Source organism: Corapipo altera, unplaced genomic scaffold, assembly GCF_003945725.1.
Source record: "Corapipo altera isolate COAL_440 unplaced genomic scaffold, ASM394572v1 47, whole genome shotgun sequence".
Classification (NCBI taxonomy): domain Eukaryota; kingdom Metazoa; phylum Chordata; class Aves; order Passeriformes; family Pipridae; genus Corapipo; species Corapipo altera.
In genome coordinates this window covers 107750-179838 of record NW_020884897.1, presented here as the reverse complement: position 1 = coordinate 179838, position 72089 = coordinate 107750, and the positions used below count along the sequence as shown (strand labels likewise).

Genomic DNA, 72089 nt, shown 5'->3' with positions numbered 1-72089 from the left:
ACAGAAAGAAGCAGTGCTGCACCTTGGCCGCTCCTCAACTCAGACAGCCTAATCACAGGCTGTTCAGTGACCTGACACAGGCCAGGAAAAGTGTATTTGCAGTCACAGCCATTGCAGCAGCAAGTTACATTACACCACTTCTGAAGGAATTAATTTTACCAATTGCTGCTCCCTCTCCTGCTTAAACAGCGTTGTTCCTCAGTGTTTAATATCTTGCTGCTTTGGCTATTGAAGCCAGCCATTTTCATGAACCTTTTCCTTGGATGCAATTTTCATTGTAACATGTGCTTTGCCTAGTTATCAGTTCAGTAGTACAACTTGCTGGGAAGTATTTCCATGGACAATATCACCATGGCTTGTGTTTATCCTCTCAACTTGTTTCTATGTTATCTGCCAGACACCTTTCAGTTGGCAAGTTCCTTTTTCTTTTCCATTTGTTGTCATTGGCAAGTTGTGTGTTTTTATCCTGGTCTGCATGGAGCACAGTACCCTTCAGTTGCTTGATCTTTTACAACTGCAATCAATTCTACTTTGAACACAAATGTTTTCTTTCTGAAAGGCTCGTGAACTCATGCAAGGAAGCATTGATTTTGGCTACCATATAATGCGATGTGGCCTAATCCTGCTACTTCTGTAGTTCTGGAGTGACACAAAGCCATCTTAACTAATTTTACATGTTTTCTTCCATCATTTGGGATACATCATTTGGTGACAAGATAGCAGTTGGCCAGTCAAAACCTTTGCTTTTTGTTGCTTTTGAGTGTGTGTTGGAGAAGGACCAGAGGAATGGCATTACACTAATGGTGAACCAGGAAACAAGGTCCTAACCAGCAGTTTTCAGTCAACTCCCCTTTGCATTAGGATCCTGGATGCTTTTAACGCTGTTTGTTCTTTGAAATTGTTAATGGTGGTAAGTTTTTGTCCAGCCATGCTGTGTCATACCCCAATTCTACAAGGGGCTTGGTGAATGAAGGAAAGCAGTACCGAGCACCTGTGGTCCAGTGGGTGCATCTGGCAGCAGAATTATACTTTCAATGGCTGTGCTTTGAACTGCACCTTCTAATACCCAGATTAAATAGCTAGGGATTTGTGTCCTGCTTCTGATAAAAAAAAATAAAAAAAAGCTTTAATAAAAATGGTAATTAAAAAAATACAGATGCTGATAAAATTAAAAACATATGATATGAAGTCAAAATGATTTAGTGTTGAAAAACGTTGCTTGATTCAGTAGTAGTTAAACTTCCAAATAACTTGTCTTGAACAAGCAAATGGTTATAAGTATTTGGCTACGTGTCTTTTTTTATAAAAAAAGCGAACACAGATCATGTTGCTGGTTCCCTCTACCACTAACTGGTAAAGGCTGTGCTATAAAATTAGTGCAATAAACCACTCATCTTTCCAGTTGCCGCATTCTCTTCCCCAGTTGACAACCTTTTGGGGCCTCCTTGGCTCCTCAGCAGAAAGCACCAAGTGCAGTTCTGTTGCTCTAATGAAAACATAACAACAACGTCTGGGAAGCCATAGAATGATGCAATAACCGTACTGCTCTGCTTCCTTTAATGTGATGAAGCTTGCATATTTGCCTGGCTCCAGTGTTTTACTCCTGCCAGTATTGTACTGTAAAGAGACTTGGCAGAACACGTTCAAAGGCTGTTCGTGGTTTTTCACTCAGCATTAAACCTTCCAATGACGGAAGGGTGGGGGAACACATATTGGGACAAACAGACACTCAGAGAGTCAAAAAGAAAGAGGAGAAGGAGGCTGGTGGTGGATGGTCAGCAGTTATGTAAACCTCGGTTATGGGACTGGGGTTGATCAGGGCCAAGCTGAGACCCACTGGAGTACAACACCATGTATTAAACCATGGGTCTTCTCTGCCCACTTTCCAGGGGGCAATCAGCCCGAAAGAAAAGCAGCTCCTAATGTTCTGAGAGAAGAGATCAGTGTTGCTTCACGCTAATAACCAAAGTCACACTGTCCTTGATAACTGCACTCAGTCCCAATGGGTGCAATAGTCAGAGACTCTAAGATTGCCATTTCTTGTGTTGTGTTTGCCCAGTATAGGGAAAATCTCTGTCCCCATGGCTGCCAGTCTTGCTCTGTAGACCTTCATTGAACTCACTTATGGTTGACTTTTTTTTAATTGCACCATTTGGAAAGCAGACTACCTAGTCTTTACCCCTGTGTGAGGTCAGGCAGGAAAATATTCAAAGTAGAGCTGGAGCAACTCTTAGAGAGAAATATTCCATATGCACTTGAGGATGAGGGGTAAAATATGTTCAGAAACAGAAGTTATGGTCAGATTGATGCCTCCTTCCAACCCGTTCCACAACTGTCTGTGGTGGGGTGTCATGTAAAAGGAAAAATATTTGGAAAAGCGGACAGCTTTGGTATGCTTCCCAGAATGTAATGACTAGGTGAATGTTTTTCAGCACAGCAACTAAGGAATATAGGTGACTGCCAAGCACTGGATCTGATGTGGCGTGAAGAGGTACAAAACAAAGAGGAGTGATTTGTCCGACGAAACTGAGGCCTAATTATTTCCAAACTCAATATTAAAAAAAAGTGACAAACCAAAACAGAACTCTTTTCAGTCCACTCACATTGCTATTCAGATTTTTGCATATCTTTAAGACACCTCCATTGTGTGGGCATGCTCTTTCCACCAGTCTTGGGGTTTTACAAGTATGGGTGTAGACTCATTATTGTGGACATTTCTAAATCAACAGTTACTGAGATCTATGTCATGATTTTAGTTCCACTGGCAATTACTGATATCTAATTACCACTAAATCTGTTCTGAGCTTTGTAGGAATGTGTAATAGAAACCACTATAACTTTTGCTAGAACTGAATTTGAATCGTGTGTCTCCTCTCCTACAAGACTGCCACATCTACACCCACCATCCCAAAGAGCTGAAATACATTTCAGCTTTAAGAGGAAAATATCCTGTACTCTACCATGTATGTTCTTGCTATGGGAGATGGGAAATGCAAGCTCAAGTGCTCCACAGCACCCTCAGAAACCCTGCAAGTCTCAAAGAGTCTCCATCAGAGAAAGCAAACATGAGAAAGGACCCTCGTGGCATTGGAACAGCTATTCCATGTCATGGGCAACCATTACAACTAGGACAAAACACAACTGTGCTGCTGGGGCCTCAGAAAGTGCTGGCTTTTTAGCAGCTTTAGGGATGTGAAGCATCTTTTTGCAGCCTCAATTAAGTGTGTAAGTCCCGAGACGGCTGAGATCAAGCACAGAGCCTCTCTGCCCAGTACCACCAGCCCCAGTGGAGATGTTAGCACCCTGCAGCATTGGGCAGGGGGCTGATAAGGAGCCTGGGCTCAGGGCTTCCACTGTGCATCTGACAGGGTGTGCGCTGGATGCAGAGGCATATATTTTCATAGCAAATCTAAGTGGCAATTTAGAAAAGCTGACCCAGCCAAAGAAAACCTTGGAAAACCCCACAGAATGAATCAATAAAACTGTCTAAGAATTTAATCCAATGAGAAAGTTAGCAATTGTCAGAAGTTCATGAGATTTACATTTCTAAATTAAACAGGCCAACGAAGTAATGAGACTGTGCTTCTGTAATCAACTAGTAGCAGTTTTACAAAGTAGTAAGAATGCAGAGGGAATTTGGTTACAAAATGTGGCTGCCACCTGCAGATACCCCTTTAAGGTTTCAGTCAGTAAAATATGTGGAAAAATAAGTGAAATCTCACTTTGCTGAGAGAGGTAACATTTTGCCTTGGCCAGTCGCAAGTGTGATTTGGGCAAATATGTCTCGAGTAACTGCAAACAAAATGATGGCAAAACAGCTGAGTGAGAGCTGAAGGGGGCTGCAGGCTACCCCTGGAGAGCTCCCAACAGCTGAGGATGTGCTGTAAACCCAGCCTGCTGTGATGAGGAACACTGTGCTTGGGCAGCTCTGGGCGATTAGTAACAGCACAAAAATTTCAAATGTGGATTGTGTAGGATATCACTCCTGCCCAAGGAAAATTTAAGGAGAAGGATGGAGAAGTCACTTTCAGTGATTCCCACTGATGTGCAGGTACCCAACATGCTCCAGCCCTGGGAGCACCAGGGTAGCACAGTTGCACTCACTCTCTACTTCTCACCTTGCTCTTTGCTGGAGGGCCCAGGTGAGTGGAGCTGCATCCTCAGCTGCAGGGGAGGTGCTGGTCAGTCACATCACTGTGTGGAAGGAAGTGAGGTGGAAAGAAAGGTTTTATTAAGGAAGGACTTTAGTAAGAAGCAAAGAAAGATGATTTAGTGTGTTAGCTTATAAACACAGATTTTGGGATCCTGCACAGTGGAGTGGCAACCCAGGCTGCCAGGATACAAAGCCAGCCTCTCTTTTGGGAAATCATTCTGGCCAACAAGGGGCATGAAACAATGCTACAAATACTTGGAAAAGGGACATGTGCCCTATACACCCTATCCTACCCTCATACTGCTTCCCTTTCCATAAATACAAGTACACAGCACTCTGCTATGAGAAGAAAGCTTCAAAAAGCCTTAAAGACATTTTTCTTACAGTGGGATCCCATCATGATCTGTGAGCCAAATGCCCTCCATGTGTTACGGCATTAACTGAATTTTATGGGGATGCATCTCAAGAGGACATTCCTCCAGCCTGTCCAGACCCTGCTGCAGTGAGACCTTGAGTTTAACTGCCCTGACAAGCAGCTAAGCCACGGGGAAAGCAAGAGGACTTAAAGAATGAATATGTGTACAGGCTGTCCTGCCTCCAGCTCAGACTATTTCCTTCTGTCTCAGTCTGATAACTGTACAGTCTCCCAAAACCTTCTCAGATGGCTGTTGTCCGGCAGATCCCAACAGAAGCAGGGTGAAAGAAAGCTCACAAAAGGTTTGGTATCTCTTTGAGCAGTCTCAGTCTCTGGTAGATTAGCAATGCAAACAAACGAAAGCGTCTTGGAACCAGCCAGGGACTCCTGGCAAACCCATGTGTTTGTGACTGCTACCTTCATTGGAGACGATTGACATGACTGTGTCCTTTCCAGGCATTTCAAGCATTTCTGTATTATCAGCTGCCTGGTCCAGGGCTGCAGAGTCCATCCAAGGGAGGACTGAGGTATGAGGACTGCTTGAAGTAGCTCCCATGGGTAAAAGCCTTAAAAAGCTGGATCTTTTGTGTAAGAAATCATATTCTTGGATGGTTTGTAAATGCTCATTGCAAACTATCTAGTGCTGCTGCCAGACAGAATTACCTTAACTGGGACTTTATGGCTCAGTCCATGGAGAGTCTCCCACATAAACACAGGCACAAATCAAAGTGCCTTTTTTTTGGAGAGAGCACTCCAAGTGGGCCCAGGCATCTCAGGCACAGCCTTTTACAGGACAGTGGCTGTGACAACACTGAAAAAGGTCTCAGTCTCTGAACTTCAGAGGCCCAGTGGGTGTCCTCCTGAAAGGCTTCTTCAATAAAACCAGCAGTGTGTCACTTGTGCACTGCAAAAGGTCATCTGTTCCTCCCCAGATATCTGCATCCCAACCAACAGGGACAGATATTATATCAGGCTACTGAAGGAGAATCAGCAAATGTGGAGAAGGAAATCAATTTCCAATTCAAATACTAGGTAGCCGGCTGGTTTTAGTCCTGATATTGTCTGTAGAAAGGTGAACAGCAAAAGCCTCTAGTAGGATTTGACTGCTCCTGAAGTGCCCTCTTGATTTGAGATCCTGGGATTCATAACTGCAGGGCTGGATCTGCAAACCCTGAACTATATCCTGTAAATGGCCTGACAGTTCTTGGTTTGCCAGGCAGGTATTTTCATGCTCTGATTCACCTGTCTGGAGTAAAACACTACATCTCAGCTGTCCTTGGAGAGAGTGTCAGCAAAAAAGTAGAGATCTCCTCTCTATATGTAACCGTGACTTGACCCTCTCCATCCAGGACCAGATAGGGTGACAGCTTTCCTGAGGAGACCAAGTGTTTAAGCCAACCACCTGGTGTTATGCGGTAATCTGAAGTTCGCAGCTAGTGAACAGATCAGTTGAGGAGATCTGGGCCTTCACTGATGCCCTGGGCAGTCCAGAACTCTGTTCATTTCCCTCCAATTGGAGACTAGTTCATGGTCAAGGTGCCTGACTCCTCATCAGGACAAGCCTGCCAGTGACAGCAGGGTGTCCCTGCAGGTGCTGCGTGGACAAGCTGCTCACCACATCCCTGTGCTTCTTTCCTTACTGAACTGGTGAAGAGAAAACATAGGCAAGTAAGGGACGCCCTGGTCTATTAAAACAGGCTGGAATATGCCTCATGGAGAAGGTGAAGTCCAAAAGGTTTAGCTGACCTCCTCTGCGCCCCTGGTTTAGACATCTGGAAAGCCCTACTTTGCGGAGAGGTCTGTAACCCCACCTGATGCCACCATGACTCCAGTGTGGGTGGAGAGCCTCACTCCAGGAGAGGTCAAACTGCTGTCTGGGCCGAGCACATGTTTAGCCTATCACTCTGAAAAGGAGCGGGAGCAAGTACTGTACAGGCACTGCCAGGAACAGGGGCAGGCACAGCACCAAGATGTGCCCTGTCCCTGCCAGGGCTGTCAGCCCAGTGCACATCCCACACTGGAGGAGCCCACGGGAGCAGGCTATGACCCTGCTTTGTGCTTGCACTTATTCCCAGTGTTTACCCTGGCAGCTGAAGCAGGTAACTTTATACCATTTCATCATTTTGTGGAAAGACTGTGAGGTGACCGGCACCTGATTTTGTTGACAGCTTTGAAGGAAACAATTTAATTATGCAAACCTGAAACTATTCTGTCCTTATTGCTGGGGCACATCCCCACTGATGGCAGTTGGAGTCTTCCCTCAGGCATCTGAGGGCACCTTCTGTCCCAGTCCAGCAAACACTGGAGGCTTAATATTACACCAATGAGGAATGGAGTAGCCAGCGGGATAGCCAACATTTATATGTACAATCAAATGTGCAATTTGGGTCTGAGCACTTTGTCATATTCTTGGCCTGTGTTTAAAAAGAAAAAGAAAAAAAGATGAAAACCCACAAATCATATTTAAGCTAGCAGAATGATTTATTAAGAAAAAACACTGACGGATTTTTGAAGTACTGAAAGGGTTGAAATAGTCTGACTAGAATGAAAATTGACACAAATTTTTACCACAATGCAAAAGGAACTTGAACTATTCTAATAAGAGTTTGCTTTAATGTTCGTGCATGTCTTCACATCCTGCTTTTGGCAGTGGCCAGAAAAGAACTACTGAAATACTGTGAGAAAAGCTGTTCTCATGTTATTTCTGGCCCTGCTGTAATGCATGAAATCAGGACATCTCATGAGAGAGACTGATATTCAAGATTTTCAGTCTATTTTTCAGATAAAAAAGTCTGAATATATATCTAAATTTCTGGGTTTAGTCATGGCTAGATCTCAAAGCAACAAGTAAAGTATTCCTGAGGTCACAAGTCAAATAGTCACAATCCAGAAGAAAATATAATAGTTATATTCAAGTAACTTGGAGGAAAAACCTGTGAAGCCAATATTCACTTGCCAAGCTAAGGTGGATGGCTACTCATTCTCAAAATAACCCTTAATGACATCGGGGAATTTCTGAAGTTTGTTCATAGGGTATGATTAAACCTAAAGTGCTTGAAGACACCAGCAACTGTCATAGGACTGATTCTGTGCATGTGTGTGGCCCTAATCTGTCTAAAAATCATTTTTGATAAATACCTTCAGGATCCAAAGAAACAAGGGCTCTATGAACTATATGTTTTCTGGTGCCCCTGCCAACTCCGAATAAATATGCTGTGTGTGCAGCCAAGGTCTTGGAGAATTATTTCCTGAAAACTACTTACTTTAGAACCAGAAGGAATTAATGAAGATGTGCCAGCTATTTCCTTCACTGGCTTGCATGCCTCAGCCTCACCAATAATAAATAGTAGCAGTGTTTACATGAATTATGCTGCTACACCTCATGTTTTGCACCCTGCAGAACCCATCTATTCTGTACATAAGCAGGAAAGCACAGACAGAGTATGAGTTTGTTGCCTTTCCTTGGGTATCCACATCCAAGGCTGGCAATAGCTATCAAAGCCAAACTGCATTTTGAGCCTCTGGCTTTAGCCTCTGCTAAAATAGAATTTGTGTGTTTTAAAGCTATTTACAGAGGTTTAACCTCAGTTCTACTAAAAAGGAGATAATACAGCTATCAGAACTGGTTAAACAGATTAATAGGATTGGCTTGACCTTTTGATCTGCTTGAATAAACGTATTTATTATTATTGGACAACTTTCTGAAAACTTTTAAATCATCAGAGATTTATAAATTATCAATTATGTAAGAGCTAGAGCATCTAGGGACACATTTTTATATGACTGCAAGCAGTAAGGAAGGACATTTTCAAACTCAGGCCAAAAACATTAATTACAAGTCATCTTTAGAAGAATCTTCCCGCAAACCTATTTTATCCTCAGATTTTCTCAGGCTTCCTTTGCGGAAAACCAACCCACCACTGTGTAACTCCCAAGCAGAGTTGGAGAGAGCAGGATCCTGTGTCCCGGAGGGAACTCTCCCCAGGTAGCTTCTGATGCCTGACCCCACACAGTCTTTAGAAAAACCGGCATAAACTTTAGGGTTTTCCTTCAAGATCCAAAATCTCCTCAATCACATCCATGTTGCCATGGTAACACGTTCTGACTCTGCCTGTCCTCTCCAGGACTTGATATCTACCAGAGGAGCTTCTAGACAGAAAATCATAGAAACCCTGACTCAACCGCACGAGGTTTAACGCTGTGTAAGCAGCCAAGAGGCTGAGGATAATTCGGAGGTTTTTTATGCAATAACTGGAGGGCCATCAAACTGAAGCATGTTATGACTACTTCTCCCTGTTTAAAATCCTAAAAGTCAGCCTGCATCTTGCATATTCTCTGTCTTGTCTCCGGAAAACGCCTTAGATTTGGGGTTGAAAGTGAATATGCTCTGGGCTGACGTGTTGGGAGCTGCTACCCAGTGCAGAGCTCTGTCAGTACAAAGGAAAGAGGAAACGTTTCTTCTGGTATTATTAACATGTCAGTAGCAGTGATAGATTCCAACTGAGATCAAGCTCTCTTGTATTAGCCGTGTGCCAAAAGCAGAGTAGGAAGCAGAGAAAGGGGAGGAAGCGTTATTATTCCTATGTTACAGCTGCAGGAGAGAGGCATGGGGATTGTGAAATCCTAGAGGTCACACAAAGCCACATGCGGCTCAAGCAGGGAATGGAGTCAGCCCCTCACAGCTGCCCCTTCCGTCTCCTCAGCCCATGCACGTCTCCCTGTCTTGTTGGATTTGTTCACATTTTCGAATATTTGGGGACGCTTGAGAGTTGGGGCTGGTAGAGAGGACAGGTCCCAGGCAGATGCCACAGGAGTACTTGTGCATTACTGCACCACCTTTGCTCTCACCCACATGCACACCCTCTTCTCTTCCTGCCCAAAAACGACAGACTTGAGCAAAAATTCCTCATTGTTTGAACCATTCTGCAGATAATAATTTCAAAATTACTTAGCTTTATGCTTTCCAGTGGAACTAGAACAGGAATAAATAGTAGGGAATTCAATAACACAGTGTGATGTGTTTATTTTTGCACAGGTGACCTAAGAAAAATTAGATTTATAATTATAAGTGTTATCAACCGTTCAACCTTTATGCTTAGCTTTTCAAAACAGTGATTCCTGCAATGTGACCTGCAATGTTAATGGTAAATCCAAACAAATCCACAAATGCAGTTTCCAAATGTAGAGCAGACATCACCATCTGAGATACTACATTAAATGAAACTGAGTCACTCCCTGGCCAGTAAAGACACCAAGGATGTGATTTTCCTCTGGGAATATTAAATACAGAATTTAAAACTCTTTTAAAAGAAACAGGATTATTACATGAATAAAATGTATAAAAGCATAGCAAAAGAACTAATTTTGATTATGTTGATACATTACACATAATTAAGAAAAGCATCTTCTTTTGGGATATTTCACCTGCTATTGGTACAGAAAAAAGGGCTCCTGTACATATTTAAGACTTGAGTCTCTGGCTTTGTATTCCTTGGGGTTAAGCAAAAAAGAGCAGCCGAGGAGGAATGGCACAGATTGGAGCAACCCACACATCTTGACTCCATAAAGGGCAGAGAACTGAAGAAAACAGGTAGGCCATAAGTGCCATGAGTGGAGTCTCCTATGGGGCACACGCAGATCCCACCTGGGTCCTAAGAGCATGAAATGGAGACCAGTTCACACACATAAATGAAGCTTAATAACCAAGAGGCCTGATCTTGAGACACCGACTCTATCCCAGGACAAACTGCAGAGTTTCTCCTGCTGACCACGTTTCCTCCTAATTAACACTGCATTACACATAATTTTCATTCCTAGGGAAACAATCTGGCCCCTCTCTGGAGCCCTTTTGTCCTTTTGGCTTGTCACAGAGTTCCAACAGAACCTGAGCTGAGTGACACTGGGAAAACACGTCTCCTGCAAACACCATGGCCCTCCTCCTCCTACTTGTGCCCACTGCACACAGCACCAGATGGACAACAGAGGCCCTATGGAAGGAATTTTGTTTTACATGGCCCAAGGGGATGGAAACCTAAAAAATGCAATAGAAAATGGAGGTGGAACAGAGCAGTGAGTAAAAAAAAGATCCTGAGCACCAGTCAGGAGATTGTTTTTCTGACTCTTTGGGGGTAGGTTCACATGGAAGTAGAAATAACTGAGATCATTGGTTGGAGACCTTGTTTTGTTTTTTAATTTTTCGTTTATTAATTCTTAAGACAAATCATATAATGAAGATGCAGAATGGAACTGGGTCTTCCACTCTCCTAGATGAAGCAACTGCTAAATGTTGGGGGTTTCTAGGTCTGCAGTTTGTCTGGGGCTTTTGCCGCCACTAACCCCAGTTTGAAGGTGCCACCATGGAGGCCACCCACAGGACCCTGTCCTTCTTAAAAGAAACAGGGGCCAGCAACTGCCTGCTGCAGCTCACAAAGAGACACCTGCCCCTTCCTCAGGTTTGCAAGCCCAGCTCCCTGCCTTCAAAGTGGTCTTGGTCCCCCCACTCCTGACAGCCATGACTAAGGCCAAGTCCAGGGCACAGCCACTTCCCCTTGCCATGCCACCACCCTGGCTCTAGGTTTCATCGCTGAACTGAGCTAGAAGCCAGATCACAAAATATTGTGTTGTAGCACGAGTCCACTCTACAACCTGAACCATGCCCTCAGCCTACTCCTCTAAACACAAACAGCACGCCACTCTTCCTGATTTGTGGAAGGCAAGAACTGGACCTTTACATAAGGTCATCCCCTACATTTGTGCAGAGCATGGTGCAATTCTTGTTTTCAGCTTTCTCGGCACATGATGTCTGGTCCACTGTTCTGCAGCATTCAGCAGCCTGCAGACAGCAGAGCAGGTCCCTTAATGATCACCCTTCCTGAGTTTACACGGTAAGGAAATATCTGAGTTGAGCTGAAGCCTACAGTGGAGCTACAGTCTAGCATTTTGTCTCAGTCCGGTCTTGCTGTATCTGGAATTGAAACCAGGGTTTGGTTAATGGTCACATCTTCCAGGTTTCAGAACATCTTCTTGACAACCTCCTCATTTCACCTTTGTGCTGTTGTTGCACTCCCTGCTCACAGAACTCCCTTTGGCTCAGCAGTTTAACAATATTACCTGCTGCAGCAGCACCACCAAAGTTGCTTTAAGAATAGTCACAGAAAATGTTGGTGTATTTGCTTCCTGTATACATGGTTCCACTTCACAATATCTTCTTACCAGTTCCATCAAACCAAACACCCATCAAGAAAAGACCTAAGCACACATTTTGCCTTTCAGGTGGTCCTTCACTGCCGTTGAGAAACCTTCCAACACTCATTCCTCCACAGGTCTTTGCATGCAAAAAGGCCTGTAATCAACTGGCAACTTCAGAGCTTGTCTTTGCTTTCTAGTAGCCCAATATAATTATGTCCCCCCCTCAGATTTTGTATGCCCAGTATGATGACCTCACTGTTCCTAAGGATGGAGCACAGAGCCCCCCTTACTCTAAGCCAGTGGCTATTCTAGGCATTGATCCAACAAAATCTCCAGCTTGGTTAAGCAGGTTCATCCTTCTCTACATGTGCCTCGGGACTTTGCTCAGCACTGATCCAGCTGCTGACAGGGATGGCAACAGGTCTCTGCAGCTGCTCTCCCTGTGAGTGTGACTATGTAGATAACACCCCATTCTGCATAATCCAAATTCTCACCTATTTGACTTCTCGGGCCCTTCAACGTACATGGCTGTAGTTATTTAGCCACTCAGCCTGCCACAGCGCAGAGTGTACCAGGGCCATGAGGAAATTCTTTGAATTTCGAACATATATGTTTACTGTGAAGGAATCTGCAGCTGGAGGGAGGAGCTGTGAGAATGCAATGCTAAGGAAATGTTTGCTGAAAGCATTTAAAAAATAACCAGAGCATGAAGCAAGGGACAAAAAGCAACATTATACTGGAAGTGCAGACCAGAAATGAGAACTGTATTTAGAAGCATAGATGGGACTTTAGTGAACTGAAGCTGAGTTGGGGGAGGTTTAGGTTAGATATCAGGAAAAAGTTCTTCACCCAAAGGGTGTCTGAACACTGGAACAGGATCCCCAGGAAAGTGATCACACAGCACCAAGTCTGACAGAGTTCAAGAAGCATTCAGACAATGCTCTCAGGCCCATGGCGTGATTATTGGGGTGTCCTGCACAGGGCAAATAGTCGGACTCAGTGATCTGATGAGTCACTTCCAACTTGCATGTTCTATGATTCTGTGAACTGGTTTTGGATTGTCCTCTGCTCATGGCCAGAGAAGGAAGAGCAGGCAGCCCCAGTGGGGCTCTGCAGGGTATCTGTTCACTGCAGGAGGTGGGGCTGGGGCTGCAGCTTCTCTGCTGTCTGGAGCAGGGCTGGCACTGAGAAGCTCCATCAGTTGCAGCCTCAGGAGCAATTTCTCCTCTCAGCTTGACAGCACAGTTGATTTTTTCCTGGCTCTTCCAGTGAGACACATTAGGCCCCAAAGCACCTCTTTTAGGCTCTCTCTGCACGATATCCCTTGGAAATGTGCCTTGCTGCCACTTTCTGGCGTGCTAACCTGGCCTACCAGCTGTCTGAAGCTGGGCACGCAAGCCTGGGCTGGGAGAGGGCTGTTGCAAAGAATGGCAATGAGCTTCTTGCAGCTCCAGCCTGGCAGGTGCCTGAACTCCTGCTGCGCCCCGGGGCCCCCACCCCTCTGTGGGATGCATGGGAGCCACAGTGGTTCTGTCAGTCAGCACTGCACCATCCTCAGGGGAGCCGGCTGCAGGCCGCGGTATGCGGCTAGCAACTATTGACTTATTTTTCCGTGCATGGCCGGGTAAGTAACCTTAATTAAAAACATGAAGCCCACAGTTTGTATCACATTCACGATGTTAAACAAGCTCTGGAAATAGAAACACTGTTTTCATTTAAGCTTTTCAACTGTGATCTAAGTAATAAAATATGGAGGGGGCGGGCGTGTGTGAGATTTACATGTGATGATTTGGGAGATCTCACTGCTTCAGAGACTTGTAAGGCGCCGCAGTGCCAACTGCTCCTGCCACTGCCTCACCGCGTTTGGCAACGCCTGCCCCACACAGACTTTTGGTTTTTTCCAGAGCCGCTTTCCAAATGCTGATTTCTGCCATCGGCTCTTGTTGCTGTGATTTATTCTGGGTGTGGGTGTGGGATCTGCCAGGACCTCAGCAACCTGCTGCCCTGGTTGCCCGTGCCCTGCTCAGCTCCAGATGGGCAGGCAGGTGAGTAACACACAGTACCATGCTTCTGGGGACCACGGATGTCCTTGAGGACAGCCAGATACCCTGCCAGCACAGATAACGATTCCCCCAGCCCATGCCAAGCAGCACCATCATCAGTATACACAGGGAAGGAATACCTTTGCCTTCCCAAATCCTCCTGAGCATCCTGAATGAGCATCCATTCCACCATGGTGTACAGGCAGGAGGGAAGGGGCTTCCAAGGGCACTTGCTTAGCACCCTGCAGTGCATGGCCTGCCACTGCTCCAGAGGCTGCCTCAGTCTGTAGGGCCCACAGAACCCTGCTGTGCCCCATCTGAGCCTCCTCTCAGGAGCTGGGGACCAGAGCCTGCGCCTGCCTTGCCAGAGAAGATCACCCCTGCTGTGCCAGAGAGCCTGGAAGAGGGGAGTGGGAAGACAACAGGGTGAACACTTTTCTGAGGCTGCAAACGATTGAGATCACCTTCCTGTTTCACAAGAGTGAGCAGGAGCCCTCAGGATCTTGTTTTTGATCAAACCTGTCACTTTCTCAGACTTCTTTAGCTGTGATATAATTATAACAATACTTCCCAGCTCTTAAACAGTTCAGCTGGGCATGATTGGAGCAGTGTGTTTTGCAGGAAGCCCCTAAACAGCATATTAGCACAGACTAACAGGAGACATTCAACCCAGAGTGCTTCCCTATGCTCCCTTCTCCCCGGGCTGGTTCTGAGTTCTCTGGCCAGGGCACTGTGGGGCAGCCTTACCAGGCCCTTGCCCAAAGGTCAGTGGAAGTGTGGGATGCATGGCCTACAGAGAAGCACTCCTGTGGTCATTTACACCTCTTTCTACCCTTTGTTTTCTCATCAGGGCACTGGCAGCAAGTTTTTCATGGTTTTTTTCTCCCACCCTGGGGACAGCAATTTTTCTCCCTGAATGATGAGGTCTCTTTAGTGCATTGTCCTTCTCCACCCTCCCTCCTGCTTCCCTTCAGCAAATGGAGAAATTACAGTCGGGTCGGTGATCCCCGACGCCAAGGTGCCTCTCTCTTCCAGTGACCCTTTCCCCAGTGCGTGTGGCTGTGTGACGTCGCAGAGAGGGTCCGTGACGTCACGCCCCTATGAGAAGGAGTGCGGGGATGGGAGTGAGTCCCAGAAAACACCCCAGGGTGGGGGAGAAACGGTGCAGCTGAGCCCGGTGCGGGGGTTCTCGAACTAGAGCTGCCGCGCCCGCAGCAGGTACCTGCCCCCTCCGTTCCCACCGCTCCGGCGCCGCGCCCATGGAGAACCGCGCACCCCTCCGCAGTGGCCTTTGCAGCCCGGGAAGACGGGCGGGGACAAGGCCAGGGTGATGGGAGGGGGCGAGGGAATACAAGAGGTAGCAGCTATGCCGATTCAGGTCCTTTGGTGTCACACTTGCGGGGACAAGGACAGGGACAGCGATGTGCCACGGAGACCGCGGGGTCGCGCGTGGTGCGCACACGGGGGTTCCGCGCCGCGCACATCCTGCCGGGCCCGCGGGCACGGACGGCTGCTCCCTGTTCACCCGCGGCGGTCAAGTAACGTCTGAATTACATCCTTGTAAATATTGACTGTGGCCGTCTTCTTCGTTTCTGCGCACAGAAAACCGAAATGTTAAGCCCGCCGGGGCCGGGCTGCTGCGCCGGAGGGAGGCGCGGGGTGCGGGGTGTGGAGCAGCAGGGCCGGGGGAGCCGGGGCACATCCGTGGGAGCGGGACGGGGCCCCCGCAGACATCTCCGGCTACCGAGCATCGCATCTGTGCGAGAGCGCGCTGGCCGCGCCGAGGATGCTAAAGGCAGCGGGCTGTCTCCCCGCTTGGGCTGTGGGCTAATTTATAATCCTTGGGCGGGGAGAAGGGGGGAAAGACGACACACAAGAGAAGACGGAGAAGCGTGGGGGGAGATGTTTCCTGGTATGGCTTCATTAAACGCCGGCGTTAATGAGTGGCACAGGACTGCGGCTGCTCTCCGCGTCCCCAACGAGACTCTCTCCCGCGACCAGCGTGACACTAACGGGTGTCCTCAGCCGCCTTCCCCGGGAGACGCCCCCGTACAGACGGTGGACTGCCCAGCCGTGCACTGCCGTCCCCTCGGATGCCCCTGGCCGGACTCCTACCGCCCCTCGACGCACCGCCCCTCGACGCCGCGCTGCCCGGGCGGGCCCCGTGCCCTTGCTGGGGCTGCTGGGGTCCCTTCGCCGGCCGTGACTCCCCCCGGGGATGGGGAGCGGCGGTCCCGACAGTGTGAGTGGCTGCGCGGCGGCTGTGCCTCCGGGCGCCGGCTCTGCGCATTTAGTGGTCGTTAAAAACAATTTGTTTCCCTTCCCGCTTGGGGAGGGGGAAGGGGAAAATCATTCCGGGGGAGGGGAGGGGAAGGGGGGAAAAAAAGGAGTGAGAGAGAGAGCAAGCGAGAGAGAAACACCAAACCCACAGAAAACCCGCGCTCCGAACTATTGCGACACGGAGCGAGGAGCGCGACGGTGGCCGGCGGCGAGGTGCGAGTGGGAGCGGGCCGGCTCGAGGGAGCGGGTTGGGGTTGGGTGGGGGGCCGTGGGAGCGGGCCGGGCCTTGGGAGGGGCGGGCCGCCTCCCCCCCGTGGGTGGACAGGCGGCGCCCGGTGCCTCCGCGCTGCCCCCCCGCCGGCCGCGCCGGGCGGGTCTCGGCGGTTCGGCGCGGCTGCCCGGTCACCGCTGCCGCCTCCCCGCAGCGCACAGCGAGTCCCCGCACCTCGGAGACGGCGGCCAGCACGACGGCGGCCCCCAGCCCCCCACCATGAACACCATCGTCTTCAGCAAGCTCAGCGGCCAGGTGCTTTTCGAGGAGGACGCCAAGGAGCGGGAGCGGAGCGGCCGGCCCTACGTGGGGGTGGTGGAGGGCCCACACCACGCCGAGGTGCTGCTTCCCGACAGCCCGTCCATCAAGGAGAGCCTCAGCCTGCGCAACCGGCGGACAGGGTATGCCGACCGCTCGTCTCCGCGCCGCGCACCGGCTTCGGGGGTGGCCCTGCCTGCCGGCGCTCCCGGCCGCCGCGCCGCCGATGTGGGGTTGCGAGATGGGTTTCTGGCTGGGTCCTCCCCCGCGTCCCCCGGTCCGTACTCTCTGGGACTCTCATTCCGCAGCTATAGTGGGAAATTCCGGCAATAGGTGATGCAGGGGCGTCCGATCGGGCTGGAATGTGCCAGACAGAGCTCTCCTGTCCTGGAGCGCTTGACCTCCCCTTCTCTCTCCCAGCAGAAACAAACCGGGGACAGCGGGGCTCCACCGGCTTTTTCGGGCGCTTCAGGAAATTAAAGTCCCCAAAACAGAGGCGCCAGGCGGGACGTGTGGGACTTGGGGGACGAGGCGGCGGCGGTGCCGTGGCCGCGGTTCGCGTTCGGGGCTGGGGCGGGCGGGCGCTGTGCGGCCCCGGCACTTGTTCCGCCGTCCCCGCGGGTTCGCAGCGCGCCGAGCGAACGGGCAGGAAGGAGCTGCATTGTGGGTTCGTTCCCAGGGATGGGATTTAGAACAGACTAGCGCGATGCCAGTCAGGAGCTGTTAGGTGATATTTTGATCGGTTTTGCTAAAACGGCAGCTTTGGCTGAGCTGCCTGCGGCTGCTCGCTTTTTTTTTTGCTTTTTTTTTCTTTCCTTTTTTTTTTTTTTTGGTGCTGGAACAGGTGAAATAGACGGTGATCAGAGAACGTGCAAGCTTCGGCGCGTTGTCAGCCGTAGCTCGGAGGGTTGAATTGGCGAGCGCTGACCAGACATTTCGGGTCAGTGTCACAAAGTAAAGACCGAGGAGCGCAGTCAGGCGGCTCAGAAAGCGAGGAGCCCCGGGGAGCTGCTTTTACTGCCGAATTTCCACCTTAGCGATTGCATCAGCTGTCCCACCACGTTTTACCGGCGGTGCTGGCCGGGAGGACGCGGGTTGTGTTTCACCGCAATGTCATTGCAGCCGATCGCGGCGGAGCGGGGCTGCCGAGGGAGCCCCGGGCGAGGCAGCGCCTGCGGCCGTTCGGCCCGGCCCCGCACGGCCCGGCCCCGCACGGCCCGGCCCCGCACCGCACAGCCCCGCACGGCCCCGCACAGCCCCGGGGCGCCCCCTGCCGCCGCCACACGGAGACCCCTCCGTCCCGCGCGGCGCTGCCGCCGGCCCCAGCCCGCCTCTGGCTTTCCCTTCGGATTCCCCCGGTTTTGTTCGCTCACTTTTTATTTTAGGCTGTTTTTTACAGAGAGACACCTTTGCCTCTTTTTAATTTTTTTTTTTTTTTTTAACGGAGCCTGTGTTTCGTTCCCCCCGGTACACGCCGTTTCCCTCGGCAGGCGCGGGGCTCAGCGGGCTGCCTCGCGTCGCTGCCGGCGGCGTTGGCAGCGGCACGCCGGTTCCCTGGGAACACCGAGGAGATAAATGACCCGGGAGATGCTCGGTGCCGCGGATATCTCTGAATATCACCGGCAAATAAATCCGGGCGGGTGGTCAGGCTCGGCTGGCCCCGGGGTAGCGCGCACCGCAGCCCTGGAGTGCGCGGCCGGGCTGTGCGAGGAAAGCCCCTCTGTAAGCAGACTGGCCACACGCCTGGCAGGTGCCGGGCACCACTTTGCACCGGCGGAGCCCTGGCCCCGCCGAAATCCCCGCAAGGCAGGCACCCGGCCCCGCGGCATTATCGCAGCCATTCTGCTCTCCCAGATCTTCCACGGGGAGTTTGGGGAGCTGTGGGCATCGCCTTCTCCTAGCAGCCGGTCGGGACGAGAGGTGCGGCCGTGAAAGTCCCCGAGCACCTCGTGAGGACGGGGCTCGGATCCCCCGGGTAGGACGCACCCCGGGGCTGGGGCACCCCGCGGACGGGGCGCTCCCACCGCCCTCGCTGGAGCGGCCGCGCAGAGGAGCCCGGGTCCAGACGGGGGGAGCGGGCAGGTGCCCCTTAGCCCCGGCCCTCAGCGCCCCTTCTCCGCGGCAGGGCGCGGCAGAGCGGCGGGAAGGTGCGGCACAAGCGGCAGGCGCTGCAGGACATGGCGCGGCCGCTCAAGCAGTGGCTCTACAAGCACCGCGACAACCCATACCCCACCAAGACCGAGAAGATTCTGCTGGCCCTCGGCTCCCAGATGACCCTGGTGCAGGTAAGGAAACCTCTACCACCACCTTTGGAGGCTGCTCTCGGGCGTTTCATGGTCGGGAGAGACTGGGACAGCATCAGCCAAAGCTCCTCTGTGAGCTGAGCAAGGGGCAGCGCTGGGTATCGGGGACCATTGGTGCAGCCAGCAAGACCAAGGGTCTTGTGTGCATCCCTCCTCCACCCTGCCCAGGGCTCCCCTGGCCCAGGGGGAATGTCTCTCCCGAGTAAGAATTACCACATCTGAGCTATCCTGGCTGGGGAAGTGCTAAAGACAATCAACTCGCCCTCCTAGGAATAGATATTCTCATCCTTTCAGCTCATTCATAAGTGCAATGAAAATAATTTTACTTAGTCTTTAAAAATCTTCAGTTAAAAAAAAAAAAAAGCAGTGAAGGGAGATTTTAGCACAGAATAGGAATTGCTGAGGAAATTATAGGAAGCTACTATTTTCCCTTTCAAAAATGGGCTAGGATGAAAACTGTTCTATTGTTCTGATAATAATTGTCATCACCTGTTGCACAGACATTAGCGTTACCATACATGCTGTGTTCAGCAGCTCAGCACACAGTGACTGCGCTTCACAGTCTTGCAGGAATTATCATTGCAGTGTAATTAGACATGGAGAGTAATTGTTTTGCTCTCAGGTAATACTCCCCTGAAATGACTGACGGTTGTCTTACCGTAAGAGGCATAAAGTTTGCTGCAAATGTTCATAAATCTTAGTTCTTTTTTCTCTTTGCCATCTGGCACTCTATTGAAATATGTGGTTAAATGCTATCAGTTGCCGAGTGATGCTATCTCAGGTCTGGATGCTGAAAAGATTTATGCATTGTGAATAATCAGATTTCCTTACTGCAAGTTACTGCTAGGTGCATAAAATAAAACCCACGTGTTTGCAGGATTGGGTCCTCGGCACTCTGCCTAACACATTATGTCACTTTGCAAAGGACACAAAGAGATCAAAATAGCACAAAGTATTAGAAAAAGTGGAGTGCTTTTTTGAGTGCTCCTTCAAAAAACCCTATGCTATGAACTTCAGTTCTAGCAATGGAAAAATTAAAAACTTTTACACTTTAGTATCTCACTATAAAACTGATACACTAGAAAAAACACTATAGCTTTGACAAAAATAATATTAATGTCTCAGAAGATGTAATTAAAACAACTTCTCTTGCTTTTAAAAAATGTACATGAAAGGTTTGTTCAGACTTTTAAGAATAAGATCACATAAAGACTATACTTTCAATGGCACAATTCAATAGGAGTACTTTATTGGACCATGGCTTTTAGAATATTCCTTTATTTTTATGTGGGATTTAAAACATACATCCATGTTGGGAGACAGTAATATCATCCTGAGAAGTTCTGCTGCTCTTATATGAATGCCTCAGAACAAAGAGACAGTGGGAAAAACCTGATGGTTTTTTGCAGCATTTCTCTCATGGCAGCTTTGATAAATCCTGATGGGGATAAGCTGTATTAGCCTCTATAAAGCATAAAGTGTGCCATGACCATTACTCAACAGAGTTTTATGATCTACATAAGGTGTAGACTAAAATTAAAAGGAATCAAGGGGATTACATTTAGCTCTCTGAGACCCTCCCGTCACTCAAGCTGAATTTGACGAGCCTCGTTTCTCTGTACTGTAATATTTGAAAGAGTTGTGCAAACAGGCACATCTATCTTCATTTAAAGAAGCACACCATCAAAAAGAAACCCCAGGTGTTTCTTCCATCATTTGGGTACAGTGCTCTTTTAACCCAGGAATACTATCGCATCTATATGAGATGTAAATATCACATCTATATGAGATGTCTGGCACCAGCAGTAATTCCAGAACCTGGAAGGACAAAACAACACACCTACTTTTTGGATACCCAGAAAGAACAAGACTGTAATCCAGATCAAAATTTTTCTTTTTGGAGAATAAGAAAGAGCATGGCTGGCTGTGATCTCAGTCACACAGGGTACATCTGAAACAGCTTCCCTGGAGGCTGTGCTCTTTCAGATGAGTAGTATAACCAAGAACAGAATGGGATTGGGCTTCAGTGTCTCTTGGAAAGTTTTGGTTTCATCCCAGGAGGGGCATTTTGCAAAAGCATCAACCAGGGTTGCCTGCAAATTGCTTTTCTAATCAAGTAACATCGTTGGACACTGTTGAAGAACCAGAAGTCAGTGTATGATGCTTTGTCTGGGTTACATGACTTCATGTCCCATAGTTCTTTCTCTTTTTCCATTTCTCGGTGCTGTCCTGTGATGTTTTTTCCCACAGCTTTCTACTCCTGTGGAGGCAGTTGTCTGCTGACAGCTCCTTCCTTTTTTCAGCATCCCTTGTGTTCTGATTGCCGTTGCAAGCCCTAGGGGAGGCAAAAGATGCTGTTGAAAATCCCTTTTAAGTTTCTACCACAATGCTGTTTAGAGAATGAATGGTTGGGTTATTTTGTTTTTCTCCTGACTGATGACTTTGGAAAAGGTCTTCAGCAGCTGCCTGGAAGATGAGGTAGATCATAGTGATTTTGATAATATAGCTATAACTCTTCTCCCTGTGCTAATGAACCTTATTCCATTATGTACCATCGGTGCAAAGGAGCTTTTGCAAGACCATGGCAAAGATAAAACCAATTCTTCCGTGAGATGAAGAGGTGAACATCCAGCCTTGTTTTTTACTTTTTTTATTAGGACAGTATTTGCATGTCAAATCTTCTGCAACTTTATTTACATCAGTTTTACTATCACCCGGTTGGCTGATTTTAAACCAATTTATTCTACCTCTCTAATACTTTGGCTTATCCTTCTGTTCCTGGGTGCAGTGGGACAGCAAGTGGACTATTCCAGCTGCATGTCCGACTGCACTGCTGAAGAAAAGTCAGAGTCTTTCAAGGAGGTAGGATTTTGCAGAAATCATAAATCATCTTGTTTCTTAAGTTGTAGTAGCAAAACCTGGGGCAAATTCTGGGCCAACTTACTCCTGTGCAGGCCAACAAGGTCTTTGGGAGTCCTCAAGGCAAATGTTATTGCAGATTTTAGTCCAACAGTCCAAAGTTTTCTACTTCCATAACTGCCAAAGCAGGAAACCAAAAAAGCAATATAGTTTGAAAAGGCATTTTATGTTTTACTACAATTAGATTCCAATTCAGAATCCAATAATTTGTCCTATTAATATGCTACATTTTCATTTGTATTATTACCACAGTGCTTGATTTATTTCATTTTAAATTTTAGTTTAGATATTCTTGTGAAATAAAAAAGAAAAATGGCTGTATATTCCTTCCAGAAAGAAATATGAATGGGTGTATTGTTGAAGAGAAAGTTTTTCAATATGAGGATTAATCTATTGGTCATGTGCTGCTATTGGATTTAATAGTATTCAGATTTATAAAAGTATATCTGGATTACTGGAGGAGAAGAATCACTTGATGTCTGTTCCTTTACTGAACCTTTGGCTACTCTTAAGCAGTGAAGCAGAACAAATTACAATAAAAATTAATAAGTCTCTTCTGAAGTAAAGCCAAAGGGTCAATATTTCACAATGCCGATGTAAGTACCTGATGCTCTTTGGGAACAACTGAGTTACTGTAAAAAAATGAATGCTGGAAAGAACATCTATTGTCATTCCTCTTGGCTTTTGTCTTTTTACTTCCTGAAGAACTATATGATCCTTACTTTACCAGAATAGTGAATTTCATCATGTGTGTTTTTCAAGATACTTGATTCTTGGGAGGTTTCTATGACAAAGATTTTCTCACTGGCTTGTATGTAAATCATTGTTTTGGGGGGTTTATTATTTTTGGAGGTCACAGTAATGTAACTTGTGACTGTGGTAAAGGATGGACATTTTTGGTAGCTTGGTTGTTTCTTTTTGCAATAGTTTAGGTAAATGTGCTGCAAACAGGCATTTGTTGTGAATGGAAACTACAGCGTAGGCATGCAGCTTTTAAAAGACTACATGGATAGACAATGTAACATTTTGAAATTAGTGACAAAACTGTTCTTGGCTTTAAAGGAGCCAGGAACAGCCTATAATAACCCAGGTGGTGACTGGGGGTCAGAATGAACGTGCTGTCTGGTACAGCCTCTTCCAGTTTGCATGGCTGGAGGTATTCCCCTACTGAAGAGTGGGAGAGGTATTGAATCTCATGATGTCTTAAAAACCAAGATCTTCCAGCAACATATACCAGTGCCCAAGAGCAGGAAAGCACCCAGAGATACTACATCATAGATTTAGCCAAAAAATCTCTTAAATGGATTTGCCTAACTTTCCTCCAGCTTTATTGGGCCTTGTTGTAATTGCATTTGGGATAAGAGTATCTGGAATGAATTTGCGGCTTTGTGCTTTAGAAGAAGGCTTCTCTTCTAAAAACTGACTTGGGGTTCTTTCAGAATCATAGAATCATTTAGGTTGGAAAAGACCTTTAAGATCATCAAGCCCAGCTGTTAACCCAGCACTGCCAAGTCCACTGCTAAACCATGTCCTTAAGCACCATGTCTGTACTTCTGTTAAATATCTCCAGGAATGGTGATTTGACCATGGTAACTTCCCTAGGCAGCCTATTCCAGTGTCTGAGAACCCTTTCTGTAAAGAAATTTTTCCTAATATCCAGTCGAAACCTCCCATGATTCAACCTAAGGCCATTTTCTCTTGTCCTATGCCTTGTCACTTGGGAGAAGAGACCAACTCCCACCTTGCTACAGTCTCCTTTCAAGGAGTTGTAAAGAGCAATAGGGTCTCACATGAGCCTACTTTTCTCCAGAATAGACACTCCCAGCTCTCTCAGCTGCTCCTCATCAGACTTGTGCTCCAGACCCTTCACCAGCACTATTGCCCTTCTCTGGAGATGCTCCAGCACCTCAATGTCTTTCTTGAAGTGAGAGGCCCAGAACTGAACACAGGATTTGAGGTGCGACCTCACCAGTGCTGAGTACAAGGGAACAATCACTGACCTTCTTGGCTCCCTGGGCTCATGTTCAGCTGCTGTCAACCAGCACCCTGAGATCCTTTTCCAGCTACTCTTCCCCCAGCCTGTAGTGCTGCCTGGGGTTGTTGTGACTGAAGGGAACTTCACCTTCTTGAACCTCCTACCATTGGCTTTGGCCCATGGATCCAGCCTTTTCATATCCCACTGCAGAGCCCTCCTGCCCTCCAGAACATCAGCCCTCCCACCCAGCTTGGTGTGTCTGCAAACTGACTGAGGGTCCCCTTGATCCCCTTGTCCATATCATTGATAAAGATATTAAACAGAACTGGCCCAAACTGAGTCCAAGGGAGCACCACTGGTGACCGGCCACCAGCTGGATGTAACTCCATTCACCAACGCTCTCTGGGCTTGGCCATCCAGTTTTCTACCCAGCAAAGAGCACCCCCTGCTAAGCCATGAGCAGCCAGTTTCTCCAGGAGAACACCGTGGGAAACTGTGTCAAAGGCTTTACTAAGGTCCAGGCAGACACATTCACAGCCTTTCCCTCATCCACTAAGTGGGTCCCCTTGTCACAGAAGGTCAGGTTGGTCAAGGAGGACCTTCCTTTCATAAACCCATGCTGACTGGGCCTGATCCCATGATTGTCCTGTACGTGCTATGTGATGGCACTTAAGATGATCTGCTTCATAAAGAGCAGGAGGACAAGGTGCAGTATATTTATCTCATTATGAGATAATGATAAAATACTACTATTTCCTTCTCTCATGGCAGAAGACTTAAAATATTACTCATCTTTTCATACTGATATGCAGAAAGCAAAGCATTGGCATGGGAAGAATGAGCCCAAAATAAACTAAGAATACCATGCAGAAATCACTCTGCTAAATTTAATTGCTTTTATGTATGAGTCATGCTAATACTACCCTATCTTTCTTCTCTGTACATGGCACTTCGCTGATGAAATATTTCCATCTGTAATGAAATACAGCATAATGAAATCTTTCTTGTGAGAGATTGGAAAGCTGTCAGTTTTGTAAAATGCTGCAGTAACTGCTATTGTGTTCAGTGAGACCCTGGATTGATCCATCTCTATTGTTAGTACTTGATTTCAGAGTTACACTAAGTCATATGGTAGCCAGGTGACTGCTGCTTCAGCTAAGCAGTCTGGAGTGAGTTTGTTAACAGCACCAGAAAGTACATGGATTCCAGCTCACCCTTTCTCATTTACTGTAAAAATTGCTGTGTCAATATGATGAATATAAGCAAGTAGCCTTGGAAGAGAATGAAAATTGCTTACTCTGCCAGCTACCGTTTTGGTCTTCTAACCTGTCATAGTAAACTACATGGCTTGTAAAGTTATGTGTTTGGCATCCGAGCGCTGATCCAGGGCTCACTGTATTTTCAGTGGAACCCTGTTTCATATAAACATGATTTAAAGTAAAATCCAAGTGACAGGCTTAGGGCACCACTACTGAGTTCTGAGTGTGACTCTGAGCTGAAGCCTTGTTTTTCCTTCAAGCAGATAGTGCTTATTTTTGTCCTAATCGCCCTAGAAGGGATTATTGATCGATCCAGAATCATTAGAGATACTTCTGTGTGATTTATACAATCTTAGCTACAATAGACAGATGACAATACTATGGCCAAAATCCAACAGTTTGGCTACAGTCTACAGTTTGGCTCTCTGTTCGGTGGGGTAGCATGTATTAATAAAACATGTGTTAACTTGCTTTGCAGGTTATTGCAAATTAAATTGTATGATCATTCCCAGGTCAGAATATGATGGTAGTGGTCTTGATTTCTCTGTGTGCATGTTCACAACACAAAGATGTGAGTGGGTCTATAGGCTCCTGACGTTCTTTACATTTTCCACTGCAAGTAATGCTACTCTGCCTCCTTGCAGAGGTCATGTCAAAATACACTTATTCCTTCAAGGAGTAGATAGCACTTTTAAGACTTGATTTATCATTAAACAAATATTGTTAGAGTGTAACTAGCTTGCCTCTGCTCTTGTGGGTAGTAAAGTTATGGTAATGTCACTGTGTCAGTATTTTCTATTTTATATAATTTTAAGTTACAGTAGAATCAAGGCCAACATTTTCTTAGATGTGCTTTCGTGCAAAGTCACTGCGAGTACATGCATCCTCTTTGGTGGTTTGATTAGTATTGCTGGCACAGAAGAGTAGACTGTGCCTTTTTGCTTGTTCAGTGCCTAAAACACTCTGAAATCCTTGTGTTTGAGCCTGACTTTGTGGTGACCCTGTATGCTAAAAGGATACTAACATATATCCATTTTGCTCTGTCAAACTCCAGAAAACTCTCGTGCAGCTGGGAAGAAAGACAAACCAGACTATTGTTTAGTAGTCACCTTCTGAGGAATCTGCATCTTCACTGTTTTTTAGGGTGTACACAACAAAAAGTTAATAAAACCTGCTGCTCTGAAGAGCATATGGTTGATTTCTGCAGTGACTCTTAAGTACGTTGTACTCTGTGTAAGACTTTCCTGATACCCCCTGCTTGTCAGACATACAGTACAAGGAAGAATTTGGGCTTTTATGTATACAAAATCAAAATGAGTTTTTCTGTTCAACAGCCTTATTGTAGCCTATATAAATGTCAAAGGAAATTACTGAATATTAGATATTAGTTTTAATTTAGGATGTTAGTGGTATATTGAAGGTTCATATTGAAAGTTCAAGGCATTATCTTTAAAATAAAAAAAAAATTACATATTAATATAAACTTACTATTTATGACTCCTTAATTGAAACGTTGCAATAATGTGGTTTTGCTAACACTTGTGAAGGATGAGAAGCCTGAACCTGCCTTCTTGTTTGAAATTCCTGCTCTGCTCAGTGATTGTTTCATGGACTTTTTTTCTTATTTCTCTTGTTTGCCATTTCCTTGAAACATACATAAAACTCATGAAAATTCTAAGGGTTGGATTTGTTTATTTGTGTAATTTTCAAAGGAGACTAATACACTCATTTGTATGCAGGTATCAAACTGGTTTGCCAATGCAAGACGTCGCCTGAAGAACACTGTCAGGCAACCAGACCTTAGCTGGGCTTTACGAATAAAACTGTACAACAAATATGTTCAAGGAAATGCTGAACGACTCAGCGTGAGCAGCGATGACTCATGCTCTGAAGGTTTGTTGATGCTCTTTTTATCGATTTTAAATGGACTAAAATATATTTAGAAAGTATCAGATACCCTAAGTTAGCTCTAATTTTTAATCACAAAACACCCTTAGTGGATCCACCTTTACTTTTTTTGAGAATTAGGTGCCTTTTTTGGATCCCGCCTACTATGCAGCCTTGCAAAGCGGGATTGTATAAGTTATTCAAGGTGGCAATCTGGCTGCATGTTATTATGTTTCATTGTTACTAGACAGATAATTGTTAGTTCATTAGATTCTACAAGTCTATTCCTTTAATCTGCATTGAAGGAAAAATTTAATTACATTTATTAGTATAAAGAAATGAGAAATCACTTGACTGTTACTTTCCTTGATGGGAGGGCTATAGCAATATCATGTCATTAACAGGAGAATCTGATTAACAAGAGAATCTGATTAACTTTGATGGAGCTTATTAGATGGTAGACTGAATATTACTGTTATTTATTTTATGTATTTTGCCTGCAAATGTTTTCCATAAAAGATGCACTGAAATTCTTTCTTATTCAAATTAGCAAATGCAAGATTTACTTTTTTAAAATACCCTGTATTTTTTATAGAACATTTGTATTAATTTGGTCTATAGGTACTTTTATGAGGCAGTTGTGACACGGAGATCCAATGACAGGAACAAATGATACAGAACATTGTCAGAAATCTGTATGTGAATTTTTAGAAGAATACATGTCAATTTGCACTCAGTTCCAAATGTACTCACATTTCTTTTGTATGCACTTCCCGTGAAAAGATTGGTTGCAGGACAATTAAAAGAGTACAGTTTAGGCAAATACACCTAAATATGATATGGTATTCAGGAAAACCAAATTTCAAGTAATGATAGTAAGAATTCATTTCGTTTACACGTATTTTTAAACACTTGTCATTGTTTAGGGCACTTTTCAGTTTTTTTCTGCTTGCCTTGTGTTACTCATGAACGAATTAGACTCAAAGACTGTTTTAACAGCTAATTAATTTAGAATAGCTGGAACGTCTGAGAACCATGGGATCTACTATGAGCAACGTGTGAAAAGAAGAAAATGAAAATCAATGTCCAGTACTTAAGTTGTTGTCTCATTCTAGTTATATTTATCACAATTCAAAACATGTAGAGAAGGCCTTGTGTTAAATATTAGGTATTCAGTGTATTACTGTATCTTTGTTCTTTTGTTTCAGATGGAGAAAATCCTCCAAGAAACCATATGAATGAAGGGGGATATAACAAACCAGTTCATCACGCTGTGATTAAAACGGAAAGTTCAGTAATAAAAACAGGAGTGAGACCAGAAACAAGTGCCAACGAGGATTACGTGTCACCCCCCAAATACAAAAGCAGCTTATTGAATCGTTACCTAAATGACTCACTGAGACATGTCATGGCTACTAATGCAGCTATGATGGAAAAAACAAGGCAAAGGAATCACTCCGGCTCGTTTAGTTCCAATGAATTTGAGGAAGAACTGGTGTCTCCATCATCATCAGAGACAGAAGGCAATTTTGTCTATCGGACAGGTAAGGGATTTTTTTCTACCTCATTTCTAATACAGCCAGCTTTAGTAGATGGTGTTACCTGGAATGAGTGTCACATGATTGTGCCTTTTAAGAGGCTTCTGTCCATCCTCTCATATGGCAGTGGATAATTTCTGCCTATCCTCTTGCATGAGAGTAGGTCACTCCTGTCTGTCCTCTGGTATCAGGGTGGATAAATCGTGTCCACCCTTTCATTCTCTGGAGAAGTTCTGCCTGCAGATTACAGTTAAGTTCTGTTATTGACCATTAGTGAAGCTGGTTCACTTTTTGAGTGGAGCAAGGGGTATGATTTTGAAATGACACAGACTATTTTTTGTCAGCACTAAGACAATCCTAAAGAAGGAGAAAACTCTTGAGCATTCTATTCCAATAAGGGAGGACTAGGGGAGGACTGAAGCACTCCATGGCCCCAGCTGGGAGGAAGAGAAGGGTTTTGAAATTTCAAGGTGGCTGTTTGTGACACTTACATGAGTCATATGTCCCTTGATGCAGTGCAGGTAAACACCTCTTCCTGTTGTACAGCATCTGTTCTGTCCTCAGAGTGCTTGTCTGGTGTGTGGCCGCTTGCTGCTCATGCATCTCTTGAATACATGGATTACGCTAATTTCTGCATTGCTCTCCAGACACTGTGCACTGAGCTAAGGGGCCACAGACATGGTCATTAAATACCTTGTCTTGATGTTTTTTTGAAGGGTCACACATACTTTATTATTTTAGTCTTATCAATAAAAACTTAAAAATGTGATATAATATCATCCGCTATATTACCACTCAGAGGAAGGCACATGGGGTGCCTGGTTCATGCCGGTAAATTGCTCTAAATCAGGATTTGCTCAGGTCCATGTGGGACAGGGAGTGCTGGAAAGCTCCTCTTCTGAAGCTTCTTCTGTGTTTCCTTGGGACGTAAGGCAAAATAAAATTTTAATTTTGAAAAAAATGAAGTTTTGCACCCCAGTCTCCGAGGATCTCCATGAGTGTCTCAGGGTTTCAACTCATTGCAGTAGCCCTACGTGTTGTCCTGGGGGCTTTCTTGGCATGTTATTCTGCCAGGTGCCACCCTGTGAGCAGGGTGGGATGGATGTTAATGAAAAGTACTGGAGGACTTTGCACTGAAGTGAATACAGATTAGATTTTGTACTTGGTTCCCCTTGGTTTCCCTGGCCGGCAGGTTCGGGTGCCTTTGCAACTTCTCAAGTTTGCAACCTTTGCTCTCTTTTTTTCTGGCACATTTCCTGTCATTTTTATTTTTTTTTGTCCATGTGGAGGGACCACAATGATTTCAGGAGGCTGAGTTTCATGATGGGGGTAGGAGGACATTTGTGCATGTAGGTTGTCGGGGATGACCAAGGAGCGAGTGGGGGTCTCATAAAGAAATGGGATCTCTTGGGGAGCAAGAATAGTGCATGCACGACTAGTAAGTTTCAAAATTAACTCTCTCTGTTCATTTAACTTTTTTTTCTCAACATACCAAATACATTTGGTCTCCATTACAGGCGTCTCGTCTGCCAAGTTTTATTTTTAAGTGAAAAGTTACTCAAGAACAGATGCAGCAGCTCAGATATGTAAACTTATGTTTTTCTGTACTTTATACTGTAACCTAAAAATGGACACAATGGACACAATGACTTTTTAAAATTCGTAATAAATTTACCACTGTATTAAGTTGTTCTTGACAAGTTTCAAGCTGCACTGAAAAATATGGTCATTAATGTGAAGGCTGAAACAGGCGCACTGTAACTGTGTAAGTTCACAAGCTGTGCTGTAATGACTAAAAACTAGTATATTTGTCCTTAAAGTTCATAAGTGACATTCCTGGAACTCCTCTTGAGATCGTATTTAAGTCAGTTCCTAAATAGCTTCCTTAAAGTTTGGAAGCGCTATTGCCTTTAATGAGAACACACCAGCAGCTCTCAAGATATTGTTTTATTGTTTTTGCACTTCAAAAGCAGACAAGCAGTAATCTGCATATAGAAAGAAAAAGATCATGCGTATACACAATATTATTTGCTATATCCTTCCTATGCATTTGTGTACATTCAGGAAATAATAGGTACAAATGGGCTTTTTTCAGCTACAAGACTACAGTCCCATTAATGATTTTCTGATGATATTGTAACATGCAGGAATTAAGCCCTTCATGAACAAAGCATATATTTTCAAGTTATCATCTGTTTATGAAACGTACTTTCAAACAGATTAAATTATCCACGATTGTTAGGTAAGGAGAGATAAATAAGGATGATTTTTTTTTTATGTTTTTTCTCTGTAATTTGAATACCTGAGATAGGAGTTCTCAGTGCAGTCGTGTAGCAGACCTGTATCTGTGTTCTCAAAAATAGCTGTAATCCATTTTGGTTAAGCAAAATAACAGAGTCTGACTGTACCACTCTTACCTTCCTGAAAGTGGCAAGTGTATTTTTAAGTGGGATATCACCACTTGCAAGGAGCTCCCCACTGCAATTTTTTGTTGAATGAAACAGCTAATTTTTGACAAAAAGGAGGTGATGCAGGATTGTGAAATTCCTACTAGATGTTTTAGTTTATGAAGACATTTTAAGCAGTATTTCAAAAAGCACAGAGTGAAAAATGGTTGATGTTTTATTTTTGAGAAATGTTTGGCAAGGTTGTTGTGTTCCTAAGGACCGGCAGTCATCAGAGTTGAAGCAAATTCTTTATTGTGTTTCCCTGGAAAAGCAACTTTTCGTAGCAGATCATGAGTAGAAAGTTGTGTCTGGTTCTGGTTACGGGCCCAGGTACATCAGTGTGTCTGGAGCTACTTCACTCTCCCAGTGCCCAGGGTCAGAGTGGCCACGTGTGTCTCAATAACCTGTGCCAAATTAACAGGATGCAAGTGCAGTGTCCAATAACAAAAACAAGAAATTGCCATTTAAAGTTTATAAGGAAAACGGGATGTAGAGTTTCCCATTTCAGTCATTAACATGCTTATAAACACGGGACCATATGCTACTCCAGCTTCATGCAACTGGGAAATCCCACATAAAGATCAAGGACGAGCTATATAACTGACTGTCGGCAGAGCGGCCTCATTTTATACCTCCACACAGTTATTGTGAGGTCGTGGGAAGTGGCTTCAGTGCTGGGGCAGAAGCAGCAAACCCTGAGTTGGAGCCCTTGCAGGTACAGTGCTCACGCTGTCATTTCCCCCAGCCTCTGGCCTGGGGAGCGGGAGGCAGTGTGGGTGGATGGAGCAAGAAGAACAGAGCAGTCTGGAAAGAGTGAAAGTGTACTCAGATATGTCACATATGTGAGTGTTTCTGTTGTAAGCTGATACGCTTTTGGTGTACACAAATGTGTTCACTTAAGGCAGAAAATTACAGTTCAGATTAATCCTAGTGCAGGTATAATATATAAATTTATATAATTGGTCAAATACGTGTCTTAAACTGACCACTGAAAGGCTTGGTTCAGTATTTTTGTTTAGTTAAAGATCCATGTTGGAGAACTAGTTTTTATTAACTCCTTGTCATGCTGTCACTCACAGCAGGTTCTCTGTGTGACAGGAATAACTGAAACCAGATTGCCTATCTGTATTTGTTGTACAAATGCTCACAGAAACAGCAGTCTGACTGCAACAAGCACTCCAGAAATCTGCTAGGAAAAAAAATCTAATAATGTTTTTAGTGAGGCTGACCATGAATCTAAAGCAGCAGCGTCAGTCTTTGGTTTACGGATCACTAAAATGCTGACTTTTCTGTAATCACGCTGCAGTGCTCCCTGAGTACCCTAACGCCAGTCACCTGCAGGAGCAAAATGTTCTGCATCGTTATAGCACAAGGAAATGAAAAATTCCCAACTTTCTGGGATATCACTGTCTAGTGAAGAAAGCAAAAATTAAAACGAGAAAAAGAGACAAAATGGCAGGACGGGGAGTCCTTTTTCTGTAGGCAGATTTTTCATTGATTTCACTTTTTATGTTACTTAGCACAGTAGAAAAGCCAGAACAAATAAAAACGGTGAGGAAAGTAAAGACTTGCAGGCCTGGAAAGGAGGATGGCTTTTAAACAAACTCTTGAATGACTGGCTGATTTTTGAAGGTGTTTGATCTCTATTTTTAGATGTTTATACTCAGGAGTGTGCTCTGTTTCTGATGTTTTCGTTACTACTGCCTTTTTCTTTCCTCTTGCCTTCCTTTCTTTCCTCCGTTTGAATCCTGCAAAGTTGGTGATTTATAAAGCATGATCCTGGGTCATTTATGACAGCACGCTGAGCACCTCTGATAAGACCCTCAGCACACTGTAGGATCAGGCCCACATTCCTACAGAGCACTTAAATGTAAGGGTGTAACCATGCACATAAGTGCTATAGAGAGACACATACAAGCTGCAGAACAGTGCTATGATTTTGTGTGGTCCTTACCAACTTTTCCTTGCAATTTAACATTTTTAGAAATTAACATGTAATTTTAAAATGAGCTATAAAGTTTGAAAGCATAATATGAACACAATGGAACCTGTTTTCAGAAACAACTCAAGGGACTCGCAAAAGCTGCTCATACCAGTGACTTTTGCAAGTTTGATCTAAATGGTGCTGGAGGCCTTGGGGATACTTTGAAATAAATGGCAACCTGGGAGAGCTGAAGGAGGTCCTTGTTGCAGATCCTAATGTCATCCAGAAGTGAAATGGAAAAGGTGAATGTCAAGTACAGTATTAAATGCACACAGCAGCATAACTGCAATTTGAAGGTTACAGAGTGAGGATCGTATTTCTGCAGGAATTTTATTATTACATGGACCTGATTTGTCAACACTAAAATAGCATGGAATTGAGAATTGAGGAGAAGATTGTGTTTAATTTACTGTTCTGATGTTTTTTCTAAAGAAAGATTAAAAGGAAATGGCTTTACTACACAGGAAGTGTCAGGTTTAATATACCATATGTGATAGCCCAAACTTGGAGAATTTAAGGATCCTACCTGCTCCCTGCTAGTTAAGTTTTCTTCATGTTTTTCGTTTCTTTCAGTTTGAACAGCAAGATGGGGTTTAATTCTCTTGAGTTTCTCAATATTTGAGCTGCAAGGGGAATGAGTCAGGATTATTTCCACAGGACCGTGGAAAACAGTTCTTCATCAAAACTGAATCTTTTTTGTGGGCAGGTAGCACTTCTGACCTCTCTCAGGTGGGGCAACAAAGGAAGACAGCATTGAGCAGGCTGGGAACAACAGCAACTGGGGGCAGAGCACTCTCCCAAAAGCCTGGGCACCCAGGGACTGCCAGCAGTCAAGGAAGAGCATTGCCTGGAGCCAGCCGTGCTGGGAGGGGAAGCAACGCTCCCAGCACTGTCAATTTTCTGTATCATTTCTCTCCGCTTCCTGCTTTTAGTGGTTCATTTTGTGGGAAAAGAGAGTATTTGTTTTCTCACAGGTGCTGGGTGCAAAAACTGTGCATCCTTGTTTTGCCTGTTTATTTTCAGATGCAAATGACTATGAATGTTTGGGGATTTTATTTTTTTTTCCTTTAAATCCAAAATGTTAAAGATTCCAGAGGCTGGGCTCTGTGCAGGCCAGATGTGCTTCAAGTAACAGCATGTTTGTGGCTATTCTATAATTCAGGTATAATTGCTATGGAGACCCTACAGAGCAGAGGGGGGCTGTGGGCACCTCTTCTGGCTTTGCTTCTGTTGATGTCATGGCAAATTTTCTGCATACTTCAGTAAAAACTGTCTGGAGACAGTTGTTTGGCTGCAGAGGATTTTCATGAAATCAGCTTGCTTCATCCAGAGCAGCACGTCTCAGGACTCCTGACAGCTTTATCATCGCAGAGAATTAGATGTTCTTGCATGAATGATTTGAAATGGAAAAGTTTACAACATCTGACCGAAAAATCAGAAACACCAGAAAAATCAGGGCATCAGCCATGTTTCCATGGCCACATGTTGTCACCGCCCGTGCTGGTGCAGCAAGCCCGCCTTTCTTTCTCCAAGACCATTAAAATTTTCCCAATGCAAATGTTCACATCAGCGGCCAAAAAAGCAGCAGACCCCTGTGCTTGCCCAAGACCTCTCTCAGACACAGCAGGAAAAATGTGTGGTGCTGTCACCAATTGCTAACAACTATATATTTTTATACTCCTCTTTAGAGTTAGTCAATGCTCCAGGCCTCAGCAAAGGCTGTTCCCTGGCCAACCTCAAGCCTCATTCGTTTAGTGAAGGTGTTTTAAAAGGGAAAAAAGTATTTAGCCCCATTTTCCCATTGTTCTAAACGTCTTCAGAATTATGCTTGGTCTTAAAACCTGGTGCCAGCCCAAATGTGAATGTTTCAGGAAATTATGTGCATGAAAAAGCACATGATCATAAATCAGACTGTTTTCCAGTTCTAGCTGTAGACTGCATGGTTAGTAATGAATATAATAGGGAAATTAGTTAGAAAATTAGCAGTTAATTTGAGGAGTATTTAAAGAGTGTGTGAAACTACAGCTTGGGAAAACTCATTTAGTGAAATGAATGTGATTCTGTCTCCCCTTCCACTGCCTGAGCAGGATTATCCCCAGTAGCCAAATTTGTGTGCCGATCAGAAACAGCAGAAATGCCAGGCTCCCATGCTGCCTTGTCATGGCTTCTGCACTGATTTAGGAGTTCCTCAGCCCTTCAAACACCGGCCAGCTGCCACCACTGCCTCTGTGAATGACTGCATGTGTTGCAAAAGGAAACACTGTTCAAACGAGCAGGGCAGAGAGGGGATGGGGGGGGGGGGGGAGGGGGGGGGGAAATAATGAAATGAGGTATCCAAGCAATACACCAGCTCGAGCAGAGCAGCAGAAAGCCCTGGACACTGGTGCAACAGCCCTGCTTTAACAGCCAGGGATGGAGTGGGGCAGCACCAGGCAGAAGAAATGGTTTGCATCCCGTGGGTTGTCCCCATAGCCTGGTTGCCTTATGATGCCCCATGCTGCCTTGATGTGCATACAGAATGGCCCTGCCACTGCACCTGTACCCCAATATGCTTCTGAGGGCACAAAGGATGGTGTGTCTGCTCTGTCCTCTGCCCAGGAAACCCAGCAGCAAAATGTGACTATCAGCTGTTTGTGCTAAAGAAGGGATGTAGGCCAATGAACTCAAAAAATATGGCACTATTTTATATACGGAAAAGTGAAAAAGAGCAACAAAACACAGGATGATTTGCAAAGACAGAAACACAGAGATGTGTCCTGTCACCCCCTCAGAAGTGGTTTTGAAGTCACACATTTACCTTTACATGTCATTGATGGAGAAGTGTTTGAGCACACAAAGCCATGGCTGGAGGGAGATCTGGGGCTTGCGAGCAAGGCTCCAACACTGAAATGTGCATGTTCTGCTTCTCGGGGCACTCCAGCTGATTCTGCTCCTGCACTGAGACATCTGTCTGTGGCACCTGTGTGAAGAAAGAGAAATTACAGGGACAAACCTCTTCCTTTTTGCCCAGTTAATTATTTTTACGTACAAAATCTATCATCTTCGTCACTAGTAACCACTGGTTTTGGTCATTCTTACTAACACACTAATCTGTGTGTAGTGCAAAAAAGTGTGACCAGGAGGGGGACGGGGTGCAGGCACAGGCGGGATGGGGTAGTAGCCAGAGGGGAACAACAGATGGACTTTTCATATTGTGGGGTAGTAAACTTAAAGGAATGGCAGGGCCATAAAAGTTAAACTTCTTTCTGGAAAAAGTCTGAATTGAAACTTCATACCTGGCCTGGGGTTCCTGCATGTCCCAGCCTCCTTCCGCTGCTGGAGAGAAATAATGCAACTTTGGGTAACTCCTGGTAGGTTCTGCTTGTAGCGCAGACTGTCCCTCGTGCAGTGTTACATTGCTGCTGTTCATGTTGCTGTAGTTAAGGCTGTACCTGTGTTTCCATTAGAACCCTTTTAATCTGCAAATTTATGACCCAGCTGTAAAAATTCAATCCAGACTGAAACTTGGCCTGAACAGTGTTCCTTCTTCCATCTGTGGAAGGGATTTAAGCAGGTACATCCCCGCAATAACCATCTGAGTTAGGCTTGTAAATTTGGAGCATGATGACTGGTGAATAAAACTGTGAGCTTCTCAGTAGTCCTGGAGTTTGAAATATTTTATGCCTGTGGTGAGAATATTGAAAAGCAGCTTACTGTTTGTACTCAGTGATATAGCTGTAAGTAAAGAAAATGTTTTGGGTCTTTCTATGTTTGTGCAAGCACATGCATTTTCCTTACCATGGTAATATTTTGATATGAGTGGCAAACACTTGAAGCTCTTCAGAGTCTTGCATCAAAGCAGTGTCTGATGACTCTCAAGTAGGCTAAGAAATTGTATTCATGCTGGTGCAAGTGGTTGAATTTATCTATTGATCGTAATAGAAAAAATTAGGGAAATAAGAAGAGCAGATTATTTTCTTTAGAGTGAGATTTTTTTTATTGGATTCTTCTTAAAATACTGTCAAAACTGGTACAGTATTGAAAATTAGTAATGCAAAATTAGTTTTATTCACTGTTACTTCCTCCCATTTTAATTTTCTTTTCTAAAAAGCTGCACATTGAATGTGCCTGACCAGATAGACTAGTAATCTTATCTGATCCAGCAAATCCTATTTCCCTTTCCAGGTTTGTGGTTTTTGAAAGTAATTCTGTAATTTAAAAACACTCCTTTATGTGTTTAACTGAAATTTTTTAGGTCATTTGTCCATAATGTGCATACCAGAAACATAATGATGAAAGCAGTTTGGTGAGACCAGACTTCTGATCTTCCATGTGTATTCACAGAGGAGCTTTCAGGAGGGTTTTGACACAATTTGAGAAGTGGACTGAAGGGATCTCTGCATGGATTAATGTGGGGCTGTGAAAGACTTTATACCCACTATTTGGAAAATGTCAGGAACCTGTAGGTTATCATTTGTGTATAAGATTTTTGCCATCTTGATGGAGGAAAGGGAGTGCTCATAAAAACAACTGTTCTGGAAAACCTTCCCTCGTGGTTATCTGTAAAGTTCAATTTCTAATTATCCAGAAAAGCAGATTTGTATTCAGTTTTATTTAATCCACTTCACTACAAACTTAAAAATTTGAGTATGAGATAAAGAGCCAGATGTGGAAATTACCAGTGATTGCTAAAGACCTATTGAGGTCTTTTATGCTTTATGGCATTAAATTGGCATCAGATCACCACTTTAGATCTGTTAAAGGAGAAATATGTCCTAACAGTCAAGGCATGCAAAAGGCTTGTATAAGTGAGTTTTATGTGAGCTAAAAAAAAAAAAAAAAAAGAATCAGGAGTTTAAAGCAGGAAAGTAGGTTGGAGAGGTAAACTGCATTGTAGAAAATCTGGAAAAAGTAAAAAGAATTCAAACAGAAAGAGATCAGATACACAGCTGAAGCTGGAACAGCTGAAAAGAAACACACAAAAATAGGTAAAGCAAAATTCCAATGGGCCATGAAATGTGTTTTCCTTAATTTTTCACAATGGCCTTGAAACCTGATGTTGGAGACTCTATCTCTGTTCTTTCAGTGATGGCCAGAAGTTGAGGTTATGATGACCAGATCATTTGGTATGGCACTGACATTTCAAATTAAAAGGGATTGCCAAGACTCTCAATTATGACACTAAAATATACCGTATTTCTAGGGCCAATTTTCAGTCACTCCCTCATGCCTCCACATTGATTTAGGCAACAGATGCATGAAAAGCAAAGCAACATTCAAAATAATCCCTTAACTGAAGCTGGGGGAAGGCTGGCTAGTGGGCTGTAGCCAAAATTCCTTAAATGTTACAATGTTTTACATTTCTAAATGTAAAAACTTTCTTTCCAATGTGAGGTACCAGCCAAATGTCTTAGTTGTGGTATCTCAGAGTGAAAACTGGCATGAGGCCTTGTGGTCATTTGTGGGTATTGACAGATTTACACCCTCAAAGATCAAGTTAAATGCTGTTGGTTTCTCCATCTCCCCTTACTTTGTCAGGGATTTTTTTCTCTCTCAGTTACTATTTGTCAACTTAAATCCAGTTTGCTGGAAAAATGAAGGCTCTTCACGACCTGGCTCTTCAGGAGCAAATTGCCTCAAATTCTTTCTGCTAGCCAAGGTATTTTGTAATGCATTGCAAAACAGCAGCAGGATTGCTCTCCTTTCACTAGATGTACTCTGTGGGCTAGACACTGCGGGCAGTTTTAATGACATCTTGGTGTGCTGGAGAATTTGTCTCGGATGTTGACTTCAGGGAGACTCACCCCAGGTTCTTCTTTGTCTAATTGCTCTTCCTACCCCAAGGAGTAGGGTCTAGCTTTGCCCCATTGTGAGCTACACCATGGGGAGTCTGTACTGGCAGCTGCTCAGGGAGCAGTTTCTGGAGCTGGTGTGTAAATTAAGTGGTCTGCTCCTGGCTATTTATGGCAGCTTTGAACAGGAGGAGTGGTGGATTGTCCATTAAATGGACACACTAAAATTCATTGTTCTTCTTTTCTCCCTCTTATGCTGTTTAGCTGTTGTAGCTGTTGGTTACTGCATCACTAATTCATTTCCCCAGGATCATCTTCAAATAAAAGCTTCTTCCAGAAGACAACAGCCTTTGTTCCTTGGTCAGGGAAAGCTCTGTGTGTCTGCAGCACTGTTTGTGTTAGCAGTGTCAGTGAGAGCCCAGTGTAGCCTGGGAGACTTGTGTCTGCTGGGGGAGCAGGGCTGCTGTGTAAAGCCTGGAGCCTTTCTCTGTCCGTGGTATCATAACTGTAGTAGCTCTGGGCTTCCTAATTATTATTCCTAATTATCGAACCTCTTATTGAAACTGGATGCTTAGAGACACTTTTTGAAGTTAGGAGAAACAAAAAAAGCTGTCCTGCTCTGGCCAGCACCTGAGACTGTAGTGGTGTTTGTAAGACATACAGTCTTTCAGATATATATACATACACACACGTGCACATACTCCCTGCTCTATGATGATGATGATATCTGTGGAATTCAAGCCTGCCGTCCTTCTGTTTTGCCGTTCTTACTCCTTCAGCCCAGAGCTGTGCAGTAATTCACCATGGCAGTGAACTTTGCAAAGACAGAGGAAAAGAGGCTCTCAACTGTATTGTCCACAAACAATGAGATATCTCTCTTTTAAATCCCATATCTCACTGAAGTGCTTACTCCAGACTGCCTAGAAAAACTGAGAATTCTTTTCACAGAGGTCAGAAAAGAAGACAAGGCTGACCTGCAGGTATCAGGTCCCAGTGATCCTTTGTTTTATGCAAAGGCCTATTTTTGCTGGCTAAACTGAAGTAAAGAAATGCTTACTTAAACATTTTAAATCTGTATGTCGAGTATCTTTATAAGCCTGTTTTCCTTTTAGTGTTGTGTCACAAGGCTTTCTGATGCTGTTTTCACTCCTCATCTAATGAGACTGTGAGCAATAATAGTTTCTCCTGACTACAAGTGCACATAAGCATTCATTTGTGTTTATTACATTTGCTGTGGATCTATGTAGGAAAAAGGTCATTAATATTGCTCATTCCTCTATACCTCATTCCACTCACAGGTTCACATCTCTGTTTCTCTGCCCTCTAACTCCAGAAGGGGCCAATAATTACATCTGATATCCAACTCAAAGTGCCTTTACCTTCGCCTGATAATTGATGGGCAGGCACTTAAAACTAAGCCTTTGGAAGTGCTTTATATTGGACAAAGCAAAAATCCAATTTGCCAAGATCTGGTCTGGTTTTTGAGTGTTTTGGCCCCAAAGCATGCTACATGGTTTGACATGCAATGTTCATGTGTTTGCAAAGCTTTCCAAACTTCATTTGGTGAACTCCAGCTGCTTTCAGTGGGACCTTTGCTCACAGATCAAAGACTGTGACCCTCAGAGAAAGTAAGTGCTCATATTTGGGTATGGTTCATCCTTCATTCCTTGCACAAAATAGGAAAAATAAAGGCTGTATTCAGTGCCACGGTACTGCTGCATTTGCTGAGGTTTGAGGAGCTCTGTCATCTCTGTGAGCTTCATGGCTGCTCAGAAACACTCCTCCTCTGTCCAGAGCAGTGGCAGTACACAGCCTAATATTAGCCCACCAAAGCCCTCTCCTGCCTCATGGCCATGTCCTCTTTCCATCCCCTCTGGACAGCCTCGAGGCAGCAGCTCCACACTCCCTACAGGACCAAAAGTCCTTTTACAGGAGGTGCAGGACATGGTTCTGCTGGGGTAAACTCCCCATGAGCCACTGGCTCCTGCCCACCCTCACTCGTGGGGAGCCTGTGTCCCACCACAAAACACTTGCTGCATATGAAAAACCATCCCACAGCCCCAGTTGGGAACAGCACATCTCAGCAAAAAAAACCAGGTCTGGGTGAGCTGGGAGAAGGGCAGGAGAGTGTTGGAGCAAGGTGTCTGAAGGGGGTAGAGGGGAGAGGTGGGTTTGTGCTGGACCCCTCAGGGTGTGAGGGACATGCATGCGGTGGGTTATCCAGTGACAGGGTTTGTCCTTGGCGAACTCTGCTTCATCCAAGGATTTTGCTCCCTTGGCTCCTACATATCTTTACAGCTGGATTATGGGTTTAGGTAAGTCGGATGCCCTGAGATCACAAATACAGGGTAACTGTTTGGAGAGGAGAGGAGGGAGAAAATCAACAAATGCCTTTGATATATTGTATGTCATCTGTACATGACGCTCTGGGACCTTCAAATGCTTAAACTAAAAACCTAAATATAATTTAGTTAGTAAAAATATACCTTAGTTATAATAAAATGATAATAGTGGAACTTGGCAACAGAGCAGCTAATAAATACTACACTTTTGAAATGTGCCTGGGATCCAAGTACATACTCTTTTACTGTGTAGTTAAAGCATGTGGCAGGACATGCTAGACCAAGATTTTCTTTTTGTCTTTCCAGTGGAAAACTAAAGTTCTTTGTTTAAGTTAAGCCCGTTGGGAATTTTTCTTAAGTAAAACAAGGAGCTAAAGAATTCCATTCCCTTTTGCCAACTTTTTTTCTTCCTTCAAGCCAAATTATCGATTAATGGGGCATTAAATAGAAAATATTGCCTAGTTAGAATTATACCCTTTTTTATTTTGGCTCCTTCAATACTTTCTTGTATTTTTTGAAACACTTTGGTGTTTCAAACAGCTGAATTAGAAGATGAGATATTTTATTGGGAAAAGACTACTATTTCTAAACCTTTTTGGCCTTATAAAAATAAAGGTCAGTGATCTGAGACTTACGCCTATTTCTGATTTTTTAAATTAAAAAAGAAAATAAAATCTGTACTCCTTTAAGATCTTCTTCTTCCTGAACTTCATTCTTTGCCTTCCTCATTAGCTGTCTCCATTTCGGTACCCTATCGTTTTGCCAGCAGTGCAGCCAAGTGAATGCTTGACCATATTTTTGTCTGGCTCTAGCGAAACCGTGAGCTGACAATAGAATACTTTTCTGTGGGTTTTCCTTCTTCCCCTGGGGAACCATACTTCAAGGGCAACCTGCTTGTCCAGCATATGAACATGTGGAAAATCCACTGCTATGCACTAATGATTTTCAGATGGGCAGTTGTTGCTGAAAATCATCCCAAGAGCAGCAGCTTCTCCACTGTAGCACCTAACCACTTTGGGACCCCATTGATCATAGCTGCTCTGGAATAAACCCTTTGCACTTATATATAGGGTGGTGACATTTGGTGCATCTCACGTATGGAGTAACAAAATTTAGGGGAAAAGGAGGTAAAAGTTACAGTTGTGGTTATTTTTTGACCATTGCAACATTCACCAAAATCTGACACTTATTTTAGCTTGAAAGTATAAATGTAGGAAAAAGTCAGGCTATGCCAAAGATCCACAACAGCAAGGCAGAAGCACCCTAAATATTGTCCATAATTTAATAGCTTTCAGACATGTGATTTCAGTATTTACAAGGAGACTTATCACATGCTGGGAGAGAGAAGAATGAGTTTTAAATTTTAAATCATTTCTATTACTGTTCTTCTCAGAGTATGCATTCTTTTTAAACAACTTTCACTTTTAATTTGTAATTAAAGCCAAAGTTTTCTTTTAATTTTAAAAGCTTGTCCTTGGACTAAAATAACATGGAACATTTTTAAACATTGATCCAAGCTGCTGTAGATACATTTTATTTAAACCACAGAGCCTGCAATTGGATTCCTTGCTTTGCCAGATCGGCTACGAACTGTAAGTGTGGCAGTAATGACTGTGGAGTCCTGGATGCTTCACTACCAGTGAGGAGGGTTGTTTTTCTGGAGTTGTTCCTCCCTTTGGGCCCTATTCATGAATGACTTAATCTCTGTCTATGATCAAATGTCATGCAAGTTACTGTGCACAGAAAAATCAAGGAATGCTTCTCTTCCCTGCATTCCTTACATGGAATTGCTGTGCCTGCCTAGCAAGCAGTTGGAGAGTAGTAAGGGTGGGAAGCAAGCAGCAACAAAAACCCACACCAAAAAACATCAGAAGCAATATAAAAAGAGTGAGACAAAGAAAACAGAGAAAATTTTGTAAGATCAGGTGTGCAAGTTGGATTGGGCTGTGCATAGGCAGCTCTAGCTTGCCTAGGCAGCGCCAGCTGGAGGGGGAACTGAGCTTTCTCAACAGGGGAGTGATACCAGGAGCAATACATTCACCATGGAAAACAGAAGTGTTCCTCAGTATTTTCTCTGTACTGTTGGTCATGAAGATGATTTCTAGTGCATGTTTCTATTAGCTTGTTTTGTCTTGGGAAGCAAACATTTACTGTTTTGATGGGCAGATCTTAAGAAGTTCAGGAAATGAATGCTTCTTAGTCTTTTTATCCTCTTGACCTAACTGTTTGTGTGGTGCAATTCTGTCCTTTCACAGGATGTTACACCACTTCATTTGAAGCCAACAGAAAGACTTTAATTACTAGTGATACTGATTACATGATGCATGCCATACAAGGAACTTTGTGGCATGTTTCAGTATCTTCTTAGAGATCCCGCAGAACACAGGGCTGAAGCGGTGCATAGGTGTCTCCATATTTATACAGACCTCTTCCTTACTTTTTACAACAAAGTTTTTGCTTATGTTAGTGCTGTTCTCAGTTAAGAGTGAGGAAAGGACTTATCAGAGTTGTTTTTCTCATCACCAACACCCTGTAGCCACTGCATGAAATTCTGTCTGTCTCTGCATGCCCTGGTGTGAGGACAGATTGCTATAGCAGGACTCCCACGCCAAACAATCACTGGTGGCAAATGGGGAATAACTTGACTCAGGTGCAGAACTCCTCCAGCTGTTGATGGGAGCTACACTTCTTTGTCCGGGATAGTAACTGGAATAGTCATTTAGCTCTTTTTGAGGCATTTTTCATCCCTTTAGTACTGACAGTGGACTTAAAAGATGTACCTCTTTTTTCAGGTGGGTCATGGCTGGAGTATCATTTTAGCTGTAGGAGGGAAAAGATAGAAGAAAGGATGGGGAATGAAGGGGGAAAAGGAAAACTCACAGCCGGGAAATAAATACAGGTGGGACAATAAAGAACAGAAACTTTTGGAAGATTGTAAAGAGAAGATAGTGCTGGGAGAGGACAAGGGGAGTGCAGAATTAAGGACAGGCATGAAAAGGAAGATGAAAGAAGAGATCAAAGGGATGAAGGTAAGAAGATAAAATACTGGGGAAGCGGATATGGAGATACTGGTAGGAATCTGGAGTGTAACAGAGAAGGACTCTAGAATAAATTAGAGAAGCGTAGGAGATATTGGCATTTTTCACAGTCAAAAATGAGAAGTTTGACATTTTCCTTTTCAAAGTGTTTGAGAAACTAGGATGCATAAGCATTCAAGATATTGCCACCCTTCTTGGAAGGCACCTTTGAATCTAATTAATATGTCTTGGCACTTTTTTTCCATACTGCACAGACTAACAGCAAATACACTTAGAATACAAAGCAAATTAATCCAAACTGTTGCTCCACAACTTAGGGCAAAAGCACAACTTAGCCTGGGGCTGGGAAATACTCTAGTGCTGGTGGTAGGGCTGTCTATTCATGTGGGGTGTGTGGTTATTAGTTTCTCAGTTTCTTTGTGCATCCACAACCCCTGACTAAGCTGGACACAAAAGTATAGAATACTTTTCATATTTTGGCTTAATCATACCCATCCCAGACTTTGCCAAATTGACCAAGACCTGTTTTGAAAACTCTTAAGTAGTTTTCAGGCTACTGTGAGACAATTTGGCCAAGTGTAGAGGCTTCCCTGACCCAGCATTCCTGAAAGTTTGAATTTCTATGTCTGCTCCTTTCTGTAAATGTTTCAGATCAGATATTCTGTTTAAAAATTTTTCAGGTCACCATCTGTAAGCTATGGATAGAAAATCTTCTTAGGCTTGCATAGTTGGCTGAGGGCAGTGTCTTTGTCCTTCTCTGAGACGAGCATCTGTCAGTTGTGTAGAAAGGACATCACCTGGGATGGACCGATAGTTTGATCCTGCATGTCAAAACATGCATTCCTGTACAGTTCATGGTATATATGAACCTAAAATATGTCACGCCAGATCTGATTATACATATAATTTTCAAGTTCAACAAAAGGTTTTGTTTCTTTTTCCCCCATAATTTTTTAAAGAAACAGAATTTATCTGAATTAAAAACATGATTGGTGATGGTGAGTGGGTGGTTCTGTTTACCCTGCCACATTATATAGTACCACTTTTACTCCTTGTTTGGATAGCAGTCACAAGACCCAGATATCAAGCTGTGAAAGTATTTTTCTTGCAGCAGCCTTTCTTTTTTTGGCAGGCAGTGGCTTTGGAGATGCCTCGCATTTTGTCATGTGATTGGACTGCTGATGAAGTTTCTATGCTGCCTCATTTTCCTGGATTCCATCTGAATTAACTCTTCTTTGGGTCACAGCCGTTAGCGCACTCCTGAATGAGTGGGGCTTTGCATCATAGTGTAATGAGCTCTAATACTTAATCTCTGTAAGGAAACAGCCTGTAAAGAAGGAATTCACTGCATTTGTTCCACGTGACAGAAATCTGTTTTTTGTACCTCCAGCTGTCCACATTGAAAACACATTCCTTCTTCACAGTAATATTCCTTCCTGAAACAAGGGAGAATGAGGGGAAATGACTTGTATATAATCGTTCCATCTAAAAACAATCAGCTTAGTCTTGTAAACACATAAACTAGTTCTTTGTAAACAAGTCTCTTAATTTTCTTTAAACTGAGTATGTAGATGTTAAAGAGGAAAGCTGGGTACGTCAAGCACATATGGTTCCTATTGCATCAGAGGCTTTTTTAATTTTGGTATTCTAATTGAAGAGACATTTTTGAAAGCATGCTAACTTTACAGAAACTAATCTATCCGACTCTGTCAGGTCTAGGTTTTATTCTTCCATCCATCACAACACTCTGGAAACATTTTCCACTTTAAATGTGCAGCAGCAACAACATCCCTCATCGACTTTGAACTGCCCTCAATACTTCCAGTGGGTGGTGTGGAAGCATGGTTTGCAGTTGCTGATGTTGGGGAACTGACTGGGGCTTAAAGGGGAGAGAATTAGGAGGAGGCATCAGGGAAGGAATGGAAGTAGGGATTATAATTTATTCATGAATTTTTGCTTTATTCCTGGACACAAAATGCTCTAAGATAAGTAATATTTTTAACTGGACAAGACTTCTGTACGCATCAGAGAAATACTGTATGTCTGCTTTGAAATATAAACTATTCTAAAATTTCATTAAACAACTACTTCCCTTGGGTAAAGCAAAATTTCAGTTTGGCATCGAATATGTATTAATTTTCCCTCCTACAAATAATGGGCAGAAAACTATTAAATTTACATTTGAGGTAGGTACATTTGAAATAGAAAACATGTTTATATCTTAGCACTGCGTTACGATTTCTTCTCCTGCGGGCTTCCACTGCAGGTGTGTGCTCAGCAGAGAGCTGAGCAATGAACCTGTGCTTGCAGGTTTTGGTGGGGTGGGATGTCTTGTAGAGCTGAGTTGGAGCCCCTTCTATAGCACCGCCCTGAGTCCTTTGCTGGACTCTGAGTTGCTGCAATGAGTGCATCTGTCACTCAGATTTGCCACTGTCTTTGGTCTGAATTCTGTATAAATCCATCTTTCCCAAGCATACAGAATATTTAACAATAAATTGTCTTTTTGTTTTTCATCTACGAACATGTACAATATAAAGTCCACAAAGGTCATAGAAGTAAATTTATTTATTAAATGGAAATAATTGGGCCCAAAACCCATTATGAATCATTTTGGTGTTTTAAGTTCAGGATGCAGAGTAAATGATTCCAAAAATAATGGTAGCCAAATGTCATTCCCTCCAAACATTTGTGTAATATCTATTTATCTGTGGGCAGATGACTGCTATGTATAATCAGAGGCAGACTTTTGTCAAATTGAGGCTAAGTAAACACAGCTGAACACAAGCAAGTTGGACTACAATTTTTTGAGTTTTGCCAGCGCTGTTATGACCTTGAAAATGAATGTTTCTTCAGAGCAATCTGCTTTCAATATAGGAAAATTTTTAGTGTTTCAAATTAACAAGTGTTGATTGAAAATTTGTTCTGTTTAATTTTAATATTTTTTTGTCCAAGTAAATGAAAAGTGTGTATTTGTCTGAAGGAGGGCATCATTTCTGCTGCTTAGAAAGTAGAGATTTTTTGTACAGAAATATTTTCTGCTTGTGTCTGTGACACGAACAACAGTTAGAGCTGTGAACTCAGCTGAAACTTCATTATATAATCAGAGAAAATTTTCTGTTGTTTCCTTGAAACTTAAATGCCTTTTTTTTTTTTAATGTTCTGTGCAAGTGAATGTAGCTTAGTCTCCTTCTAAACATTTTCTAGAGACCCTGTTTTTCTCTGAGATACAAAAAGGAACAAGTCTGATTTTATTGCAAAACAGGACTGCTATTTAAACCTTAGTTTTAACATGCGGATTTTCTGCTTTTACAGTACCAGTTATTTGAACAGAGAACATTTTGCTCCCTTGATTTTAAAGATCACAGCATTTGGAGCTCGGAGAGGTTTTGGAGAGAATTCAGATAGGAGTCCTGATCAAAAATTTGTCTTTCAGTAATTACAGAAACTGAGTCTCATCCATTGCCAATATCTGTGTTTCAAGGCAATTCTTTCAAAGGGATTCTTTTTTTCATTTTAAGTGCCCTATAGAAACCAGCTTACACACCAAACTCACGGGTAGGACACGTGCAAAGCGTTGTGGCCAGGAGGAACTTTCCCAAAGTCCTTGTGCCTCGTATTCACAAGTCATAATTTCCCAATCTGCCTTTTTTGGGGGCAGCAATTACCATTTTCAAATTTCTGACCAATTCTTACAGCAGCAACAGTTTACTGCCAGCAGCCAAACATACACATCACCTTGTATTTGATGGGTTACTACAGTGTGACTTTGACTTTGCAAGCCAAGTGCCATCCCAACAGGTAGTCTTGGGTGTTTTTTGAAACAACCTCGACAAAGTCTCTTCTTGCTTCAGTTTTCTCTTTCCCTGTCATAGTAGCAAAAGAAAAATGAGGATCCGGTTGGAAGTGGGGAGGAAGTAGAAAAGGAGATGATAGAAGATAACATGACTGAGAAGTTATTTTGATTGAGAATTGCAATCAACAGATGTGGCTATCCTTTCCTATGTATTCCTATACTTTATTCTCTCTACTAAAATGCAGACTTCAGAAATAAAAGCAGGAGGTGTTGCTCCCAGGCCTATCTGAGCAATATGGCTTCTTAATATTAAACAAAGTAATCTGAAAAAGGCCTTGATGCCAGGGTTTTTAGACTCTTTGTTGTTTCTTTCAGGCAGCTGCTTCTTGGAATCTAAGGGTACAGATACTCATAGTGTCAGTGTCCTGCTTTGTATTCTGGGATATCTGCTTCACCACAAATGCTAATGAGACTGCCAAAGTGGTCCTCTGGGTGTTTGAAGGGTGCAAGACAAGTACTGATTGCAAGCTTAGGACCATCAGGCAGAACTTTCCTTGAGTTATAACAGTTTGCGGCAGCCAGTTGTGTTTGAGGTGTGAGAGGAAGGCAGAAGCCTCATCTAAGAGTGGTCAGCAGCCTTCAGGGTGCATTGAGCGGCTCTCGAGATACTCCTACCTGAGGTGGTAGTTGTCTAGGAAGTGCTATCCAGACAGTATTTTATAAAGAAATACTGAACTTGCAATTGCAGTATGGCTGATAGTGTCTACCAGCACTAGCCCAGCCCTGCCTGCAGGCTGGGGGAACCACTCCCAGTGGTGATCTGAGGGGCTGGTTTTGCCAACACCTTACTAGTTTGTTCCTCTGAAGTAAAACAGTTGGTGACAGCCAACTAAGTTGGTTGTGTTAGTTCTTTGTGCATCCTGACCATCATCTACAGTGTTTGCTGGTGGTGTCTGTTTGCCCTTTGGTGGAAAAGGAGAGTGGGCAGGAATGCAGACCCTGTCTGCCTGTGAGATTTGCTGTGTCTGCTTTGCAGGCCCTTTGCAGGTCTTCATAAACTTCACAAATTGTGATGTATGGCCTTTGGCTCTACTACAAAGCTTTGACTCACGGGCAAAAATGAAAAGTAAAAGTTCTTGCAAAATGAAAGAAAAAGCTTTTGTTGTTATAAAAGTGGAAACAGAAGTGCTACTAATAATAGCAGCAAGTTATTTAGAGAACATGCAACAGTTCACAGAGCTTAAAGCCTTTATGTGGTAGCTGCCTGGCTTGTGTGGCTGCTGAAAGTCCTTCTCTTATCCTCCATCCAAAAGCTCCAAGTCTAGAGTTAAACTATGTTGGAGACACCAAAGGAACTCTCTTTTTTCACCATAGTTATTTCCTAAAAACATGAATGTTCTCTATGTCTGGAACCATGGCTTCCTGTCTCATTGATTTTCTCTGTAAAAGTGGAAATTCAGGATCTTAATTCTTAAAAGGGAGGTGAGGATGCAAGGCTATCTGTACAAATACGTTTGTTGCAGATGCTGCTTACCCTTAGGAAAGTACCTGAGCAGGTCAGGGAAGATGCATAAACAAATTCCAGAAGTATAAATTACTCTGAGATAACATTAGTTTGATTGCTTCTTGAACAAAAAGTCCACAATGATTTCCAACTGCAGCTGAGTAAGAAATTGCATTCTATGAATGCAGGTATTTTCCATACTTTTATACAAATATATGTAGTTCAGGTTCCCCTGATTGCAAGCCCTGCTGGGTGAAGCGATTTTTTATTTATTTATGGTAACAGGAGAGAAGGCTAGTTATTTATACATGCTGGTAAAGCTTCTGAGTTGTTTTTGATGTACAGAGCTTCCAAACTAATAAAAATTCATTTTTTTGAAGTATGTCAGTTGATTTAACCATAAATACCATATGGCTTTACCATAAATATGCATATGTGTTTTAAGTCTGACATAGCAAACTGTTGCAAGAGAGAATTCCCTGACAGAAATCTCCTGGCTTCCAGGAAAACATGTATGAGCTAACGTAAAACAAATATGTAGTAAATATGACATTAATGCCTTCTACACCTGTCTTGCATATTTTTGAAGCACATTATCTCTACACCGACCTGACATTTTTAAGCAGTATTAACCACATTTCGTGGGAAAATGTTACAAGGGGCTACTTTAGATAACGTTTTTTTGATCTTGGAAGCTGATAGCCAGCAATTCAGTTAGGTTGTAAAGAAGGCTATTGGCTTTAACTGCTTTTAGATCATGTCCACTATTGCAATTTGGGCTACACTGGTCAAGGTGTCAGTGCCTGTTTGGGAGAAATACGTTTAATACTTCTGGATAGTACATTTTTCCTGTGGTACTAATATGCTGTTTCAATAATTCATAATTTTATCAGCACAAAGGGAATGGATTGGTTTTTATCACTCATTATTTAAAAGATATGTGTTTTTACTGTCACAATTATTATTATTACTATTTTAGTGTAGTCTCTATTTAGGTACAGCTTGCAGGGGCCATGGTAGCTTTTTCACGTGAGAGCTGTTTGCAATGATCTCAGAGAATCGGCATCTTCGCTCAGAGAAACAGCCTGGGCATATTGCCCATGGTTCAAAAACTCTCTATTTGAAAGCAAATCTGTTTGTCTTGAAATATTGTGGCTTAGGGTCCTCTACAGCTCAGCAATTGCGTCTTTGCGAGCTGCTCTTCCTGAGATGAATGGCAAAGGGGTATGAATGAGCCTCATTGTTATGCAGTGTGTCCTGCGGTTAGAGGAGCCGAATGGAACAGAACTAATCTCTGCAGCATCATGGAGTGAGTTTCACAGAGGCTCTAAAATTCATGCGATTGTGTTGCAGGCAGTGTATCAAGATCAGGATGAGCTAGTAAGCCCTGTCTCTCTGCACCAATCTTTGCTATGATATAGGTCCATTAATGTGGCGCAGCATTGCTGTCAAGGCAGCGTTCTCTGCCACGTGGATACACATCCTCTGCTACGTGGTGCACATTTACTCGAGCCTGCCTTAATGGTTGAGGCCCTGAGCGCTGAGAAGTCTGAATCCAACCCCTGTGCTGTTATCAGTTGACGACGCTTCCCTGCTGGTTTCTTGAAAATCGCTGTCTCCAAAAGCAGCAATGTGTGTTGAATAACAAACCCCTTCACATTCAGACTCTTCAGGTTTTGGAAAAGAGCCAACATTCTTGAAGAATGATATAGTGGCCAATAAACATCTGCGAAGTCTGTAAGACTGTCAGAAACAGTAACGTTTAAAGTAAAGATCATATCAGTAGCAATTCCCCTGTCCTGACAAGGCATTCAGTGCAAATATTTGTTCAGTCATCCTTGCTCTCATTCCCGTTATCACAGACAGTTTCATATGTTTTGCCAGAGGAGCAATTCCATCTTCTTCCACAGAGCGGTTCACATTCAAGGCCTTTGCAATGTTAAGTACCGGCCTACTACTGTTTCAGGACCTCACACACGTGCTTCTGCAGAGTGCAGGAGCTGCATCTGTCTTAGGCAAAGACTCTGCTGTGAAATTTGCTTGCAACCTTCGATTTGTGAGCATCTGCAGTGTTAAGGTTTTGCTGCTCCTTGAGGATTCAAGCTCAGTCTGGCTGAACTATTACACTGCAGCAATCTCTCACGTGAAACAGTAGCCAGGATAGGCCTTAAGCTCTTCTAAGTATGATTCTCCTGCAGAGTTACTAGAATTGCACTGCACTAGGACTCAAACTGTTTTAAACACAAGATGATGTTTGGAGTACAAGGATATGTTTCTGCTTCTTCAAAAGCCCTTGGCAAATAGGCAGGTCTTCCTGAATAACTCTGAGCATGCTGTTCTTCTGCTCCAAGAGCCTTTCCCTTTTGCCTGCTTTGCTACACTGCCTCTCACTTGCTCAGTGAATAGGAAAATTGAAAACACAGCCCTTCTTGACATACCTCCCATACTTACTAGAATCTCTGAGGGACTGTTTAGAAGATGTCTGGGAATATTTAGGTTCGTGAAGAAATCCTGTAATGGAAATAATAATAGTGCAAGTTGTAGTGAGTAGGAGTGTGAAGACTGCAATAGCTTCACAAGAGAAAGCAAAGGAAACAGAACTAAACAGTTGATTAAAAAATAATGCAATCAAACACTAAAATCACTTTTGTGCAATTGGAGATGAGAGTAATCCACAGGCAGCTCTTCCCTCTGCAGCTCAGTCAGCAGTGTTTATTTCTGCTGGTTATTCTCTATATGGTCAGGGAGATGTGTAACTACAGCTTTCTGTGTAGGTTGCAGCAATTCCTCAGGATGCTGAATAAAGGGGTTCCCATCACATTTTGAGCTAGATGAGGAAAGAAATACTTTTCTGACATATATGAGTTCGCCTGGTTTGAAAGATGCCTCAAAACCCAGTTCATGTCCTCATTGAGTGCTCGTTGCTGCTTCTGTACCACCAAAGCAGTAATGTGAACGCAGCTGAGCACCTCTGAGGACAGGATGATTAATTTCATGATATGCTGTTCAGTGCCATTTGATACATTCCATGTGGTCCTTTGCAAATTTTAATAAAGGTGTTTTCATAAGACATCTGTAGGATTTCACAAATGGGGAATCTGGGCACCAAACCATTACAATTTGAAGTAATGTTAGATACATAAGACCTTGTGGATGCTCATGATTTCATGGCTTTATGTACATGCAAAGCAACACTCTTGTTGACCTTACTTACACCTGTGAGTTCTCAGCACTGCTGAAGCTGAGAACCCAGGCTTTCCAGTCGGAGTCTAGAGACCAGGGAATGTACTGTGGCACCTGTGAAAAGCTCAGTTAGAATGACTAATTGAGCCCCACATAAACCTGTAGCACAAGCAGAGAGACTGTCAGTCACTAACATGATTTACTTGGTGATACCATATCCATCTGACAGTCTTTTCTTATGTCCTGTTCCTGCAACAGCCTCGGAGCCACGGCACTGAGGTTGTATGGGGAAAGGTCTCATCTACTGCCGTGGGTTTGGCCCTGGCACAGTTCTGTCCTGTGCCATTGGGAAGCAATGACCACAGAAAATACCACGTGTGATTCTGCTGCTTTATCTCATGGTATATTTAGCGTGAAGGCAAACTGCTTAGTCTTTTCTGGTTTTATGCACACATAATGTACAGGCAGATTCAGGTATGCATATATTTGAAAATATCTGTATCTTCTTAGAGATATAAATAATTTTTAAAATTTTATATGTAATCCCTGGATTTGCAGGATTTGTTGTACAAAAGTTGTCTGGGTTACTGTGAGGCTCTTTTGTAGCTTACAGCCATTTTTATGGCTGTTTGATTGTTGAAGCCCTGCTGATACACTTTTCCTACAAGCTTCTTGAATTTTTATGCTTATGATCTCACAGAATGCATTAAGTTTGGGACATCAGTTAGGGACATCACTGGGGTTTAGTATTTGCACATGTGTCAGGGGAGGTTTAGGTTAGATATTAGGAAAAGGTTCTTCACCCAGATGGTGTTTGGGCACAGGGAAGTGGTCACAGGACCAAGCCTAACAGAATTCAGAAAGCATTTGGGCAACACTCTAGGCACATGGTGTGATTCTTTGGCTGTCCTGTGCAGGGCCAGGAGTTGGATTTTGATGATCCTTGTGGGTCCCTTCCAACTCAGGATATTCTATGATTCTGTGGTAAGTGTTGTGCACATCTGACTACCCCATGCAGTGAATGGAAGTAGCTGTGTCTAGAGATCGTATTTGTCAGTCAGTTCTTTATCTTACAGGCGAGTGAAAGAAGCTGTGAATTTCCTCTTTCTGACAGACTTACCCATTCTTTACTCCATGCTTCTGGCTAAACACACCGTGGAAATCGGTTCTGGCATTGACTTAGAAGTTCCTCCACTTGCCTGAAAATACAGCACCTTGTAATTTAAATTGCCTTTCTGCAGCATATGCCATGTCTGAGCCTCTTTGGCTCCCAGGGACAGGAGAGGAGCTGGCTCCTGCAAGCGGGGCCGCAGGAATGGGGGGCACATTTCTCCAAATTCTGCAAGTGGCTTCTGAAAATATCCTGTGTGCAGGGATTCATATCATAATGTTACACCGCATATGTAGGGTCTGCTCCCAAACCCACAGCCAACTAGCATAACAAAATCAGATTTTACTGCTGTAGTGTCAGCCTAGGGTTGAAATATGGCTTTGAAACCCTCCCTTTCACCCCACTTTTTAAATGAAAAACAATCGTGCTGGAGTGTAATAGTGCTTATCCTGGCTGCATTTTACTTCAGCTTTTTATTTTTAAAGCCTTATTTTAGGCTTTAAGAGCTCCCAATTAAACTCTTTAGATCCAGAGTGAAAGCCTGAACGTGCCTGCCTGCACAACAGCAAGTTTCCTGGGTGGGAAAAGGGATATTTTTTGTATTAAAACTAAAGAAAATTGACACGGTGGTATGTGTTCTCCCTTCATATTCCTTACTCTTCTTTTTCCTGATGAATCTTCATTTGCCATTTTCTCATTTTTATCACGTCTCCCATACTCTTTCCTTTATTTCTTTTTTCTCTTTCCCTTCCCCTTTCTCCTCTTTTCTTTATTTCACCCTCCTGCTTACCTTCTGCCAAACGTGGTTTTCACAGTTAACCCCTAATGATTTGCAACAGGAGAGTGGACAACTTTATCCGGTCAGTCAGCACAGCACACGCTGTAAATCCCTTCCTAAATGACACACACAAAAAAAGAAGCCTAGGTCAGATGTTTGTTTATGCATTGTGAAATGCATGTGGGAGACTATCACCAAGGAATCTGACAACATTACACTACTAATTACATGCCAACTCAATGAGAAAAGATTTGATTTCCGTCAGCTTTGCAGCAAACTTGAAAAGAAAATAATACCACATAACCGTCAGTTTGTTAACAGCTCGCCTCAACACTCCACAGCCCTAGCTCCCATTTTAAGCTCTGCTAAGATCTGGCTAAGAAAACAAGTCTTACACAGTGCCCTGCAGCACACCAAGGAGAACACGCTGTCACTGGTCATGGGAAATTTAGAGCCAGCCATGACAGCCTGAACAATAAAGTGATTTACGCTAGGTTTTTATCTAGTTTGCTAGCTCATAAATTCTTACATTCATGTGCGTAGTCTAAGACTGTAAGACCATTTGCACCATGCTTACTATTATGTGGAGCTTTCAGTGCACTTATTAATGCAAATATTAATATAGACTTGCAAACTCAGTTCTCTTTTATGATTTATAAAATACACCTATCGCAGTCTCTGTGGGCATGTATACTCATTTTATAAAAATCACATGTATTAAAATGTAACTAGATGCCTACTCCCACTGCAGCAGGCTCTAGGCTGCATAGTGTAAAAAATCTTTGGGTTCCCAGGTATTCAGGAAAAAATCTTGAGTGGTAGCAGCCCTTCACAGTTAAAGCTTATATCTGAAAGTTTGGTGCAAGAAGCAAATTTCAATGAAAGATTTTCACAGAAAAGGCTTGGTCCTAGGGCATGATGGCAAAGGACTATTTCTAGCATTGGCAAGACCTTAGACCTATGCGCCTTAGTACAAGATGTCAGACCACAGCTATAGCTGTTCCTAAAAAAAAAACACTGGGTGAACAGGGAAAAATATTCACTCTAGCTGTCACTGTGAACATAAATTGTCATTATGCAGTTTGTTCATCTGAAAGGACATAACAGCTGATGACAAGTCAGTTGTTATACTTGCTGTCACCGTGAAGCCAAAGGAGTGAGGTAACGGGGTTGTGGGGGTGACTTTATTACAAGCTGCTCTGTAACCCCCTCCTGGAAGGAAGAGAGAGCAGTGGTAAAATAAAGTTTTGCTGAAAAGGAGCTTTCTCTAGAGCCTGGGCCCAGAGCTCATTCCTGCAAGTTTCTGACAGCATTCCTCCTCCCACCCAACTAAAGGATGTAGTAATAAATCTTTGTCAGTAGAAATCCAGTAGCCCCCTGAGATCAGACCAGCTGTGTTTGGTATCGTGTGCTCTCCCAGGTCACACGGCCTCACTGTGTCTGCAGCCACAGGTCATCTGAAACTCCAAGAGGGACTTTCATCCCTCCACCGAAAGGCTCTGCTGCAAGAGCACTGCCAGCCCCAACTGGGCAGTTTCACACAGACCTTCCCAGTCTGGCACCTAGTTGGGGCAGGAGCGGCCTCACAAGGGACAACACTTAATGGATCCCATGTAGAGGTGGCCCATGGTCTGCAGGAGGTCTGCCACCGGGGTGAGATTGGGGAATATTTCTGTAGGAGACTCTGTTTGGAGTTGTTTCCAGCTTGAGCTTTCCTGTCTACACTTCTCCATAATTCATCCTTAATAGATCTATTGTCACTGAGGAAACCTGGTAGGATGGTGCAAAGGGAAAACGGTTTAAGAGTTTCAGTGCTGGATGACATGAGTCCTGTCTGTGTGTAGAAGGCCTGTGGTAGTGTGGGTCGCTGGCTGAGCATGTTTAGAAACTCATTTGTCTGTTTATATCAGGCTCAGAACAGGAGCCTGCAAGTGTAATCGTGGGGTGGCTAACTCCTGCTTCCTCCAGTTCAAGTGAGAGAAGCTGAGGTTTTCTTGTTTTTCTAAAGATGCTACAGTCTTTGCACCATTAATTAAATGATATTTCTTATAAGAGAGAAGAGCCTGGCCTGGTGCTTTGGGCTACAGTTTCCCCTCTCTTGCATTGCTGAGCAGCCTGCGCTAAGCCACCCTCCCTCCCCAGATATGAGTGCAAGTTAGTGGTGTTGTTTGTGGTTTTCTTTGGGATCCTTTGTGGGTAAAGGAGCTGTCGCAATGCAGAAGAATACAGGAACTCCGATTAACCTGATTTTTTTCCTTGGAGACACAGAGATCTGAAAATTCTGGAATCAAGGGGTGTGTGTGTGAGTATGTGACCTACAGAAATACCTCATCTCACCACTAATTTACTCACACGTGTAAACTTCATTTTTCTTTCAGCTGCCTCAGTTTATTTCCTGTTCCTCCCTCTTTTTGCTCTGCTTTCTTGTTTTGAAAATGCTGGTCAACACATGTGAAGCCAGAGTCTCCAAAACCAACAATAGAAAGTTCAGGAGAAGCAGCAAGAGTAACAACTGAATAACGTTGCCAATTTTAAAATGAAGATAAGTTATACAGGACCTTTTATTGAACCCACAAATATTTTATAGTGTTCACCGTTTGAGGCCAGCAGTTCTTTTTTATATTTTTCCTCTGTTTGGAGCTAGAATAGAAGGTGCGTAATTCATCAGGAATCTGTACATGTTTAGGTAGCTTCAAGAAATATGTCAGTCATGTGAGACTAATGTGCTGTGTCTTGCCTTCCATGTCCATTTTTCCCCTGCTACATAATGTTCTGTACCCTTTTCTCTCTGTCTCATTCCCTCATTCACACATTCTTTCCCCTGTTGGTTTCAAGCCATCTTTGCTCTGTCAGTGTTATCTGATAACACAAAGCAGTGTTTAAGCCAGTTGTTGCAGTTCAACTTGAGCTGGATATAACAGCAAGAGGGGGAGCAATGTGGATACTTCTTGGTCCTACATAAGTGGTCAGTCTTGCCTGTGCTGTTCCCGGCAGGGCCTTTAGGTAAAGTCAGTTCGTCACCACACACGTGATATTCTTAGGCTAGAATTCCTATATCCAAAGAATAAAATGTAACTGTAATTAACATTATTTAGCACACCTCTGAAGTCGTCCAAGTATATGAAAGTTATTAGTTTGGATGTGGCGAACTGTAAGGATCTGAATTGTTCTGAAGTATTTGAATGTGCCACAAACACCATGTAGCCAGAGTACCTTTGTACATAGTACTTTGGAGGTAAGTGATGCCACTGTGCAGTTTAAGGATGGTTTGCCTGCAAGGACCCTGGAGTTTACTTCCTTTGGGTAGGCCTTTCTGATAGCAGAAGAACAAAAGAAAATTATATTTTAAATATAAGAGAAATCCTGGAAAATTGTGTTCTTAAATGATTTTGAAAAGGTCAAAATATTGCCTAGGCATGTTGTCTTTAGACTTCTGAGGTTCATTTCCATCTCTACTAAAATGGGGTGCAGGCTACCTTGCAAGAGAGTTGTCAGTATCAGCCAGTGCATATTTATGACGAAATTTCATGATGAAAAAAAAGCCATTTATATTAATAATAATTATGTGAGTCCTGAAAAATACCATGCTGCATCACAAAGCTGGTATTGTCTGGTATCTACACTCTTGGCACTGCATCCTAGAGTAAACTGTATACTGAAAACTCATACTAATGGAAAGGATTCCATTGGTAAGTGATTTATAGTGACTTCCTATTATAAACAAGAGGGAACAAATATCCCACCTAGCTGGTTTCTTTGGGCGGATGTTGAGAGCAGAATGCGACATTCCTGGCTGGGCAAAAGCTGATTCTGTGGATGCCTGTAACTGGGAGCAGAATGAAGCACCAGAAAGTGAGGTATAAGTGACAATCCCTAATTATAAACGATTGAGTTTCCATTTTCACAGTGTTTAAAACTTTCTGGTTGTAGAACAAGTGATCGCTGTTTTAAGTGATTTCTGAACTTGTTACAAAAAGATATTTCTGATGTTTAATATTAACTAGATTTACTGTAGGATCTCAGTATATGCTGAAAGCCTACAAACGTCCTTTGACAAGAAGCATAATCCTTTCTGAGACAGAACAAAACACCAGCAGCTTCTTTTGGGTTTCAGTTAATAAATATGCTGTTGAACACAACTTAGTTTGTTCAGTAAAGTTATTTGTGCTGGCCAGTTTTATGCTGTTGAGTTGTATTTATTTATGTATGTATGTAGTAGCATAAATGCCATTGTTTACCCTTTCAAATAAGTCTTGAGAACAGTGTGGAATACAATAATTCATCAGCATTGGCCTTCCCTAGAGCCACTTGACACATTGATCTAAGCTTGACAAGTGTGTAGGGTTTTAAGTTTGTGTGACAGCCTGCCTTGATCCAAGTGAGATGGTGACACTCCTTCAGAAGAGAGCAGAGGTGGCTGCCACCTAAGGCGTATGAGCGCTTGGTGGCATATGACAGCTGTGGTGTATCCTTGGTACCTTCTATAAAGTGCTGCTTCTGGTTTACTGAGAGTGGGCTCATGAGTTAAGTGCCCATCAGCACTTGCTCTGGGGTGAGTCCTTAGTGGAGGCTGCTCAGTGAGATTCAGTATGCTGCATCATTTTTCCATTCCTTCTGTCACCATTTCCAGAGAAGTTACCCGGCCCCAGTGCCATTTCCTCATTGCCTCAGAGAGGAAATCTAGGAACATGTTGTGTGATGGTCAAGAAACTGAACACTTTCCATTTTGAGAATGCTGTTCTTTGATTATTTTCATGAAACAATCTCACCAAAATGTTGCTTTTACAGTTGAAACATACTTTGCAATTCTTGTGCAGATATGTCAAATATTAAAAGCTTTAATTGTCAAAAGCTTTAATTAGTAGTTGAGGGTAGACCAGATAGATTACAAAATGTGAACAAAAAGCAAAATGTTGGGAATGTTAGGTAAGATTCACTTTTTTTGTTATTGTTATAAATTTGATAAAATTTTGTCATCTATCTTCTTTCTCTCGTGGATGGAGAGCCAGATTGCCTTTCTTCCAGGCTGAGCTAAACCATTAAGGCTGTAGTTATACTACCAGTGTACTAAATATCTATATACAAATACAGATATGGATTATGGATGTACTAAATATCCAAAGGAGAGATGTAGTCCTCTCTCACTCAGTTCATAGCATATTCACATGAATGATAATACTGTCCAAAGGGAAAAATGTGTGAGGAATGGCCACAGAAGAGGTCTTGCTTAGTGATCTGGCTTTGCAGCAGCATTCGGGGATGTTGGACTGCAGTGTTAGATAAATGGACTGAAACCACTTCTTAGGGGACATCTCTGTTGTTTATGAATGGAGCCTGGGTAAAGATGCATGACTTAGATGGCAGTTTCGTGGCCTGTGAGGTGAACTCCACTTTTGCTTTGATTTGGATCAAGTTGGTTTGGCTGGCAACATGTCAAGGAGCACATAAGGAATGGTCTTTGTCTCTCTCAGTGTGATTATCCCCAACCAGAAAATGATGATAATGCTTATTTCCTTCACTAAGGGTGATTCAGACAGATGTGAGCTGCTTGGATGCTATGGTAGTGCAAACTGGGGTATGCTGTCAGAGGTTTGGTATAACAGAAAAGAATTTTTGGCAAGAAAAAGGGGACCTGTGCTTCGAAATGATGGATTTTCAGACTTCATCATACTAATATGCTTTTACAGCAGTTATTAGCAAGAGCTTTGCAAATTATCAATGATGGTTTTATTGTAACTCATTTTCGAGTTTCTTTGATGTAAATTATTTATTTGAAAAAACGTAAAATCTGAATGGAATAAGAAAAGACTTGTCATTCAGGAAACATCTTCAGCAAAGTTAAAGAATGGGCAGCTCTTTTCTCCTGGATTTTATTTTTTAGTTTTTCTACTGCTTTTATATACCAAGGGCAGGCAGCTTTCATTTAGAGCTGGCTAAACACCAGTAAAAAATATTTGCAAATACTCCTTCAAATAAATGCTGGAATTGGAATGTGTGTCACCATTCACACCTACTTTCCTCAGAAGTTTGTACAAGCAATTTTTTTGTTCATAGGAAATATTTTCCAACAGTGAAAGAAACTGACAGATGCTGGAGAGAGGTGTATTTATATCTAGGTTTGCTCTGGCAGTGATGTTGTCTATTACATGCCATTTCCATTTCTATGCCTACTGACCTATTCAGTCCAAACCTTTCCTTGAAAATTGTCTCTAATTAAAAAACAATAAAACAGGGCTGAAAAATTCTTTGTAGCCAAGTACAGTGTTAAGAAGAAGACTTTCGGTGTCATTCAGTACCTCTTTCTGGATGAAATGTTTCTTTTTTCCTTCGTTTGTTTTCCTCTGCATAGATTCAACTTCCCCTTTCTGAATCCCATTCAAGCATTGATCTAGGAATGCTTAAGAGATACTGATTTAAGATGTGTGCTTTTAAAACAAAACTTAAACTTTGGTCACCTGTGAACATTTTTTTATAAAGCTGTTTTGCGAAAGCATGGAAGCCTGCTAAGCCAAACAGCTTGGCAAACAGCTGACCTCTGAAATTACAGGTGGCCTCCCTGCATTTCTTTGGTGAGACTGTGGTCTCCAGTGGTCACCTGCATGTGCTGGGCAGTGTGGCTGGGCTGAGTTATTGGCTGTATAAGACAGTGGGACTGCTGGCTGTGGTGGTCAAGGTTGCTTGTAAGTGGAAGGCAACCAAGGGATGCCATGTGCTTTGGCACCTATATTCCACTGGAAGCTCTGTTTAAGGACAAGATCAACTTTTAATTAATAATCTAATGGAAATCTAGCAGTAACGTTGATTTGTAGCTGGGAATCTGATCTCATAAAGATGTGCATTACTTTATGAGATTTATGCTGTATTTAGAGGCTTTTGGGGTCTTGTAGCCATGAGTGCTCATGCTGTTTCTGTTCCTTTCGTTTGACTTGTTTTCCTGCATATTGCGGTTGGGCATCAGCTTCTTGTTCCTCTATAATGTATTTCTGTGTCAGGATAGCAAACCCACTGAATAAAGCTTAGGCATTTCTGCCTGCTAAATATTTCTGGCTTCTCTGCGATGTGAGGATTTAATGAATGAACAAATGTTACTCTTGATGAGAAAATGTAGCTTATGCCTGTGATGCAATTTCGTCTGAAGGCTGTTAACCTTCACGTTAACACACCAAGGTGTGCTTGTTACTTGTATCCTTCTCAGGCTGCCTCTGGGACTGAGGCGCAGCCTGGGCGAGGGGCACATTAAAACCCACACACATCATGTGTGAATGGGTGAGAGTCCTATTTTTAGTGCATACAAGAAGGCATTCACTGAAGGGCAATGAAGCTGATTTTTATTTTTAGATTTTGCAATTCCTTATGTCCCTGGGATTTATGTTTTTAAAAACTGCTTTATCACCCTGCAAAATGTAGGTGAACCTTCAAGACCAGCTTTATTCTCACTATTGCCAAGATAACTTTTTTCTCGACACAGTCTGGTGTGGGATATGCTGGGCAAGGTTCAGTACCAGTTCTACCAGTGCAGTTCTGGTTCACAGTGAGGTTTAGTGAGGTTCTGCTTCACAAAAGCCTATTTTTGTAAAGTCATGTCTTGGTAACCTCTCCACAGCATTTTTGGTTGGCATGTGCCCTGCTCCAAGCTCAGTGTTGCCTTCCCCAGGCAGATGCTTCCATGAAGCTTGTCATAGAATCACAGAATCAGCCGGGTTGGAAAGGACCTCCGAGATCATCAAGTCCAACCCTCGATCCACTACCACCATGGTTACTAGACCATTGTCCTTTTTATGTGTCAAAGAAAAATTTTATTTTAAATCTGGTATCAGTTTTTTAATAAATCTTGGGTCCTTTTTCAATATGCCTGTTCCCTGAACATTCTTGTTTTTAAAACTATTAAAATAAAATAGACTTTTTTTTCCTGTTTGCAGAAAATCTGGAGAATGGACCAAATAAGTGTGAAAGGTAAGGGACTTCACAGTTTTCCAAAATGATTGCTGTTATTATGATTTTCCTGATATCATGTAGCTATGTAAGCTGTATGTGTAAATATTTGTTATTGCTTGAATCTAGTGCAGCTAACAGAAAAGGAACCAGCAAAGATGAAACATACTGGAAGGAGATCAACGCAGCTATGGCCCTAACGAACCTTGCCCAGGGGAAGGATAAACTGCAGGGAACCACCAGCTGCATCATTCAGAAATCATCACATATATCAGAAGTAAAGACTGTTAAAGTGCCATTAGTTCAGCAGTTTTGAGAGATGGGTCCTTTTTCTTTTTTACGTCAAATGGACATTTTCCTCACAAGATTGGTTTTCAGCAAAATCAGATTCACAGGTATGAGGTAAATGTGGAAAATAGGTCCCCTTTTATAGGATGGTCAGTTAAAAAAATTAAGGTCCCTTCTGACTCAGACGTTTCCATTGTATTAAATGAAATGTTCAATTGCTTCTATAAAAGGCATGTAAATTATAAAAAAACTGTTTTTATCAGAACATTAACTTATTTTATGTTAATCAAAGTGCGCATAAGATGTTTGCATTGCTATTACAGTAAGTGCCTTGCTTTGAAAAAATAAGCTATAACGTGGGCATAGTACAACAGTGTTATGCCTCAAAATGACAATGCCATAATGCTTAAACTTTGTATATTATTCCAAGTGGGCTTAAGCAGCCGAGGGCTAAACACATTACTGCTGAAGGCCCTGGAGAGTTGTGCTTATTTGACTTGTACAAATTGATGAGTCTTAATGAAATTGTTACATCATTCTCTCTTTTTTTAATCAACAGTGTTATAAAAATTGTACAGTATGTTTTGTCAAAGTGACAATGAGGTTGTTATGCATGTTTCTTACCTGTATATGCAGTATATTAAAATACCAAAATCATTCCTTTGAAAAGTGCAATACTCTAGAACACAAAAAATTTAGGAAATAAGTTAATTGTTCAGATTCTTTTGAACTTATGCACCCAGCTGTGTTGCTCATTAAAGATTTCTAGTTGAGAAGGTGTTAGCCAGACTAGCTATAAATTCAAGTCAAATTTCTATAATTTTAAAGCTTTACTAGTGACTTACTGAAATTTTGATAGAAGTAAAATTGATTTTTTCTTCTTGTACAAAACCAAATCTATAGTGCCATTTATTATTTGCAATGGAATTCAAAAATGTTTCCATGGTGGAACATATTCCTTTAATGTGGTTTAAACATTTTTATTTTGTATGTACTGCATAAATGAGGACAGTTGATTGACATTTCATATTTCAGTGAGAAAAATCTGTAATATAAACTATCAATGCCCAAGGTAGAATCACAGTGGGAACTGAAATGTTGAAAAATCTCAGCGTTTAAGGCAGAAACATTTTAAGAAGATACTAAACCGTGTATTAAATGTCATGTCTCTAAAGTTGACTGCTATTGTGTAATAACTAGCATAAAACCAGGTTTATTTTTAAATTTTATTTGGAGGTGTACAGGTTATTCTTAAATCATATAACAATAGTCTAATGAGGTTTACAGTGCTTGAATAAACAGTGGCAAAGTCAAAACCAATTTATACTGAATCGGTTATAGAAAACTGGAAAAGAGCTGATTGTTGCTAGGATTTGGATTTTTTCCTGTGGGTATCCTGTCAGGTTTTTTCCTAGTTATCCCTTTCCTTGTTTCTCTTTTTGGTGAGCCATCAATGAACAAGATGAGACTTTAGTTCTGCTCCTGCTGAGTTTAATGGCAGAACTCCCACTTCAATGGAAGCAGGACTATGCTAATGATGAAACTAACTTCCAAGTAGAGGCTGTTTCAGTTGCACTAAAATAGTCAAGATACATTGCAAATATCAGCCTTGGTGTGACTTCTTAGGAAACTTCTTGATGTAACATAACATTGTTGGGTTTATTTAGTGTACAATGAAAATTATTTGATATGAAAATATTTTGTACATATATATTTTTACTTTGTTTTCTAAATTGCTGATTTGCATTGACTTAAAGTGCCAAGCAAGAAATGTATGTTGTGACTGTATGAACAGTTGAAGTATATGTTTTACTGACTTGCATCATTATGTGTCTAAGATTCCATGACATTAATTTTTGATACTTTACTGGATTTTGACATAATAATGTGAGTTTATAACTAATAGCAGAGAGTTAATACTTCACTTTTGTTCATACTATTATAAGTTATTCTGGTATTAAATATTTTGTGACAATAAATTCATGGTTTTGACAAACTTTTCCTGTTAGAAATATTCAGTGTTTTTTTCTGTATAAACGACAACAAAATTTGTCGTGTAAAAAGGTACTTTTGGGGACTTCTCTGAAGTATAACTGGAGAAGACAAGCCATTGTGTAAACAACTTGTTAATGGTTCTTTTTTCAAATGATCAAAGCACAAGAATAACTGTATAACACATCAAGTGGGTTTTAAATTTAAGAAATACTTGGCCTAATTTCTTGTTACCGTTTCCTTTAATTTATTTTTTTCTACTGCTGCTTTAGAGTTTTCTGAAAACACAAATTCTAATGAATTATGTGTGTCTTTTTTTAAATAACAAAAGTCATGATCAGTGCTGAGCCAACAGCTAATGAAAACTCAATAATTATTTATGATATTGGATAAACAAACGGTATTACTATTGCTCTTCTTTGTTTCAACATATGTAACCATTTTAGTAAAATAAATAACTGCAAACAACATCTTGCTGTTTTGAATTAAATATTCATTTATCTGTCCTTAGGCATTTGCATTTCTGGATTCCTGTAATAGTCAGGGTTTCTCTGTACTGAGATACAAGCATGTGACAGACAAAGACGAAACAGAAATATTAGTTTTCTGATTAACACACCTTGTCTATGCAGTTTTGTGAAGTGGTTTAGTGCATCCCTGATGAAAACGACTGCGGCAAGGTTAGAGTAGTGACTGCTAATGGCAACGTGGCGTGATGCTCATAAATCCTCCGCGCTGGAGGAGTACAGAGGGAAGCCCTATCTAATCACTGACCTGAGTCACTGCAGAAAGTCCATCAGTTGGGAAAAACTTTGGTCATTTAGGTTTTTGTGGGAGTACAGACTGCATTTGCCTACATTACCCTGTGTGGATACTCAGCTGTGGAACCTCTGTGGAGAAAGAGATGCAATCAACCCATCCAGAAGCTCAGTGGTCATAGTAGAAACCCAGTGCAAGTGGTCTCCTAACTTAAAATTGCTCCGCTTGCGTGAGAGGGGTGATAGCTAAGGTTTGGTGGGCAGTCAGCACTTTCAGGTTTTCTTTCCTGCTGATCTGTGATCTCTGTACACTGCTGTAACATCTATGGACATCCCAGATATCAGTGAAGATCTGGATATTCAGTTGATATGTGAGTTCCTGAGGGAATATGTACAGCCTGACTTTTGCTGTTGGGGATGTGTAAAAGCACCTACATACTAATGATGCTGAGATACTTGGCATCTACTTTGTACCTGAGTCTGACATGAAAAAAGAACTCAATCTGCTCCCATCTACTCTGTCATATCATTTGTAAAAGCTGAGGACTCGCAACCCCTTATAAACCACTGAGAGTAAGGGGAGCTCCAATTTTCTATTCAGTAGTTAGAATATACATTGGGATACGGATTACAGTCTCCTCTTCCAGCACCATACAAGAGCTGCAACCTCTGTTGGTGGGCTAATGTATAAATATGTATGTCAAGTGAAGCAGTTCCAGCAGGGACACTATCCCAGGACAACACACAGGCCGTTTTGAGGATATTTGATAACTTGGTGGCTTAAGTTTTAACTTGGGGGTTGACAAAGGATGGCAGCTAGACTTGGATGCCCACATGCAAGTGCATGAAGTAACAACTGCAGTATAGGTTAGAAGGAGAAGATAGGGAAAGGAGGTTCATAGAATGTCTGTACTGTGCTAGGAAGAATGGATTTAGCTTTGGCTAAGGGAGAGGCTATGTGGACTTAAACCTGTTTCTTAATTATCTCTTTGATAGATTTTGATTATGTTCTCTGACTTTAATGAATTATATTTTTATCTACCTAAACTATCCATCAGTGGAGATCCACAATGCTCTCAGTGAAGATCCATCAGTGGAGAACCAAATGTGAGATGCTATTACAGGAAGCATCTTTGATTATAAAAATAATCATGAGCTTCTTGAATTCACTGTACTCTTAATGCTCAGAAAGTCACTCTTTGTACCCCTGTGTCATCCCCAGCAATAGGAGAGAGTGTAGGAATCATTCTGCATTAGTAGAAAGTAGCCCTGCACCTGAGAAAGGAGTTTGTGGCTGCCCTGGGGATCTCTGAAGTACCAGGGAACTGCCTTCTCCGCTATTTCACCACAGTGAGTGAATACTGGCATGAGGAATCACTCGAAGCTGGTCAGGAAGAGTGCCAGTGGGGCACACTGTATCCTCCCTACCAAGGCACTGCCTAACAGTGGGACTGCGGTGACCAAGCTCAGATCCTCGTTCATGAATCCTTCCAGAGACTTTCAGGTTCCATATTGCCTGTTTCTTTCAGTCTTGAGAAAGTCCCAAGCCATATTCCCCTGCATGGCTTTCAAAGGCTGGGTGAGATGGGTGTGTCTGCTGGTGAATCCACTGTGTGGGGTTGAAGATGAGAGTAAATGTATGTAGTCATGCACCTTTCCAAAGCTTCAGAATAGCTCCTATAAATCAAGCTCCACTAGGACTATATAAGTCTTATTTGTAATTTCTGCATTCAAAACAACTCTGAGGACCTCTGAGCAACCCTGGCAGAGCCATTATCCCTATACTGCTACAAGAGAAAAGCAGAACAGCAAAGCTTGTCTCTGCTTCTGGGGCTGGGCGCTGCCCCAGATGCCCCCTTGGTGCGTGGCAAAGGGAAGGGTGCAGCTGTCTTCTATCATGGTTGACCTTCTCACTCATACCAACGTTTCTTGCTGTGAAACCCCACATTCTGCTGTGAAACCTCCAACACAAGTGTGCTCCCACTCAGTGTGACCACGATTTCTTAAAACTGGGCCTGTTATTTGCAGGAAAATAGAGATTTGGCATAAACTGAGAATACCAGATCCTCCAGTACTCCAGTACTTTAAGCATGATAGGCCCCTGTTTTCATTCCTGTGTTACTGCGAACAAACTATGAGACTTGGAGAACCAGAAAGCACCTCAAAGGGTGCTTACAGACTCCTAACCTAACAAATCCAAGTACTTCTGAAGAGCCAAGGGCCAAGTCATGTTTCCATGGCCAAGTGCAGACAGAAGTGCATGCCTACTCTGAGGCATCTGGACAGAAATTTGGCCTGGTTCAGAAACTGGGTAACCAAGTTTGTCTTCAAGCCTGAGTTGCTACACCAAGGTCCCCAGCAGAGCATGGACTGGACTCAGCATGGTGTGAATATTTCTGTGTAGCTTTTGGTCCATTGCTTGTTCTATGCCTTCACTTGTTCACAATGTCCACAAATTTCTCTGTGCTTTGGTGCAGCATTTCAAAGAGAACAGCAATACAGCTTTGTGTGGCTGAGCTGTTGTGTGTAGGAGGACATTAATAGTTGGGAGCTGCTCTGGTGAAACACCCAGCCAGCCTAGCTAGCTAGGGCAGGAAAGGGAGATGAAGCATGATACAAAGGGCTGAATTGCATGAAAGTGCTGCATTGACACACTGCAAGGAAGGCTACAGAAATCCAGCCTGGATGTGAGCTCCTGTTTTACGAGCTGGTTTGCCAGTGCCCGGGTGCGCTTGATTCTCATTAGCAGCAGAATTGCAACCCAAACCCACAGCTTTCATAGTGCTGGGTTGCTGAGCCAGTGTTTAGGTTTGGGCCCCATCTTGAAACTCCTGTTGTTTAACAAGAAGGGAGGTGGTTGGCTAAAATCAAGTACCTTGAGAAAAAAAAAAAAAAAAAGAAAAAAAAAAAGAAATGGAAAAGAGACATGAATGCCTAATGCAACAGAGAAAAAACCCCAAACCTCCTTAATGTTGCTGTTATGTCAGCTTGGGTTATTGGCAGTGGAAGTGGTTATTGGCAGCGGAAGTTAGACCTGGCTTGAGGCTAATATAACTTGTGCACCTGACTTTTTAAAAGGAGCTGAGATCTGGTTTCTTTATGGATGGGCTTTTTTTGTTCATGGTGTTGGTCCCTTTTCCAGATTTTCTTTCCTTTCATCCTGCTTTGGACTTGACTGTCCGTCTATCTTTCTTCCCGCCTGAAAAGTCTCCTGTTACATGCAGGCAGCAATGGAATCCTTCACACCAAAGCTCATTCTTCTGGCTTTGAAGTTTCTAGGGCCATACAGGTGAAGGATACATGATTCAAGCTGGTGTTCGGTGGCAAAGTCTGGTATCTCCCTTCTCCCAGTCTAGGACCAGTGAACATATGAAGCTTCAAGGGTGTGCAACAGAGGCTCTTCAACCAACAATCTCCACCATCTATCACTTCACTCCTAACTACTACTGCTTTTGGCTATCTTAACTCCCAAAAGGACTGTCAATTTAACCATAACTACCTAAGAACTGCCAAGTCTCATTTTATGAGCTGCTGTTGAGAGTTTAGCTATTTAAGGCTGATTTTAAGCAATTTTTATTGGTACTTTGTGGCATGTGCCTGATTTACAGTGCTGTAAATAACCACAAATTAGGGACATTTCTTTCTTTACAGTAAAGGCACATTATCTTGAGCATAAGAAAGATTGTTGGTGAAGAATTGGAGTGCAGGCCCTTTTCTGCTACAGGCTTCCTGTGTGAGCCCAGGCAAGCCTCATCCTGAGTTTAGTCTAAGCAGAAAAGCTGACTCTTCATTGGGGATGCTCTAAACACCAGGGAATATGGGATGGGAGTCCCATCTTGAGATGTCCCTCACTGTCTCACCCTGCTGCTATGATAGGAGAGAGAAGTGCAGTTTTGTAAGTGGCACACTCAGTTTGATGCACTTAAGGAGCTGTAGGTATCTGATGTTAAGTATAATTTAAAATTTCATCTTGGTCATGTGTCCCAGAGTAGGTATCACCTTCTGCAGCACTTCCATCTCTTCACTGACTGCAGCAGGAGAATGAGCTACTGATGCCCAAATCTGACACAGGTAAAGTTGAGGAAGAGAAACCACACTCTCAAGAAACAAGACATTAGGACCAAAACCACAAAGAGATTTAGTGCATTCAGTCCACCACTACCTTCCTTCATTTGAAACATCAGCTGAGGAGCACACTGAAGCACATAGGAAGCACGAAATGTGTCTTTAAGAAAGACTTCTTGCTGTCCAGGAATTTGTGGATGTACACGTTCAGGCATAAGATAAGGTGTTTCATTACCCTGTGACTTGAGAATGTTCAGCAAAGCTGCCTGACCTTCCTCATACTAACAGGTGTGAGGAAGAGAATCTTCACTCTAAGAGGTTTTAAGCTCCTTTCTTGTACCTTTTAAAGAATTTTTCTACCAGGCCTGAAAACTGGAAAGAATGTGCTCATCACAATCAGAAGAAATCCAGAAGTGATGCAGCACAAGACCACCCCGCCATGTGCTGTCCTGTTGAGAGAACCAACAAACAAAAGGCACCACGCTGGGGTCTTCGGTGCCTTCACTGGACTGGACAGATGGGCTCCTCTTCAATGGTAGATTCCTGTTTGCTCTCTTCACATACAGAGAAAAATTCTATTCATAGGAAGGAGTGAGAGTGTGTAACTGAAGTACATGCTTTGGGCAGCTCTTAAAATGGGAATCTTAAAATGGGAATCTTGTGAAATGGCCACAAAATATGTGGCCGGATTTTAAAATGTTCCAAGTGCTCAGTGGCAGCCAGTGTAGTCATGAAAAATGGTCAGCAGTATTTCAGCTAGGTCTTTGTGAATTAGATGCCAGGTCAGCAAACTGGAAACATTTTGTGGAACAGGACAACTGTGTTTAATTTCTTTGGATTTTTTTTAAGAAAGCTTGGAGATGATCAAATCCCCAATTCTTTTTTTTTTTTTTTAATGAAGTCTAGTTTTTCAGATTTATTTTTGTTGTCCTTAAATGTAAGATAATTATAGTAAAAAACATTGACATCAACACCAAAATAGAAATCATTGAAACTTACTAAAATATTGAGGTTTCCAAATTGTGTTTATTGACTTTTTAAAAATGTCCTTTTGGCTATTTATATTAATTTGTTTATATATTAATATAACCCATTTTAAAACAACAAAAAAGGGTTTTACCATCTCAAAAATATGTACAGGATGGGAAAATACACCCTCCAGAGTTACATGGAAGAACTTCTAATGCTCAGTGTCTTGAAAATGAGAGCACTTTTGCATGGTGACCTGTGGATATAAAAGTCTGTATCTCAGTACTTCATTTTGAGAGTACTAGTTTTATGCTGAATCATTTCAGCAAACACAGTGCTGCTTTTGCTGTAGGTCACTTTTGTATCAGTGTCCCGTTGCCTTCAAAAAACATCAGGTTTAAGAGAAACTGCGAGACTTTTGCTGCAGTCTGGGATATTGAAATGAATTTGCATTCAGACAGAAAATTAAGATGGTGAGCACAGCATTTGCTAGTACTTCCCAGCCTTGGAGAGCAGACACCCACTGTGGTAATGGAAGAACCCATGTGATGTTCATGCACGTTGATTACAAATAATAGAGAAAGCGAGAGAAAGCAAGGGTATCAGACTGAAGAAGGCATCCCCATCTCTTAAAAAGAGACTGCAACAGGAATAATAAATGTATTTCTAGGTGAGCAGTGTAATAGCAACCAGAAAACTCAAGAGTGCTCCAAGGTTTGCACCAACCTTTCACTGGCAGTGAAACCACAGGAAAAAAAAGTGAGGAAAAAACCCACAACAGATAGCCAACAGTGTCTCACAATGCTTCAGGGTGTAGAGCAAAGAAAATCTTAGTCAATTCCAGTCTCTTAAACCCCTGACTACAGTCCTTAAACTGACATCTGCTGAGAAGGGTGTCTGTAGGTAGACAGCAGAAAGGTCTTCTTGAGAGCAGCCTGCCCAGACTGGCATAACCCCATCAGGCCATGCCCAGGGCCAAATTGGAAGAGACTCAGTTGGAAAGTCTGGTGCTTTTGTCACTTAGAAGTATGTGAAGTGTTGCACAGTTAGAAGTCATATTTATCCACCTTCTTTCACCTTTTTATTTAAAAGCTTTTCCTTTATGGTCTGAGTTCCTGGAAGACCACGTTTCTCTTACTGCAATCTCAAACAAGGCTACTTGCAACAAGTGTTTACTGTGAAAACAACTATGTAGGCATTGCTGTATAATGCAGTCAATATCAAACATCTTCTAAGAAGTATCAATCAGATTCCCCTTCAGGAACAAAAATACAAGAAGGTTGCAGTCTTTTTGAGATTTCCTAATGGGCAGCTGGGGTGGGAACTCTATACCCAATTTATAACATCAAATATTCCCTATATCTGTTTCACAAGGACATGTACCAGCATGAGAGTGGGATTTGGTAGAGCCTGGATTTACAACTAGAAATTAAATACAGGCATGTGGAAACATTATTATGTAAACTAATCTTGAGCTACTTCTTACTGCATTCCCTTAACAGCAACAAAATAGTAGCATGGAAACCAAAGGCCAAGTGTAATTTTTTCTGCTTGTTCTATGAGAATGAAAAGAAAACCAGTCCCATGTAGAACCAGGAGGAGTCATTATTTTTTCATCTGTGAAGTCTTAAATGTCACAGCTTCTG

The 72089-nt window shown here is 42.9% G+C and overlaps 1 protein-coding gene across 1 annotated transcript; it reads left to right on the top strand.

Moving 5' to 3' along the window:
• Nucleotides 1-16161: 16161 nt before the first annotated feature.
• Nucleotides 16162-65115, top strand: MKX (mohawk homeobox). The gene is made up of 7 exons (XM_027648552.1): nucleotides 16162-16291; nucleotides 16504-16750; nucleotides 18733-18892; nucleotides 26803-26956; nucleotides 28159-28494; nucleotides 62359-62392; nucleotides 62501-65115. Exons 2-7 carry the CDS (start codon nucleotides 16569-16571, stop codon nucleotides 62685-62687), a joined length of 1053 nt encoding a protein of 350 aa, XP_027504353.1. The 5' UTR covers nucleotides 16162-16291; nucleotides 16504-16568; the 3' UTR covers nucleotides 62688-65115.
• The last annotated feature ends 6974 nt before the right edge of the window (nucleotides 65116-72089 follow it).

Excerpts from the sequence above, each read along its gene's own strand:
- MKX (XM_027648552.1), top strand. The coding sequence starts at position 16,569 with ATGAACACCATCGTCTTCAGCAAGCTCAGCGGCCAGGTGCTTTTCGAG. Across the intron at positions 18,893-26,802 it reads CCCAGATGACCCTGGTGCAG|GTATCAAACTGGTTTGCCAA; the intron begins GTAAGGAAACCT and ends ATTTGTATGCAG. Across the intron at positions 28,495-62,358 it reads CAATTTTGTCTATCGGACAG|AAAATCTGGAGAATGGACCA; the intron begins GTAAGGGATTTT and ends TCCTGTTTGCAG.